The 70396-nt window shown below is 37.4% G+C and overlaps 3 protein-coding genes and 1 pseudogene across 5 annotated transcripts in view; 1 reads left to right on the forward strand and 3 right to left on the reverse strand.

The window, feature by feature from the left end:
* The first annotated feature begins 2707 nt into the window (after positions 1-2707).
* On the forward strand, positions 2708-6595 carry LOC107592616 (solute carrier family 35 member F2-like). Its single transcript, XM_016282150.1, has 8 exons — positions 2708-2812; positions 3483-3658; positions 3766-3893; positions 4235-4394; positions 4480-4636; positions 4732-4784; positions 4871-5025; positions 6314-6595. Exons 1-8 carry the CDS (start codon positions 2739-2741, stop codon positions 6572-6574), a joined length of 1164 nt encoding a protein of 387 aa, XP_016137636.1. The 5' UTR covers positions 2708-2738; the 3' UTR covers positions 6575-6595.
* Positions 6596-10592: 3997 nt separating this feature from the next.
* LOC107592636 (max-binding protein MNT-like) lies at positions 10593-32168 on the reverse strand. Its single transcript, XM_016282176.1, has 7 exons — positions 31836-32168; positions 24943-25501; positions 24750-24791; positions 24253-24364; positions 23867-23917; positions 22128-22149; positions 10593-11922 (listed from the first exon to the last, which is right to left on the reverse strand). Exons 1-7 carry the CDS (start codon positions 31906-31908, stop codon positions 11186-11188), a joined length of 1596 nt encoding a protein of 531 aa, XP_016137662.1. The 5' UTR covers positions 31909-32168; the 3' UTR covers positions 10593-11185.
* Positions 32169-34728: 2560 nt separating this feature from the next.
* Positions 34729-64268, reverse strand: LOC107592617 (methyltransferase-like protein 16; annotated as a pseudogene).
* A 498-nt stretch (positions 64269-64766) lies between these two features.
* LOC107592620 (lissencephaly-1 homolog A) overlaps positions 64767-70396 on the reverse strand; it is a 47564-nt gene continuing 41934 nt past the window's right edge. For all 3 annotated transcript variants that reach the window (XM_016282156.1, XM_016282158.1, XM_016282157.1), the window contains exons 7-11: positions 69769-69871; positions 67726-67954; positions 66040-66141; positions 65739-65895; positions 64767-64846 (exon numbers count right to left, since the gene is read on the reverse strand). In XM_016282156.1, coding sequence (XP_016137642.1) covers positions 64773-64846; positions 65739-65895; positions 66040-66141; positions 67726-67954; positions 69769-69871 — 665 coding nt within the window. In that variant the 3' untranslated portion in view covers positions 64767-64772. The remainder of the gene's footprint in view (positions 64847-65738; positions 65896-66039; positions 66142-67725; positions 67955-69768; positions 69872-70396) is intronic.

Genomic DNA, 70396 nt, shown 5'->3' on the forward strand with positions numbered 1-70396 from the left:
CTGTTCATTTAACTTTCTATTCAAAGAATCCTGAAAAAACAAGGTTTCCACAAAAATATGAAGCAGCACAACTGCTTTCAACATGATAACATATCAGATCACATATTAGAATGATTTCTGAAGTATCATGCGACACTGAAGAGTAATGGCTGTTGAAAATTCTATTTTATATTATATTCTATTTTTAATATATTACAATAGAAAACCATTTTAAATTGTAATATTTCACAATATTACTGTAATTCTGTATTTTGATCAAATGATGCAGCCTCGGTGTGGATAAGAGACTTTTCAAAAACATTTTAAAAAAATCTTGCACACCCCAACTTTTGATGTGATGTGTTTGTTGTTGCGGTCATCGTGTTTTTTTTACATTATCCATTTATTAAAGTCTACTTCAATACTCCACTCTGTTGTTGTAATGTGTGCAATAGAGGGTTAAAACCCAGGCATTAAATCAATAAAACAAGTGTTACGTTGATTTATTCTATGCAATGTCCAAAAAAAAAAAAAAACAATGCCCAAGATGACTAAAACAACTCCAAAGGGACAGACAGGAATCGGACTATAACGACTGATAGAAAAACACACACGCAGTAAACTTTCCATCCTGTGTTTAGATTAAATCCTAGGTCTTCTTGTCTTCTAAGAAGTTTCTTAAAATGTAGCGAGTTTATGATTAAAACAAGAAACCCAAGTAAAAGTATCTTGATTTAGGAATGTTTAGATATCTGTATTGAACAAAAAAAAAGACAAACATACCGAGGAAGATAGTCTCATAGTTTGTAGTGCATGCATCATTTAATGCAATGACTTTATGAATTTAAGAAGTTCTTTTCTGATTTAAGACCTGCGAAAACCCTGCTAAATGAAAATGGAAAATATAAAAATAAAACTAATTCAAAATATTAAATTAAATACAATAGCATCTCAATGATACTAAAACGACACTGATCCACACAGCAAGCATACAATAACAATACCAGAGAGGAGTTTGGGTCTTTAAACAGGGTGAACATCTGTGTCGTGAGTCGTGACTGTCTCAGATACTATTTATCAGGCCCTCAGCTTCATCCAAACTTCAAAGAGCCCCGACTGAGTCTCAAATAAGGCACCCAATAACCAGTTATAACTTTAGCATTTTCTATACCACAGGGGAGTACGTGAAAATACTCGCTCAAGACAAGCACATCCGTCCGCCTCCTCCACACAGCTAGAAATGTCATCAAGCAGACCCCTGGGATCGTTATTACACAATTCTGTGCATGCTCTCCAACGTTGATGATTTAGTCACAGTCTTTTCCCTCACTGTACTGTAAACATTACTCAGGAAGCTTCCATCAGACAGATCTGTTTATTAACTAATGCATTTCAGAGTACTTCTACTTAGGACCAATAGTCACTTAAACTATATAACTATATATTAAGCCAGAACTCTTTTAGAGATAAAACTGTTGACCATTTCAAAGGTTTTCAATATTTCTAGACAATCAGCAAGCCACTGGATCATGGGTATAAACATAATAAGCTAAATTTTCTTAGTAGCATTTTTTTATACTGTCTTTCATTAAGTAAACAGACTAACATGAGTCCATTTTACGATTCTTACTTTTTTTTCATCTTCTACACGTACTCCCTTGTTGAAAACTCTGGATATGTCAAGGTGTCTCCTGTTTTGACACCTGCCTTCAAATTACAAGCTAGCAATGACTAATTTGCGTTTGCTGGTCTGTAGTTTTAAAACTGAAGTCAGTTTTGACAACAGCTATCTACGTAAACTAATACGTAGCATGATAAATAAACAAGACATAAGTAAAACTGTGAGCATTAATGGAGATGTTTCAAACGGGCTATTAGCATCTCAGGAGAAGGCAACAGCTGACAGCTTGTGTGCTCACTGCTCTCTCTGAAACTGCAATAAGAACAAACACAACGACAGTTCATCTGAGTTACCTGCTCAATGGCCAGCTGCACTTCTGGAGTAAGGTGTAATATGGCCTCCAAATCTTCCACAAACTCTAATTCATCGTCCTCCATCATTGTGAACAGTAAACAGTCGTTTTATTTCCCTGTGCTGACGTGAATACTTCTTTACTGGTGTCATGCGCAGGAAAAATATGATTCATTAGCGCCATCTGTGGCGCTGGAGGCTCAACACGAACCACTGGTGATTTTGGCTAATCATTTTCACTTTTGATAACATTTATAAAAGTAGTGTTTAACTATTTTCATGATATTGGTCTGTGGCGAATCACCTGAATCTCACGTAACGCTGTAATATTAGATCATATTTTAGAAAAGTGTGATACATTTCAGATTTCTGAAATGGAAACTGGGGGCATTTCCTTGTTCATTCATTCATCAGTCTGAGATGGCAGGAGAAGCAGATTTATCATAAAATAGTGAGGATCAAAACTCCACAAAAAGAGAGCAAAATTAGTGCACAGAAGGATCTGATTCTCAAACGAATGTCTCTAATGAGCCCGTGCTTTTTTATTAATGAAAAGCAAACAGCATATACTGTACATTTGAGTACAATTGAACAGGTTTAAAATGACTACTGACTACTGATTTCTCTCTGGCACCCTAGCTTAAAGTTCAAGATTAGCTCACTGTGAATTCAAGATCCCTGCTGATGTGTACTTTGTTTCTTAAACTGTAAATGATTGATCTTATTACTCACTGAGATTCTGTCTCTAAGCTCTCAGACATGAAAGAGTCCACAGAGGAGACACAAGATGCCTCAGGAGCAGGACACTCTCTGCTATAAAATAAGAGAAGGACTGACTAAATGGAGGGATATTTTCACTTGGTGAGTGGATGCAAATGTCCATACAGTGGTTTCTGTCAGTTTCAGACCACATTGAGAATCTGTTGTCTTTTTTCTTTGCTCTTTGGATCTGAAGCTGTATAACATGATAGTCAGGGTTCAGTGTTTTAGTATTATTTATGTACTATTGTAGTAATTATTAATATTTTGAATTAGCATTCTTTTTTTTTACACTTCTTTGTTGTTATATGTTTTTTTTTATCTACTTCGTTGTAATTTTAATTTATTTCAGTAATTTTAGAAATCCAACTTAGACCTATTTCAGTTAATTGCCATTTAAGTGTTTTTTTTTTTAAGTTTGGGTTTTTATCTAATATTTATATTTTATTTTATTTCAGCTTTATTTCAATTACTGAACAGGAAATGGACTATTCTTAATAGTTTTAGTTAACAACAGCAACACTGTCAGGTTTTATTTTTCAGTGAACCTTTTGCTTATTGTTATGCCGTTAACATAATTTGTAATGAGAAATGTTAACATTAAATATATCAAATTAAATGATTATTATTTAAAAAAAATTTATAATGTATATTTTAAACACCATATATTTTATTAGCAGAGAGAGGACTTTAGCACTTTATGAATAGTGCATACCAGTATAAAAACCCTCATCAATTGGTGTACAGTTATTCCAGCCAATGTTCATTGCAGGCAACTGTTTAAAACTCTGCTGATGGGACAAGGCCTCTCAGCACTGATCTGTGGGACTGCTGTAACATCTCAGTATCTGGCGTCCGTTTACTATCTGAATACACCTATGCTGCAGAGCTTCATTAATTACACCCTTCTGGGCATCACTTACACTATTGCACTGATCTTCAGACGAGGTATTCATGTGTTCATTCTTGTCCAATCATTAATGTTTTTCAATGATCTGCTACTGGTATCCATTTTTTTGGCATGTAATATTAAGGATACCTTTCTTTTAATATAGGTGATGGCAATATTTTGCAGATATTAAAGACAAAATGGTGGAAGTATCTATTGTTAGGACTGACAGATGTGGAGGCAAATTACGCAGTGGTGAAAGCATATCAGTACACCACATTAACCAGCATACAGGTGACAGCTTTTTCTGGATGTAATGATATACACTGTGCTTACACTACCACTCAAAAGTGAGGGGCTGCATTTATTTGATCACAAATACAGTAAAAACACCTTTATTGTGAACTATATTTAAATTTTAAAATAACTTTTTCTATATATAATTTATTCCTGTGCTGGCAAAGCTGACTTTTGATACTTCAATTTACTGACCCCAAACTTTTGAACTGTAGCGAAGGTTCTGAATTTGCATTTCAAAACGTGTCTCTTGTAATACATTGACAAAAGAAGAATCTGATTTAAATTCACAATGCAATCTGTTGTTTGACTAACTGACCCTATTGTCTGCATTTCAGCTGCTGGACTGCTTTATTATCCCAGTTTTGATGATCTTGTCCTGGTTCTTCCTGAAGACCCGCTATAGGATCATTCACTACGTAGCTGTATGTCTTTGTCTGGCTGGGGTGGGAGCCATGGTGGGAGCGGACATCCTCGCTGGCCAGGACCAGGGATCTTGTGAGGAGCAAGCTGCTTCTCCAGAATATAATTGAACAGAAAACACAGGTGAAAACGTAAACATTATTCATTCCTGTGTCAACAGCAAGTGACATTCTCCTCGGTGACGGTCTGGTTCTAGTCAGCGCCACTCTGTATGCCATCTCTAACATGTGCCAGGAATACACAGTGAAGAATCTGAGCAGGGTGGAGTTTTTGGGCATGGTCGGCCTCTTCGGGTCAATCATCAGTGCAATACAACTGTAAGATTCGTGCATGAATCACAAAAACAGTAGACCAGTTGCTGAACTCCATGCAGTTCCACATCATCTGCACCATTTTATTTTGTCACCTACAGAGGGATTCTTGAACATAATGAAGTGTCTAAAATTCAGTGGACATGGGAAATTGGTAAAGTACAGCAATGCGAAATAAAAACCCTTTCAGTTATGTCAATGACGTCATCTAAAGGCATGATTTTTGGCTTCTCTTCTTAGCACTTATCCTGGCTGGATATGCGCTCTGCATGTACGGCTTCTATAGCTTCATGCCTGTGGTGATAAAGATGAGCAGTGCCACAGCGGTAAATCTTTCCTTACTCACTGGAGACCTCTTCAGCCTGTTTTGTGGGCTCTTTTTGTTCCAATACACTGTAAGTAATATACTTCATTAAGACAGATGTATTTTATATTATACAATTATTTATAAATATTATTATATATATAAAACTAATTTTTTTATGTAGTTTGGGGATTTGCAAGAAACATTTCTAAAAACAGTTGTCCTGCTTAATTTTTTTTGTGGAAACCAAATTTCGTTTAGGATTTTTTTAATGAATAGAATGTTCAAAAGAACAGATTTATTTGAAATAGAAATCTTTCTCTCTTTTTTAACATTATAAATTCTTTACTGTAACGTTTAATCAATGGATGATTGCTGCATAAAAGTATTAATTTCTTTCCAAAAACAGAAGATCTTACTGGCCTCAAACATTTGTGACCCTGGACCATTTGTGGTCTTAAGTGTCAATTTTTCGAAATCTGTACGTCATCCTGAATAAATAACCTTTTCATTGATGTATGGTTTGTTAGGATAGGACAATATTTGGCCGAGATACAACTATTTTAAAATCTGGAATCTGAGGGTGCAAAAAAATCTAAATATTGAGAAAATCGCCTTTAAAGTTGTCCAAATGAAGTTCTTAGCAATGCATATTACTAATCAAAACTGAAGTTTTTATATATTTACGGTAGGAAATTTACAAAATATCTTCATGGAACATGATCTTTACTTAATATCCTAATGATTTTTGGCATAAAAAAAATCGATAATTTTGACCCTTACAATGTTTTTTTGGCTGTTGCTACAAATATTCCCGTGCAATTTAAGACTGGTTTTGTGGTCCAGGGTCACATTTGAACGGTAATGTCTATAAATGAAAAAATAAATTATAAAAAAAAAAAAAATGCATAAGGGGTAGTAGTATCTATATTTGTGTCCTTAAGACTGGTTTTGTGGTCCAGGGTCACATTTGAACGGTAATGTCTATAAATGAAAAAATAAATTATTAAAAAAAAAAAAAATGCATAAGTGGTAGTAGTATCTATATATGTGTCCTTGTATTCTTATCTCAGATATTCTGGGTCATTGTGACATGGAGCTTTATATTTCTTTAATGTGTGAAGGTTTTTGAGTCCCCTGTGTCCTCTGATTACTCTTTGACCTTCCTCACCAAAAAAACACAAAACAAACAAACATATCTTAGTCATTCATTTATATACTAAACGCACTACACACTTTATGTAACTCTAACTGTTTTTATATTTAAATGAACTTCTTTCAATATTATATATTTTTTTCTACAAATGGTCCATCATTGTTGAATAAAAATAGATTTTTTTGACTGAGGTATTTCAGTCCACTTATTTGTTCTTTTTCAGTTCTCAGGACTGTATATTGTGTCATTGGTGGTGATCCTCGTTGGTTTCATCATGTTTAACACTGTCCCCACCCTGAACCGAGCTCTTGCCCCGGCATCTGATGAGGAAGGCTGTGACAATCACGCCGCTGAGTTTGATAACGACAGCACTCAAGGCTGTGTGGATGAGATAACCTGTGCACAAGCAGAGCAAGATCAAATCAAGAGCCAAGTGAATCAAAGGCAGTCATCATGTGTCGTCATAAACAGTGTTAAAATGTAGTTTTGTTAACTCCATGTTAAAACAGACCAGAACTTTTTTAATGGTTTTTTTTGTCATTATATTTTAATAGTGGTTTATGTTTATAAATCAAATGAATAAACTGCATTTGTGTCACAAGGAAGTAACTGTTAAGAGTATGACATAAATGTTCTTATCTCATGACATTTTGTGTGTTTAAACAGATCATTTATATCACTGTTGGCAAAGAAACTGATATTTATGGCCCAGTGGATCTGTGGATGCCACTGTTGTCACTTTAAACTGATTTGAAGAATCTGTTTGAAGAAAGTCTGAAGAAGCACAAAGCAGCCACAACATACAGCAATTAAATGTTACAAATAAAAAATGCATATATTTTTTTCAATGATTTATGACTGTAAGCTTCAGTGCACACAACTGACAAATAAACAACAGGCTTTTCTTTGTAGCATACATTTTTCATTTATAATAATGACCATATTTGATGTATGTTTAAGTGTTTGTGTATGAAAAAAAACTGATTACACTATTAGCATGGAAACATTTTAAAGCAGAGGCACTTAATTTAAAAGCCATGTATTTGTTAGATGCTCTTTACTATCCAGATTCTTGTGATCTTGCCCTGGACTTTCCCATTGCAATATTGCATGGTTTATCTGAGGTGGACAGCATCATTCTCCACACCAACACAAGGACTGAAGTCCTGTCCGAACTTTAAAACCACATATGAAGTGTTTGATTAGATTAATCTTTTCTGTTTTTGTCAAGTGTTATGTATGACATATTGACTGATTCAGACTATAAGGAATCATTTTATGACCTGATATGTCTTTTGATTTCAACCAAGCCCTCTCTGCTGGATGAACAACAGGGGTTGGCTGTCCCAAGCAATGAATGATGTGGTTTTACTTTGTCATCTCGTGGCATTTGTACTTTGCCAGAACGCCTTGCATTGCCAGATGCAAACCGCTCATCTTGCTCACCACAAAACCATGCCGTTTGTTTTCACTTTTAGCTTTTTTTTCTCTCACTTTTGTAATTGGTGTAAATGCATTGCTTTAAAAAGTAAAGTACACCATATTCATCAAAACTATTTTATGTAAGGGACACAAAAAATATTTTTTGATGTATAGAATATACGTATAATTTAAACACAACTTAATGCTTATATTTATGTATATATCATAGTTATAATCACCTCCGTTTTCTATAGTTGGAAGTAAAAAAAAACTGAGATAAATTTTAAAATAGCACAAAAATAACACATTTGGGAGAAAGTTACCTTTATGTTGTTTCTACTCTGAGCAAGAAACAGGTTCCGCACCATATAGGCTATTTTCATTGTTTTATTGTGTGTATAACTCGACAGTCCAATGTACTAATGCAAAATGAACAGAACAAGTAATAGAAAAAAAACGTCATTATTTATTCCCCCTCACGTCATTTTTTTAGTTCAGTTCAACACATCAGCTTGTAATTTTTAAGCAATCCCAAACACACCTTGTTTAGTTGGTTCAGGCGAGTTTGATCAGGGTGGGAACTAAAACCTAATTTTTGTACAACAAACATCACTCACAAGAATGGTTGGGTTGATTTCTCAACTATTGACCAAAAATAATCAGTTCTTTTTCTTTTTCATGTTAACTATATGGCTTTACTCAAACTGCCAACTGTAAGTGGCTTGCTAAAAGTTCTGTTAAAGGTTTAAGAAATATTGTACAGGCCACTTATGAATTTAGAGATAGTTCACACAAAAATGAAAATTCTGTCATCATTTACTAATTCTCTCCAAACCATTTGGTTCTTCTTGAACACAAAAGATTACTTATTTAGTTTAGTAATTTGACTCTCAAGTGTCCAAAAATGACTACTAAACAATAGGTAAATGTATCAAGATGTATTTTTTTATTGAACATTTTGTATTTATTTTTGCTCCTCTTATAACATAATGGACAGTTAGGTCTATACACCACCCCAAATTTACAGGCTATATACAACTTTCTCCATAGGGAAAACACATAATATATACGCATATATATAATATCAGTGTGGAAAGAGGTCTGAAAAGTTGCCCCAACATATATATAACTGTACATGGTCCCAGAAATTGAAAATAACAATAAAAAATTAGCACTGAAACAAAAATCATCCATCTACATGCAAAAACAGCCACATCAACTAGTCTAAGAATGTGTACATCCTACAGAGTGCGAATACACAAAAGTAAAACCTGACAACCAAAATAAAAAGTGTAATAACAATGTGTTCTCTCTCACATGCTTACAGAAGCTAAACAAATGCAGGGACTCTTGCGCAACATAACGCTAGTGTGATTGGTAAACATGGCTTGCTCTTACTGGAACAACCGACAGGGATCACAGTGTTAGTTTTAAATCAAATCTCTTTGTACGTACAGGCTGTGCTCTACCTGCAGAACTGTGTAGCGGTCAGTGCAGCTCAATACAGACATCTTCCCGTCCATGAATCCTTCAGCATCTCTCAGACTCTTACAACTGTCCTGAAGCCTAAAAGATGTTCATTTAAGGAACACAAAGTGGCATCCATTCATCTTCCCCTGCAACATTATTAGTCACAAAAACACCAGCACAAAGCCTCTGAGAAACACACAAATGCATGGAAATGTAACACTCTGCTACTTGAAGAAATAGCCATGCAGTTATTTCCTGCACATATAATAACCAACATTTATCACCAGTGGCAAGATGAAGGCATTGAATGTGTTGCAATACATTCGCAATGACATCCAGAACAACGTTTGCGCTGTTGCAAACTAATGGCTGTTTGAGATGGTTCCCCTCAGTGGAGCTGAATTCATACACCACTGAGCTTGGATGTAAGTACTGTAGGTGGCTTTGTTAGTGAATAACATAGAGTGCAGTTGCAGCAAGAGAACAATAGGGGGCAGCATTGAACAGGACTCCAGATTGACGTTAAAAGGCACTCCTGTCAGATTCCCAGACTCATGTGACAGTCACACAACAATAGTGTCTATGCCAGCTAGAGCACTACAGATAAATCATTTAAACGCTGTAAAAAGACATCTCACATACGCTTCTGGTGTCTAAAATGTATATCAACTACATGATTGACTATTGTACACTGCAAAAATGATTTTCTTACTCAGGATTTTTGTCTTGATTTCCAGTAAAAACCTAACATTTTTAAATCAACATATATTTATACACTTGCAAAACAAAATGACTTGAGATATTAAGTCTTGTTTTCTGAATAAAAATATCAAAAGTCAGTGAGTTTATGCTTCAGTGGGGCAAGAAAGATAAACTTTATTAAAAGGGAAAATATTATTTTTCTTATGCCAACAGATTTTTGTTTGTTTGTTTGTTTAAAGCATAAGCTTACTTAATTTTGAAACATTTAGGCCCCGTTTCACAGACGGGGCTTAGACTAAGCTAGGATTAGATCATAGTTCAATTAGGACATTTAAGCAATTTTTATAAACGTGCTTAGAAAAAAAACATTACTGGTGTGCATCTTGAGACAAAACAAAGGCACTGATATATTTTAAGATTAGTCAGTGCAGGTTTCTTTCAGTTGAAACAGCTCAGACTTACATTTTAGTCTGGGACTAGGCTTAAGCCTTGTCTGTGAAACTGGGGGTTAATATCTTAATTCATCTTCCTTCTCAAGTAAATGTATCTTGCTTTAGGAATTTACAAATATTTGAAATGAAACAAACAAACAAACAAACAAATATTAAGAAAATCATTTCTCCAGTGTAATTATGATGCTACATCTCGCATCAACTATAGTGGTAACGTCAAACTGACCTGGTAAATTGATTTTAAATCGACAGTTCAACAACAACAAAAAAAAGAGACAATTCTGTCATTATTTACTCAAGTCGTTCCAAACTTTTATGACTTTCTTTATTCTGCAGAACACAAAAAGAAGCTATTTTGAAGTGTTTTTGTCCAGACAATGAAAGCCAACAGGGTCTGAGTTGTTTTGAACCCCACTGACTTCTATTGTACTGACAAAAACAGTTCTTCATGTTCATGTTTTGCAGAAGAAAGAAAGTCACACAGGTTGGAACGACATAAACTATCTCTTTAAGAACTATAGGGACTTCAAGAACCGGTTTAGGATTTACATCAGTCACAACACAGTACATTAAACCTGGTCTAGCGGGAGCTGAGAAGAGTCTTCACATGAGGTGTGCTGTTAGTTGAGGAGCTAGTGTGAGGTATTATGGGGGCTGCCTTTTCACTAAGTCATTTAAACCAGTAGTCACGCATATTAGGCTGGCTAAGGGTCAATCTAGGCTGGGATCGGACCACAGTTTCATCATAATACACTCCACTAGAGCCTAAAACACACTGAGCAGCACACAAGCACTCTCGACTTTGCCTTTGCCCACACATAAAGATAAAACATCTCTTTTATTATATATCATTATATAGTATTTGACATTCAATAAATTTCTTTGTGTTGCTTTATATACTTTCGTTTCATTTGGAATGTACGGTGTCCTTTAGCTTTATAGTTTGTTTGAATGCAGTGCTGCATGTGGCTGCAGTCTCAAACGGGGCGGACAAGGCGGGCCAGTCTATAAGTGTCTATACTCTATCTAGGGGTCTGTATGTCAGCGCTTCAGGCCAGCTTTAGCGTGCTGACTGGGAAGGAGGGCATGGTCACCATGGTGACAGGGTTGAGGACGGTCTGGCCCACCAGTTGAGGGTGATGGTTAACCATCTGAGCGCCCACTGGCATCTGCTTGCCCACCACGGCGGCTTGCGTGCTGGTCACCGAAGTGCCATTCATCTGGCTGTGAGAGAGCGTTTGCGCGATGTGACTCATGACAGCCGGCTGTGTGACTGTGACAGGCTGAGAGTAGATTGCCGGAAGATGGGCGACAGTGATGTGGCTAATAGATTGAGGTCCGGGGGCCAGCTGCACCGAGCTCGAGGAGGAAGGGGCGATGTGGGCCACATGCTTGGAGCCCGGCTGGATCACCCGGTTGACGGTTTGGATGACTGAGGCGTGCGATGCTGATCCCGCATGTGCGATGACGGAAGGCTGCAGGCTGGCCACGGTCACTACATGGGTCTGGGGCGGAGGTAGTGCCAGCGGGGTCACCACCTGCGCGGCAGGAGCGGATGCCGGGCCGTTAGGAGCCTGTGCTGGGGTTGAGGTCAAAGCGGGCCCGAGCTCGAGGAGGAAGGGGCGATGTGGGCCACATGCTTGGAGCCCGGCTGGATCACCCGGTTGACGGTTTGGATGACTGAGGCGTGCGATGCCGATCCCGCATGTGCGATGACGGAAGGCTGCAGGCTGGCCACGGTCACTACATGGGTCTGGGGCGGAGGTAGTGCCTGCGGGGTCCTCACCTGTGCGGCAGGAGCGGATGCCGGGCCGTTAGGAGCCTGTGCTGGGGTTGAGGTCAAAGCGGGTGCTGTGATCGGGGCAGCGGCGGCGACAGGGGATAGTTGAGCTGAGGGAATGGGGGGTAAAGTCTTAGACGGTCAGCACCTCCCACTTCTGGGAAGGCATTCACTTGCTGTGCACGAGTACACACGCTGAGTAACTTCAGTGGGAGGAGCCCATGACACAGGAGCCTGGCCAATCACATGTAGACATCTGGGTAGTGTAAGTGTGCCAAACAAGACTACATCTCTACATACCTACAAAAACACACAGATACTGATCCAACTTCACAAACATGAGGGAAACTGTAGATCAGTGAAACTCCAGACACACACACAGATAGAGTGAGAATGGAGGGACAGAGGGCAAGACACTGCACACACTGGGCTGGGCATTAGTGACCCAGTTTCCCTGCACTGTCAGCTGACGCATGAGAAACAAACAGGCAACGAGAACACAGCAGTAGCTAAGGCCTTTAAGAGGATGGATAGAGAGAGATTAAGGGGTCTGTGCACAAAGAAGGGGAACTCCACTAAACTAAAAACCATGATGTGCAGCGATATATATTTGGCAGTGGAGTAGAATTAAGTTTAAGAAAGGAATAATTGACGACGAGCCGTTGAACTATTAAGAGAATAATTCACACCCGAGGTGGTGATGCAACCATAAGGTGAAAATGGTAATACAATAATATGGTAATACAATTAATACAAGTAGTAACAGAACAACAATTTTACACAAAGTTATAACAATAATAATAATAATCATTATTATAACAAAAATACATTTAAAAATACATTTTATTGATGTCAACATACAGTGGGGCAAAAAAGTAAATTTCTTTATTTTAAAAAAATCTTACTCATCCTAAACTTTTGAATGGTTGTGTATGCAATTAAAAATATCTCTTGTGGGCTGACTTATGTTTTTTTGTACAGATTTTTGTCTAGTGAACCCCTCCTGACTATTTTTTTAAAAAGGGGAATGAGTGTTTGTACTAAACTTAAACTTAGAAAATCACACATGGCGATCAGTAATATGTCTGACAGAAAGAACTTTAAAAGTTAAAAATATATTTTTTATTTTTTACTAAATTGTTTTACAATTAAATTAACCCAATTCACACATTTTAATAATAATAATATCGATAATAATAACATTTGAACATCAGAAATGATTATGAAGCTAGTCTAATGATATGCTCTTTAGGAAACTTAATGGCCAAATAAAGAGCACATTCAAATTACTTTTGATATGTATCAGCAAAATAAGTGCATATAAAATATAATATATTTAAAGAAACCCACTACTGACACATTAACCCTCAAACAATGAGCAATGACAATGGTCATAGATGGACATATTACACAGCTCATCCTTTTCCCACACCACGTGCGCTGGACAAGCATGGCCCTGAAGAAATAATAATAGCGTGGAAAAAAGATCCAGGCCAGTCATTTGATATGTGTACAGGTGTGTGTAGATCGCAAAACAGAAGATAAAGTAGGACTTGCAGCTCGGCTCAGGGTCGATTAGGTCTCTGTTCTGCTGCGCTCTTGTGAATAATGACAGGTCACTGGGCCAATTGATACACGCCACATCCTTTCCAAAGCTCAGAGTGCCCTTTTGCCTCTCAGAGGTGTCAGTGTCTTTGTCTGAGCAAATTAGATGGTGGAGTACTCGACTGTTGTCAAGGCAACAGCTGAAAACTGTCACAGTTGCCATGGTAACAGATACAGTGAGCAGGCAGCAGAGTGTGACAGTGTGAGCATGTGTTGTCTGCACTGGGCAGCAGTATAAAGCCTGTTTGATTGAGCACCTCTCAGCAGCTCCATATATAGGTCTGGTGTGCCGGACACAAGCTTTGTAACAACACTAACAGAATGAAACAGAGCAGCAGAACTTACGATAGTAGAATACAATCTTCAGGAAAATGTGTGACCTCAGTCGATCCTTTACTTAGCTTCGCCTTTATTTTAGGCCTAACATTACTGACCAATACTACCTTCTGCTGTTTTCTTAGTCAAACATTTGCTCTTTTTTAAAGAGGTTATGAACTGAGAAATCAAAATCCCCTTGATCTTTTGACATATAAGAGGTCATTGTACTATAAAAACATCCTATAAGTTTCAGAACTTAGTCTAAAAACAGCTTATATTGAAGCCAATCTGCCAAAACGACAGGTTGTGGAATGTGCCACTTTATGACGTAACAGTGTGGCTAAACACCGCCTCCGCAGAAGATCATCAACACCTGCTCCTACAGCAATGCCCGTTTAGCCCCGCCCACCGATTCACACATGTAGTAGATGAATAACGAGAGAGGCAAACACAGGTCTATGCAGAAACCATATGATAAAGATGGCTCCAAATCACAACAAGACACTGTACAGTGCCAAGCTGTGGAAAAACAGTCTTTGCATTGCCTCTGTAGGAAAACAGTCTTTGCATGATCTCAACATTAGGAAAGAGTGGATCAACTTTTTAACGAAGATCCAGACCGCGTCAGTAAGAACTTGGTCCTTTTGTTCACTTCATTTTACAATGGATTTATTTACAAACAAGGCACAAGTCAACGCAGGATTTTCAGAAAGACTGAAACTAAAAGACGATGCTGTGCTGACTATATTGGATCCTGCAGTTATGTCGCACCACATAAGTTTGAGTAACTGTTTTTATTATGCGGTCACTATTGCATTGTCTGTTATTACAGATCATTTAAGTGTTTTTAAACCTAAATCACAGCAGCATCCATCTGTGAAGTAGACTGTCAAACATACACAAGTTAACACAACTGTAAGCCGATCATAACAGTGTACATTTAGTTCTGAGTCTATTCAAACACAGCGTTCCGATGAGGGCGGACAAAACAGGACAGAAAATAGCCTGTTACTTCTAAATTATGTTTTTGGATGTCAAAATTTTGATAACATTATAAGTAGACCTTAGAGAACAGTACAAAATAATAAAAAAGGCAGTTCATGACCCCTTTAATATACACTATCTTTCAAAGTTTGTAATATTTTTTAATGTTTTTACTCACAGGCTGCATATATTTGCACACATTTCTACCACCGCACAAATCTAAACCTGAATCTCAGTGCAAGCGTTTCCTAACATTACATCTGCACCCGTAAAAGACAGTTACACAAGAGCCGTCCCTGGTCTTTTTTACTAGCGCGCCCTCCTTCCTCTGGGGGTCTGGCGCATTCCTTGCTGGCTGTCTCCACTAAGCCCTCATTGACCCCACCTCCCACCGCTGATGAGGCATGTTGACAGCTCTCTGGTCTGTATGCTGCATCAGGCGCAGCTCCAGCCCACAGCTGTGCATGCCTGCCTCTATTAGTCACACACACACACACACACACACACACACACACAGGCTGGCCTGCTCCACAAACACTGCAACCCACTGAACTCCTGATCTGTGGACTGGGGCCCCTTCACTCCCTCTCTCCTGCTTCCGCCCAGAACAGCTAAACCATCTCCTGACCAGTGTTATTTTGTAGTTTTTGTTAATATTTCAGATTAGATTTTAACTGTATTAATTTTGTTGTGTGCTTTTGTAGTTTTAGCTTTTAGTTTATTTAGCTTTCAGTTATTTAATGGTCCAACTTAAACTGAAACAAAATGAGAAATGGAAACTAGCTGAAATAAAATAAGTTAACTTTTTTATTATTTCAGTTCATGTTTATTTCAAGTAATGAAAATGGCTTTTATGGTTTCAGTTTTAGTTAACAATAATAACCCTGCTCCTGACTGAATATGAGATGTTATCATCTCCTGCACAGTAATAACAACATCTGGATGGTGTTTCAGGAGGAGATGAATGTGAATCATTGTCATATTCATATTCTGGAGGATATGGAGGTAAAATCAGGTCACATCTGTGGGAACAGCAGCTCTCAAACTAAGAGTCGACTCGAAGGATGAGCTGACAGCGGCTTTAATTAGCATTTGTTGGCACATGACCCCACCCTCCACCATCGGTTTGCTATCATCACTTACTCACTTAAGCCCCGCACCCATGACTGTGCACATGTAAACGTGTGCATGTGTGTCATCATGTTTATGTATATACAAGTGTGCATGCTTATGATAGATTTGCATGAGGCAAAAATGAACTCGACAATGTCACATGCAGTGTTAAATGGGGAAGGGGTGTTCTGTGTTTACAGACTCAGTTCTGAACAAAGAAGGGAGAGAAAGAGAGCCACGTTGCAGCCACACTCTTCCTCATAAACAAGCCTGCAGTAAAGGATGTCCTGTGACTCCAGTTTGAGGCATTTGGTAACTTGGTCTGTTCAAGACCTGTTGGTCCTAAACATAAAAATAATTTATCACTGCTGAACTGTTTTCAACCTTCATAATAATAATAAATGAGTACCAAATCAATTCAAAAATATTTCACAGTATTACTGTATTTTTGACCAAATAATTGTAGCCTTGTTGAGAATAAGAGACTTCTTTCAAAAACATTGTACAATTTTACAAACCCCAAACTTTTCAATGGAAGTGTATAAAAAAAGTATTAGCCAGGAGGAGGACCAGGGTTCAAATTTAAGCCAAATATATTCATTATAATTATAATTGCACTGAACCAGACAGCCAGTTGTGTTGTAAGAGAGCAGCTTTGTCATTTTGCTAATAACTCCCTTTGTGTTTCAGAGGGGAAAAAGCTCTAACAGTTCTGAGTAACATGAGGATGGATAGACGATAACAGAATTTTCCATTTAAAGCAAATTATCAACAGATGGTGCAACTCAATTGGACAGATCAAAATTAGACATGTAGAAATGAGGATGAGGCTGACATTTAGCAAATAATACTTGTTGAATCAGCTACATTGAAATTGCAGTGGTTATACAAGACAAATGGGACTTTTAGCATGCATAGGAGGAATCATGTGATCCAATCGCACAAGAAAAAGCTACTAGTTTCTGTAGAGCATGATATAGATGACCAACTGACCCACACAGGCCTTTGTGCCGACACGCACTGCTACACAAAGACAGGAAATGAATTAGGTGGATCTCACAGGATTCATTCTGGTTTTACTCATCAATCACAATCCTACTGAGACACCAGAACTGATTGAAACATAAATCCAGTGAATGTAATTCAGTGAGTGCACTGATATTTACTCTATGCAACTACATCAAAAGATTTCACATTGTGCCAAGGACAAAAAACTGACCTTGTAGATTTCACAATCCACTCAGCCTGCTAAGCAAAACAGGTCCTGCAAGGGTTCTTAAATAAACGGCAGCACCTAATGCGGGGGTTTCAGGGATGGGGCTAAACTAAGATCAAGCTCCACGAGTGTGCCGTACTGCTGCAGGAACAACAGCTGGAGGGGGTGACGTCACGCGGCCCTGTCTAGCCATGTGCTCGCTACTCATGTGGCCATGGCAGGGAACATGACGAACGCGAGAGTGGGGGAAGGAAGAAAATAAGCACAGAGGGAGGAGGAGCTCTGAGCTACTAGACAGAACTGGGAAACTCCCAAGACTCATAGGATAACATTTAAAGCAACAGTCATCATAATTCATTCACAACACGTAAAGTCTGGTTTTATGGGACATAAAATGAGGCTAGTATAGCATGAAGAATGAATCCAAATCTGCAGTTTAATAGAACATTTATGCTTTTCAAATCAACATTTGCAAGCAATATGAAGCGTGGGTCAAAACCACATGCGGTGTGACTTCTTCCTCATAGATTTTCCACGACAAGCGAATTTCTCGGAATATTCAGAGAAATTAAACAGCTTTTATTTTCTCCCAAGACTCACAGTATGTTAGTGTGTTTTTTTAGAATTAGTATTAGTGTGTAATAGAATTTGTGTAATAGTGTATATTTTAGTATTGTTACTATACTATTTTATTATTGCCTGAATTATTTGAATTAGCTTTTATTTTTAGATTTTCCATTATTTGTTTACATTTTAGTTTTAGCCATTTTGTTAGCTTTATTTTTATTTCAGCTTTAGTTTTAGTAATTTTAGTACTTTAACTTCAAATTTATTTCAGTTAGTTGCCAAGGCAACTCATTTTCTTTCAATTTTTTGAATTTAAGTTTTTCATCTAATATTCATATTTTATTTTATTTCAATTAACATTTTAATAGCTTTAGTGGTAACACTTTATAATAAGGTTCCTTTTGTAAACATTAGTTGAAATGAATTGATTCATTAATAAAGCGTTTATTTATCTTAATTTATCTTAATCTTAATTATTTAGTTAATTTCATCTGTTATTTTTTTATGGAACGGAGGAAACATGATTTAACAATTAACCGTTGTATAGTTATTAACTAACATTAAGAACAATTAATAAATACTGTAGCAAATGTATTGCTTATTGCTAGTTAATGTAAAGTCTTTTCTGTTTTAGACAAAAATAACAACACTGGTATATTCCCTGGCCTAATACAGATAAGCATTGTCTTCACTCAGTCACTAGTCACTTTGGATGTCAAAAAGCAGATTTGGCATGACGTCACAGGAATATGTGAATCAGGTGCCATGAAGATGAATAAAATGAAGAGTAATCTCATCAAACAATCCTCTTATTCAGTTCCGGGAGGAGCCGATTGGTCAGTGAGGGGAAAGTGGGAGGGGCTGCAGACAGGAGCGCATGCAGAGGCAGACGCGTGGAGGTGAGGTGTGCGTATGCGCCTGCCTCCACCCATGGCCCGTACACACACAAACACAACACTAATCATTAAGAGAGACCTGCAGGCACACACTAATCTTTTAGCAGGAAAAGAACAAAACAGATATTGACTGGGAAACAGCTGACTAGCTTTTCTATGAACATTCAATAAAATGTACACAAGCTTCCCACAAACCTTTCCTTCAAGAAAAACATTCAAAGACAGTAATTACTGAGTGTCATTAATAATAATACATCAAGAGTGACTAACTATAACTAGCCATGCTACTAACTTTTCTAGTTGAGGCACCATTGCAAAATAATGTAGCTTTTCACTGACAAGGTACTTTATCCCACAACTAGTGGTGTAACAAAATGCTACATTTCTGTTTTTGTCACACGGTATCAGCGAGCTCTGAAAATACTTGAAACATACTCCTACATGTCCTCTCAAATGTAGGAAGTCTGATTCATTTTAATAAACATAGATGTCAGTAAATGGACTATAAATGTAAACAAACTGGTTCCAAAAATAATTAGTGATTCATTAAACTGAACCATATGAACCATATCGAGAACAAATCCTCAGTAACTGTTGAAGACCAGCACTGTACGGACAAAAGATCACCAAATCATCTGCATCAAATGGTTTATAATGGTATTACCAACCATACTACCTGTTCTACAACCATTTAACAGCTTTGATAAATCATCCATATAAACATTAAATAAAAAGGGAGACAAAATGCTTCCCTGTCTGACACCATTACATACACTGAATGGAGCAGACACACAATTACCCCATTTTACATACATTCATTGATGAGCATACCAAAAAGCCAAAATTCTCACAAAAAATTTGGGAACTCTTCTATTGTAAAACTTAAAAAAAAACACTTTTCATGATTTACACGATCAAAGGCTTTAGAAGCATCAATAAAACACTTTATTGTGTTTTTTTTGTTGTTGGAATTATTTAATTCCAAAAATTGTGGAATTATGCCTGTTATAAAAATCTAAAATCTCCTTTAGAGCAAAAAAACACACATCAGTGACATGTTTCGGTATTAAAACCAAACTGGTTATCAGAAGTCAGGACAATATGTTCCATCTTCTTCAATAAAATCCTTTCAATAACCTTGGAGGCTATAGGCCGGTAATTATCCATGCTATTTATTTTACCAGCTCTGTCTTTAATAATAGGCACTAACATAACAGATAAGACAGAATCTGGCAAAATACCATGAACTAAAAACCCAGTAAAACAAATAGCGAGCAAAGGATATCATTTTCTACTTGCAAATTTTTTTATTGTGTTTTTTTTGTTGTTGGAATTATTTAATTCCAAAAATTGTGGAATTATGCCTGTTATAAAAATCTAAAATCTCCTTTAGAGCAAAAAAACACACATCAGTGACATGTTTCGGTATTAAAACCAAACTGGTTATCAGAAGTCAGGACAAAATGTTCCATCTTCTTCAATAAAATCCTTTCAATAACCTTGGAGGCTATAGGCCGGTAATTATCCATGCTATTTATTTTACCAGCTCTGTCTTTAATAATAGGCACTAACATAACAGATAAGACAGAATCTGGCAAAATACCATGAACTAAAAACCCAGTAAAACAAATAGCGAGCAAAGGATATCATTTTCTACTTGCAAATTTTAAATGTTCAGCAGATATCTTATCCATACCACATGCCTTATTATCTTTTAGCATCATAACTGCATCATAAACTTCTTGCGGGGAGACATTCACAACTTCATTAAACCAATCTAATTTCCCTACCTGCATGTTGATACTCATAGACAAAAGTGTAAGTAAATTGCCCAAATTTATAGACAGAAAAAGGCACATGATCAGTAGTGGCAAAGTCATAATTAATTCTCATGGACTCTAAGGAATCATGTGCATCAGTTGTGCAGATGCAATGTTCTAACCATGAGGTTGTATGCCATGCATCACTGATATACGTGTAACTTTTAGCAGGTAAATGTTCTTTACTGGAGAGGACCAGACCATTATCAGAGCAAAACTGAATTAAATGATTGGCAAATAAGGAGCTACCATCAGAAACATCCACATTCATATCACCCACAATAAAAAAGCATGTGGTAGCATTATCTTGAATAAAGGACATAACACAAGCCAACCTGTTAAGGTATTCATCTTCATTCTGGGGACTCTCATAAGGTGTATAAATGTTCAGAATGATTAACTTTTTCCCACCACCACTGAACTCAATTCCTATAGCCAAATCAACATCCAGTCTAACCACATTAACTAGATGGTCAAACTTTTTGTGCCATAATACTGCAACACCTCCGGGTATCCTACCTTGAACTATTTTAGTGCTCCGGTCAGTAGTAGATTCACCCGCCCCACAGAAGTCTTTATGTATAGAATTCAGACTTTTCAAGTCCTGCTTAGGTAGGAAAGTCTCTTGGACACACAAAACATCACAGGACTCCAATAGTTTATTCACCACAAACCGGCGTGATTTATCTGCATCACTATGGCCAACACACAGTCCTCGAGCATTATATGACATGATATTGATCTTCATTTAGTTCAGTTTATCCCGAGCACCCACAAAGCTACTGCTCTTTTGTAAGCCTGCAGATGTAATGTCAGGCACTGGCCGATGTTCTTGCAAGTCAGCCCCCCCTCCTGATCCGAGGGCCGCGCCGTCACTGTTTACTCTAGGTTTATGAGCCTCAATATAACGGCGAACATAAATCCCCGCCGGCCAAAGTTGTGGGTCATACATGTCTGCTATTTCATTACACTCAGCAGTAACATGAAACGAACTGAATCTGTTGAGGGTTGAATCAATCTTCGACATGTAACAGGTTTGCCCATTCTCTCAGTCAAATAGGAGCAGAGTGTGTCAGCGTCAAGACTAGGGGAAAATCTAGTTGCAAACACACTCACCAGCTTAGTTTTGACCACTGGAATGTTGCTCTCAGTACCGGTACCAATAATAGAGACTAGGGGAAAATCTAGTTGCAAACACACTCACCAGCTTAGTTTTGACCACTGGAATGTTGCTCTTTATTAAGTTTATTAAATGAGCTGTTTATTAATTTACAGTAAATTAATTAGTTAATAATAATAATAATAATAATAATAATACTTAAATTAATTAGCAGTTTAATTAATTAGTGGTTTAATGATGTTATCCTAACTGACACCTTTAGTTTTCCTGTGCTAGACAAATATCACTCAGGTTGACTATTTAGTTGACTATATAGTTAAATAAATGCATTTTATTTATACATATATAAATACATTATGTATTATGTATATTGACTATAGAGTGACTTTGTGCTATAACAATAGATTTATGATCCAGATAGTTGCTACTTTCAGCTACTTTGTCCTTCTTATAGTGTAGCTAAATACCAGTAGTGTGTACATCTACAGTTTCCCAAGACTAATTACATTTAATCAAAAATATGATTTTCTAAATACAACAGAGCCACATATTCATATTCAAAAAGCTTCAACCTCCCAGTATACGGATCACATTCTGGAAAAATCATAGCAAATGGCTAGTTGTTTTCAACAGACCATGTGCTTTAAATAAATACACCTTAAACCTGGTTGAGCAACAGACAGCAGAGAGCGGGAAAGAGCTATAATGGGTGGGATGGGTCGGTCCGTCAAATCTTCCAATAGCCAGAGGCAAGCGGCTTAAGGAGGGGGTGGTGACGGTGCCGGGATCCAGTGACACAAGTTTTGTTTCCACACTACCCTAGTTTCCTGCACGTCTTGTGCCTCGGCTAAATCAAATCCTTTGATTTGATTGGGTTTCTACTTCTTCTCCTAAAGGGTCTAGGCGTGCTTATGTGTGCACATGTGCGATTTATGATCCAGATAGTTGCTACTTTCAGCTACTTTGTCCTTCTTATAGTGTAGCTAAATACCAGTAGTGTGTACATCTACATTTTCCCAAGACTAATTACATTTAATCAAAAATATGATTTTCTAAATACAACAGAGCCACATATTCATATTCAAAAAGCTTCAACCTCCCAGTATACGGATCACATTCTGGAAAAATCATAGCAAATGGCTAGTTGTTTTCAACAGGCCATGTGCTTTAAATAAATACACCTTAAACCTGGTTGAGCAACAGACAGCAGAGAGCGGGAAAGAGCTATAATGGGTGGGATGGGTCGGTCCGTCAAATCTTCCAATGGCCAGAGGCAAGCGGCTTAAGGAGGGGGTGGTGACGGTGCCGGGATCCAGTGACACAAGTTTTGTTTCCACACTACCCTAGTTTCCTGCACGTCTTGTGCCTCGGCTAAATCAAATCCTTTGATTTGATTGGGTTTCTACTTCTTCTCCTAAAGGGTCTAGGCGTGCTTATGTGTGCACATGTGTGAATGAGGCGCTGGCATAGGCGGAAATCCCGGGGGGTAGGACAGGACCCTCCCCCCCATCTGAAGTTGTCCCCAAAAAAATATGATTAAAAACAACGCTGTGTATTGTAAATAACAATGTTTTATACTTTAAATAACTTTGTAAGTAGTAAAACAACAAAACGCAAACGGGGCAAAAATTTTGAGTCTCCCCCTCCCTTGCCTCACAGTGCTTTGGTCCAAATGCTTGCTTTCCTCTTTTACATCAATCAGTGTTGCCAAGTCTGCGGTTTTCCCGTGGAACTGGGCTACTTTAACACTGTTGCCGTGGATTGTTTTTCATTTCCGCGAGTTGAAGCGCCCCTAATGTGATATTTAGTTCCTGGAATGCGAATTTTACTGGGGAACCCCCCTCTAAATGTGATTGGGCAAGTTTTGGCCTAGTTTTGAGTGGCAATTGGACGGGGGTTTTTTTTGCGAAAACCAATGCCACTCAGTGGGTGTTGCACGCATCAGTCCAAAAGTAGTTAAATAAAAAGCGTAAAAAAAGCATAGAGAAAAAAAAGTGTCTCACACGGCTCTGGGGGGTGAACAAAAGCCCCCTGTAGCGAATCGAAGCGTTTTGTAAGAAAAATATCCATATTCAAAATGTAATAATCACTTTAATCTAGCTTGCGGAGTATTGTGAAAACCAGCGTTTGTTAACAGGAGCAAAGGAAGCAGTTTCCTTACTTTAGCAAAGGAAAACAGTCTCCTCTCGGCTTATATCGAAATCCTCCGACATTCTTCTTTACAAATCCTCGTTTTATACTTGTAATTAGTTACCGTTGCTTTGTTTTGATCTCTCCCCTGCGCTTCCGCGTGCGTCACTTCTGAGCTGACCTCATACGACATCCACCTGGAGCTGCTTCCGTGTACAACTGTTGGCGCAAGCTACATTAAAGTGATTATTACGTGCAGGAGAGCAACTATCCATTTTCCCTCTGCAAATAAACTCGATTAGTGATGTTTAATCTCACGGCTTTAGATCAATCAAAGCAACACTGGAAATATCTCATTTTCAGTTTATCAATCTTCAGATTAAAGAACTGTAACTAACAAACTTAAGACTTCCTCAGCGTGTGGTATTCCCTCCTGCTCTTGCATTGTTTAAATGTGCAAATATACACCTCAAATCAAAGTCTGATGGCATGGGCCGAGATACAGATGTACAGCAGACAGTGAACATGTAAATGAAGATCTATCAGCGCAGGTAGTGTTGATCTTACCTGAATGTATCTCAAAGCACTTCTCAGAACGCTCAGATTGGAGGTCTTCTTTTCGTCAACATGAGGGATGTTTTTCTTCAGGGTCTCAAAACACTCCTTTAAGTGAGCACGTCTGAGAAAAGGAGATAATTTATAAAAAAAATTATAATAAGGGTTTATGTGGTGTCAGCACTTATTTATAATTAGATTTATATAAACATTTATATTTCATAATAGACTTATATGAGACAATCATTAAGTACTATATATTAATTTTTAATTGTTAAATATGTCAATATATATCTAGTTCACATATGTAACAAATAAACAGGTATTTGTTTAATAATATACATTTAATTTATATAATATGTATACATATATAATTTATATGTTCAACAACTAGAAAACAGGTATTTGAATTTGTAATAATATTTCAAAGTATTACTGTTATTACGTGCATTTAGAACGATAGTGTACATACATCACACTGTATGTGGAAAAACATTATGTAACCTTACCTATTTTTTTCAAGCTTATTGTGCACTTCCCTCGTTCCTGCCCTGTAAACACAGGTCATATGGTCTTTAATAGCTAGCTCTCAAACATAATACAAACTCAGAGCTGTAAAACCAACTATAAAAGTTTTCACATGATTCAGTCTTAAACAATGGTTAACATGGTGATAAATAACAGCTTCACATCCTGACTCACCCTCCAGGTCTCTTCTTGCCGTCCAAATTACGGTGGTCATCGGGCGGGCTGCTTCTGACCGCAGGGCTGGGTTGGGCTGAAGGAGGTCCAGGCTGAGGGAGAAGTGCATGCTGGGAAGCTGTGACGATGGAGCCCAGGTAGGTCTGGAGCTGCTGGGCTGGTTTGTTGCCATTGGATTGAGACAGTGATGTGGGCTCTGCCTTCACCTGAGATGAGATGAGGGGGCACTGGTGAAGTGCCTGCTGGTTTGGCAGTGAATGGGTGTCTTTTCTGGGTGGCGTAAGGCGGGGTGCTGCCGACGGGCTGAGAGCTGTGGTGGGGGGTGGGGGCAGGGTGGGAGAAGTGGAGGACACCACCGGAATGGGGATGACTGTGATGGGCATGGTGGGGGGAGGGGGAGGAGGCTGGGCTGGGGCAGGTATGTGGCGGTGCTCAGGTCCAGACTCCTCCACCCAGGTCACATGGTTAATTCGAATGGGCTGAGTATGAGAGTTAACTTCTGCTCTCCGCTTCTCCGACTCCTGCTCACGACGCCGCCTTTCCTGAAGTTCATTCTCTTCTGTTGAAAGAAATACAGCGAAATTTACATTACTTGTCCATATTCAGAACCTACTGGTTATTCAATGGCCCATATTGATATTTACATAATAAATATTTAAATTTAGGCACAGTTAGAAAAATGGATACTCATTCTGAGATTTGCTAAAGATTACATTTAACAGTGTTATTAAATTAAAGATTCACTTTAAAGGGGTCATTCTATTTTAAAGATCATTATTTTGTGTATTTGGTGTAACAGAATATGTTGACATGCTTTAATGTTCAAAAAACACATTATTTTTCAAATACTGTACATTATTGTAGGTCCTCTATGCCCCGCCTCTCTCAAACGCTTCGTTTTCTACAAAGTCCCTCCTTCCGACAAGCGCAGTCTGCTCTGATTGGCCAGCTGACCCAGTGCATTGTGATTGGCCGAACACCACAAGCACTCATCGGAAATGTAACGCCCCTTACCATAATCGTGAGCTTCATCTTTCAAAATAAATGTAAAGACAGAGCCCGAAAGGGGAACAGAGTCGCGTGACAGACACAGTGATGAAGCTGGTATGTGTTTGCAGTACACAAGCCACGGTTAAGACAGCTGACTCCACTGTGATGTGACTCTGTGTCTGTGTCTGTGTCTGTGTCTCTCGCTCTCTCTCTCTCTCACACACACGATGTGCAATACTCCGCATTTGAACAGTCAATAGCAAATACTTAAACTAATAACAAAACAGTAGCTGATTCAGAAGCACCTCCTCTCCTAGGTTCACGAAACTGTCGTCCATAAAATGCATTGCTGTTCTGTTGTAAGTAATCTTAAAGATTCCTAAATGCATCTACTTTCGGAAGGCCAAATAAAGTGCTTTTGCTTTCGCCTAGAAACACACAGCATCTCCCTGACATGGCTGCTTCAACACTAACTGCGGTTACTGAAACCACGCCTTCTTTCTTTGCGTGCACATTTGGGCCATATTATGCAAATATTTCCACATAGTGAGGTAGATATGTGGGGTCGTGTTAGAACGAGCCGTTTTAGGGGGGCATGGCAGAGTCTTAACTTTGATAAAGAATATCTCTTTGGTTTTGAGACTTTAGTCTTTGCAACTTCAGGGATCTTATCTATGCACAATCAGCTTGTAACACTCCAAAGAGAAAGGAAAAAATCGCATCATATGACCCCTTTAAATAAGTGTTAGATGACAGCAATGATAATATAAATGTAAAGAATATGTGAAATGAGAATGAAAAAATAAATGTTCAATTAGTGTTATTTTAGTATTTTTAATATACAGTGGGGCAAAAAAGTATTTAGTCAGCCACCAATTGTGCAAGTTCTCCCACTTAAAATGCGAGAGGCCTGTAATTTTCATCATAGGTATACCTCAACTATGAGAGACAAAATGAGAAAAAAAAATCCAGAAAATCACATTGTAGGATTTTTAAAGAATTAGGAGAAAGAATGCTGAGTTGCATCCAAAGAACACCATACCTACTGTGAAGCATGGGGGTGGAAACTTCATGCTTTGGGGCTGTTTTTCTGCAAAGGGACCAGGACGACTGATCCGTGTAAACGAACGAATGAATGGGGCCATGTATCGTGAGATTTTGAGTGAAAACCTCCTTCCATCAGCAGGGGCATTGAAGATGAAATGTGGCTGGGTCTTTCAGCATGACAATGATCCCAAACACACCGCCCGGGCAACGAAGGAGTGGCTTCGTAAGAAGCATTTCAAGGTCCTGGAGTGGCCTAGCCAGTCTCCAGATCTCAACCCCCTAGAAAATCTTTGGAGGGAGTTGAAAATCCGTGTTGCCCAGCGACAGCCCCAAAACATTACTGCTCTAGAGGAGATCTGCATGGAGGAATGGGCCAAAATACCAGCAACAGTGTGTGAAAACCTTGTGAAGACTTACAGAAAACGTTTGACCTCTGTCATTGCCAACAAATGGTATATAACAAAGTATTGAGATGAAATTTTGTTATTGACCAAATACTTATTTTCCACCATAATTTGCAAATAAATTCTTTAAAAATCCTACAATGTGATTTTCTGGATTTTATTTTCTCATTTTGTCTCTCATAGTTGAGGTATACCTATGATGAAAATTACAGGCCTCTCTCATCTTTTTAAGTGGGAGAACTTGCACACTTGGTGGCTGACTAAATACTTTTTTTCCCCACTGTACCTTTATAGTATTTATTCATATTTTGAATTAGGTTAAGTTACTATTTTCATATTTTCAATTTTATTTCGTTTTAATTTTAATTTAAGTGAGTAATTTTGTTATTTGCTTTCAGACTTTTTATTAGTTTTTTATATTTCTATTTAAAAAAATGTATTTCAATTTTACTAATTGTATTAATTAACTATATTATTTGTTATAACTTAAATTTATTTCAGTTAATTGCCTAGCCAACATTAAGGTTTAAGTTTTACATCCGATATTTTTTATTATATTTTATTTTAGCCTTATTTCAATTACCAAAAATAATTTTAGTTACTTATAATAAAACTGTTTTCAGTATTAAGTGATACCAATAAATAAAAATATATATATATCAGCCAATAACCAACATGGTAATAAAATATGACAATCAAATTTTTTTAATTAAAAAAAAAGTACTTATCAGTCTATACATTTTTAGTTAACATCCAAAGCAAGCATAAAATATATTTTTTTTAAATCAAAATGGATGTCCTCTCTTGTGTGCAGTCTCTCTCAGTGTGATCCAGTAAACAGTGTTCAAGGAAATGTAAAGACTGAACTATATGTTGGACACTGCAGGTAACTTTTGACCTTCAACATATGATGTGATGACATCTCATCTAAACTGGGGCAAATGATGGAGACGGGGCAGCCACAAATCAAAATGGGTCTATAAACCAGCCTGAGATTATATCTAGCTCAGAGTGAACTCTAATAAAGGAGCTTTTGTGTGCGTACAGACAAATGAGTGTTTCTGGTTAACAGTGGAGGATAGAGATTACACTGTTAGAGCACATGGTGTACAGGCTTCAGGCTAAAGTTTCTCTGGCTTAAATGGAAACATGATGCTCGTCCCCCTCCTAGCACACTCCCTTCTTCAAGCAGAGCTGCTCCAAAACACCACAGGACGGCCTCTTGAACCTTTGCCAAAACTACAGCATCAATAATACATGCTGTTGCACCCGACTTGACAATGTTTAGGAAATAGTAGAGACATTGGAGAGACACACAAACTACTTTTTCAATCAGAGAGGAGAACTAGAACTACGTAATGCACTAAAGGACTTCCACTGCTATTCAATAGTAAAGCAATTAAGGAAGCTACATCTATTTTAGGTGAAAGGATTGGTCGCAGACTGAATTCAGGCTGAAAAACATTCAATCACATTTTTTTAGGTAAATGTTTATCCCCAGTTTAATGTGCAAACCAAGGCAACTAAAAGTAACCCACTCGTAGGTTGATTTTCCTGAAAAATGTCAATTGTGTGTGGCATATTCAACACTACTGTGTTTGTTTGAGCAGCACGACACGGCAACACTGGCTACCAGAGCAACCTGTTTGTCTGAATGTTAAAAAATGAAAAATAAATAAATAATAACCGATTTAATAGAAAATGTATATATACGCTACAATTCAAAAGTTTGGGGTCAGTAAGATTTTATTCATGTTTTTGAAATAAGTGTCTTATGCTCACAAAGGCTGTAAAAACAGTAATATTGTGAAACATTAATAACATTTCAAATAACTAAGAAAATTAAATTTTCTATTTTAATATATTTTAACAAAAAATTATTTCTGTGATGGCAAAGCTGAATTTTCAGCATCATTACTCCAGTCTTCAGTGTCACATGATCCTTCAGAAATCATTCTAATATGCTGATTTGCAGCTCAAAAAGCACTTATTATAATCAATGTTGAATATTTTTGTGGAAGCCATAATAAATTTTTTTCAGGATTCTTTGATGAATAGAAACTATTTTTTGTTTCAATTCATAGTGACAGAAATTACACTTCACCTTTAGACATCTTTAAGCCATTTTATCTACACTAGAACAGTATAAATCACATAAACACTGAATTCACCCGATAAACTCTTAGGCTTTGCTCAGCTAAAGTGCATTTAGATATTAGCTGACTGTTGTGGAGTATTTACCTGATCAGCGGTTTTATGGTTAATCCAAGTCAAGTCATTCCAAAAGCTTTCAGTATGTCCCTTACATTACTGCTTTCATTATTCCAACTATTTTAGCACACATCTAATAATATGTATAACAACCTGAATTGGTCAAAAGCCTTAAAAACGTATTACCAACATAACACTGAAGAAAACTCTGCTTCATATCATCCAATTAATGGCAATCAAAAAATGTATCATTGCACAACCTAATGCTACCAGTTAAAAAAAATCCTCTTAACGCACAGGAATTCAAGGTGTCCTAGATAAACTGAAAAAGACACAGGTGTGTGTGTGTGTGTGTGTGTGCCTGGAACGCCATGAATCTCATTAGGGTGAAAAGCCGGACAGCATCAAATCATGTGCACTCAGAGGATAATGAGACTTTTAAGACAGGCATTCTTATCGTGTGTGTCAGCGAAGGGGGTGGTGAAAGTGCTCCAAACTAATCTCAGCCTATCACAGAGCAGCAATCCACCCCCACCAGTCACCACTATGTTATTTGAACAGCGCACGCTTCCTCCTGCTGAAAAGAGGAGGAACCAAACAACCAATTAGCAGAATACACAAGAAAGCACAATACACATGAAACAGCAAGCCTTTCAAATGAAAATGTGACTGTTCAGTTCCTTTAAATACACTCGCTTTCCTGACACTGGAGCGGTGTTAACAGCTGATTAATGGCATTACTGATATCTGTAAGAGGACAAAACACCTCCCACATGCATAAACACATATCAAGGTTTCACTTTTCTTTGAACACTTCTGATTGTGTCAAACAAGAGAAGAGAAGCCCTCAGATTCTTCTTCACATCATTTCCCTGGACAACACCTGACTGCCTAAAGTTGGTGTACTTATTTAACGGCTATAGAGGGCAGAAAGTGTAACTGCACACAGGAAATGATGGTCCACCAGTGTGCAATGCAATTTACAGCCCAGCATTTCAAACTACTGGCTGAATGCTTTTACAGAGTCACATGCTGAGTAGAATTACAGTCAGCAGTGGTGAAATATACAGAAGTGAAACTGACCGAGAGGACTTCCGTCACAATCTTAAGACTGGAGTAAAATACATGTTAGTAAAAAAAAATTGAATCATGAGAATGCATTTGATATATAAATGAGAATTAGAAAATCAGCTAAAAAAAATCAAGTATACAATTGCAAATTACTATATATATATATATATAATATATATATATATATATATATATATATACTTTTTTGATTTTCAAATAGTTAATTCTATTTATCCTCATAAATAGTTGATTAATTGATATATCAATAACTGATTTATTGGTCCACAGATTGCATGGTCAACAAGCTTGTCATGTAAATTATCCCTGAGAATGTCATTCTTCCAGTATTTTTGTTAGAGCAACACGATGAACCAAAACTGCAGGAGTGTGTTATATAACTGCAGTACATTTTGGAACAGCAAGCAGGGGGTTACTGTCCTACTTTCCCTCTGGCTGTAAGCCTACACACAGCCTCGTAAGCCCCGCCCTACACACAGAGCAGCGCCTGGCGCGCACATGGAGAGAAGGGGGCGGGCTCTGCCACGCGAACTCACATGAGGGCGTGGCTATGACAGACACGTCACCGAGGCGCTTCAGAAAGCGCCAGTGAGTGGACGCATGCAGAGCGGCAGAGAGAGAAAACAACATTTGTGCAATTGCGCTGAAAACACTCGGCGAAAATCCAATAAAACATTATATCCATTCACTTCTACAGAAAGGGTGCAAATAAGAGCCGCGTAATGTGATACTTGGGTCATTATGTAAAGCGCAACTGAACTGGCACTCGCGCACGTACTTGTAAGCCACCGCCCTTAAAAGCAAGCAGGTATGTTTTTCTACATCGCCACTGCAAGGAAGTATTCAATCACGAACTATCCCAACAGTCAAAGCTGATAAACATACATTATCTGCATTTTAATACATGGCTGTCACTATCCGGAAAACTACAAAGTAAACGTAAGCATACTATACTGCAGTTTCGCAGAGTCTTATTATCGGCGTATTATAACATGACAATATTTCATGTCACCTGCTATCACGTAGCCTGTGACATCCCGTGCAACAATGTCTCATATTAACCGGATACTACATTAGAGGACAACACTGATTCGTTAAAGTGACCCTCTGCCTGTCATAAAGGCTCGTGTCCCCATATTTTTCCTTTCTTACCACGTGCTTTCTGTTGTTGCAGGGCTTGCAATTCCAAAAACTTCGCCGCCTCTAAAAGCGTCTCGATACTCATCTCTGGTTCTTGCTATGGTCCAAAAACGATTGGGGAAATGAATTAAAAATGCTAAATAGATAGATTCAAATGCTTCTGCCTGGGATCCAATCTTCTCGTCTATAAAAAAAATAAAAGGAAAGGAAAGACGTGACTGGATCCCCCTTGAAGTCACTCTTCCACGCACGTAGAGGAGTCACAACAAGATGGCGCGGGTTATTCAGTCAACATTTCTGGCCATTGTACAGACAGTTGGACTCCGCCCCCTGCACCGATGCCCCGCCCCCCGCACGCTGGTCTGTCAAAACACGGAGATGGCAGCGCTTTAATAATCGCGTATATTCGACGAATTACGACAGAACACAAACTGACATAAGGTCAGTAATGCGTATGCCACCACGTTTCTTCTGTGTTGGTTAAAATTCCTAAGTAGAACGCTTCAAATATAAACGTCGGATCCAGGTTTTACGCAATACACCTACACATACCACGCCTCTCGTTGATTAATAAATCATGAGATCAGAGCAGCCAATAGGAAAGCAGCCACGCAAGGCATGGTATCTGCTCACATGGGTGTCATTCTGCGCGTTTTGCACGCCAACTAAAAACGAAAATGCAACCTGCAGGTCGACCTATGGTTCAGTCACTATTCAAACAGATGGTGAGTATCGATAAACAGTCCGCAGTAACATTACAGAGCACTGTCACCATGATTTGGCTGGGATCAAAACGCAATGTCTGTGACAAAGATCCAAAACATTTCTGAAATATAGACAGCACACACTGCTTTACAGCATTATAAAACGCTATTTAATTTTTTTTTTAAGTAAAAGTTATACTTAACTGACTATTTTTGGCCTCCTAAACTACTACATATTTACATCAATTCATAAAAATGAACCATTTTCTGTGACCATTCTGTGACAAAGATCCAAAACATTTCTGAAATATAGACAGCACACACTGCTTTACAGCATTATAAAACGCTATTTAATTTTTTTTTAAAAGTAAAAGTTATACTTAACTGACTATTTTTGGCCTCCTAAACTACTACATATTTACATCAATTCATAAAAATGAACCATTTTCTGTGACCAGAGATATGCAACTTTTCTATAGAAATATAGTCACCACATTAACATTTATTTCAGTAAACCCTCATTTTGAGCAATAAACACCACCAGTTCACTCTGCTGCCCTTTTTCATCCGAGATACAGAATCTTTTTCTTTGCTGCCATGATACATGTGCTGACTGAATATAGGGTGAGTCATGTGACTGTATCCATGGTGACCGGTGAGGCAGTGTACTGCAGGACAGTAGGGAGACTTGAACTTGAAGAGAAGGAGAGAGCAGCAGAGATGGAGAAAAGGGTCTGGTGACAAAAAGAGGACAGAAAATTTTGAACGTTGAAATGCATTGATTAAATAGGGTGTTTAAATACACTATACATTACTAATAATCCTAATAAGACGATAAGACATTTCTAAGCCCTTCGCCACTGCATCTGAACTTTCTCTGCAATTTCCCACATGACTTTTTAAACAGCTATTGCACATGATCTCATTCAAAAGGAAAAACCTTACAAGAACAGCCGTACATTTCTGTTTACGTCTCTCTGGTAGAAGAAACAGCCTTCCACATGAGATCCAAAATCCTGTTGCTTTGTGGTAACTGCTATGCACATGTCAAGTCATTCTTCATTTCCTTTTAATCATTTGAGAAGGTCAAAGCAGAGGGTAAGCAAACACACTCATAAACTTGCTCTACCCTCAGACTTTCATGAGACTCTCACATGCACGGAAATGGAGAATAAGCTCCTGGTTCAACTTCAGAATCTGCCCCTGGAGCAATTCGAGTAGAATTTTAGCCTGGAGAGCTTCACGTGACTCCCAGCACACATTATCTGCTCGTGGTCCTCTCAGTGACTGCTGCTGCCGCCACTGCTTCCGGTTATGAAAGCCTGCTCCTCTCAGGACGTTTATACTAACTCCAACTTCCTGTGAAACAACCAAAAAGGCATTCCAGAGACGGGACGTGCAAAGGAACACAACCTATTATTGAGTTATTTGGCTTTCCAAATATTTTATGTCTAAGGAATATATGGGGACAATCTTTGTCCAGCATTTGTAAAAGCAGGAAACTATTGCCTCTTAGGTAAACTGGGTTTGGGTTGGTTAAATTCAGAATCAAAGTTACTAACAAAAATAGTTTAACATGTATTTAAATGATATTGTTTATTCTAAAAAAATTAATCAGAGAAAGCCCAACATTTTTTATCATGTTTTTATATTTGATTGAAATTTTTATAAAACTTCTGAGAAATGCGAAATGTTTTTTAAAAATCTAATCCAAAGCAATATTGTTCAGCAGAAAATTGTGTCAAGTAAAAAAAATCTAAACAGTGGATCCATTCATATATCTTTAAAATCAGCATAAAATGAAATGTATACCTATTTTCTAAATGCATATTACAGATTTCAGTGTGAACAATTCATCCACACGTTTAATTTTTAGCAAAATTTTTGACCTCATAATGTCAAAACCACATCTTCCGGTGAATCAAATCAATAACAGATGTACAGAACCAAGTCCGCACCTGACATTTTTTTCTTTTTCAATAATTCATCAACAGACCTGTCGCTTCCATTTCATCGTGACCTTAAGAAAATTGTCATAATATTATTATAATATATTATTGCCAAGCTTTAAAATGTACAATTAAAAAATATAAATAAATTAAAAAAACATAAATATCTCTAAAATAAATAATAACATCCTAAATAAAATTAATTAATTAGTGTGCATTTAACCGAAGTAACAAAAACACTAACAGCAAAAATGTTTAAAATATTTTATTGCAAATGTAATAAAAGGTCTGATCACAACATCGATCAGTGGTTAATAAAACATCTGTCAATGTGGAGTTTTGGTTAATTTGCAGCTTTACCAGTTGTATGGCTCACAGCACTTTGGACAGTGGTAAGTGCTGAATCTGTGTTGGAAGGTGGGGAGGAAAGCTTAAAGTCTGTGTGGTGTTAGGTAGGTTTGGCTACCTGTCGAAAGAGAGAGTTCTTCAAACAAGTGCAGGGCTGGTTCATCAGATCTTTATTCTGCCCTTCCACCCAATGCATCTCCACCACCACATCGTTCTCTTCTTCTTTCACGGTCACCAGGCACAGGAAGAGAAAGCACTGTACTGTCTCTGGGTTTTGAGGATCGCCAACGGCCGCCTCCTTTGGTTCGGTGGGGGAATCCATTGGGAAGTTGGCACCTTTCTCTGGGTCTTGCTGCTCATCCCTCTCCTTCGCTCTGCTGCCCTCTGCTGTGGGTTCCTCTGGTGCTGGTGTTGGAGCGTCTGTGTCAGGGACAGATGGAGCGGAGGCATCTGTGCTACAGGTGGAGGTCGGTTGTGCTCTAGGGAGCTCTCGGAGATGTCGTCCCTGTTCTCGCCTCTTCTGCCGCACATGGATCCAGGTGTTCTCCACTGCTGTCAGGAAGAGGTTGAACTCCGCCTCTCCACAAGGAACCCACTTATGAAGTACCTGAAGATGAGAAGTTTAATGTTGAACATTTGTATCAGCCACATTAATGTCCCTACATTAAGCCTACAGCAAGTCACTTTGGAACAGACTGTCTGCTAAATAACATTAAAATAATAACAATAACAACAACAATACTACTAATAATAACAATTGTTATTGATATTATTATTTAATAATAATAATAATAATAATAAGCAGAACCTAAAATAATAATAGTAACAATTACTGTTATTATAATTAATGGTAGTTATATAATAATTATTATTATTAATGTTAATAATAACAATTATAATAATAATAATCTATTCTAATAATAATAATTTATTATTATTATTTATTTATCTATTTATTATTATTATATCTTTTTTGTTGTTGTTGTACTTAACTTACCACTTATCCCTGATTAAATAAATGGAAATCAACACACTGATGTCTGAATATCCATTTTCCTCTTTCTGTTTCCCTTCAGGTCTGTGAGGATCTTCTCCAGCCAGGCAGACACACTCTCTGTGGGGCTGGTGTTGGTGCAGCCGATGCTGGGCCACACTGGGCTTCAGTACAGTGAAGGTGAGGGCCTTATGGGCTTTCTCCAGCTTACGCCTCTTACAGGGAGGACACTGAGAGAAATTTAGAAGGAAATCAGATTTTGTTAGTTAACTTTAGTGTTTACTTAAAGAATAGCTGTAACCTCACATACCAATGTCATTGAGGGACGTTTGTTACAGAACAAGGAGGTCAACTTAATTCACGAATCTCAGGAGTTCTTAATATGTTTTAGTAAAGGTGGCCAATAGATGGCAGCAAAATACAAAGTTCACCTTGGCCTTCAGTGAGTTCAATGAACTATCTGGAGTTCTAGTGGCGCTCATGTTTATCAAATAAAATCTGAAATTAAATGAAAACTTGAAAAAATGTTGCCATGGCAAATAAGATTAAAATAAGTTTAAGCTGAATTACTAAAACTAAAATACATAAAGCTAAAACTAAATAAATGAAAATGACAAAAGCACATAACAAAATTACAAAAATGTTTTAAAAAAACAACTAATTAAAAAAAATATTTAAAACTAATTTTATAACTAAAATGCAAGCTAAAAACATAAAAAGCTCATTCAAAATCTTAACAATTAATGGTATATAAATAGTACTAAAATAACACTGTTTTATATAGTTATTTGCCGAACTTGTAATTACTCATAATTAAAGTTGAAAATATTACATAACAAAAATTAAGCAAATTGGCTTCCACATTAAAGATAGCTGGGTTCCAGTCTCTATAAATATTTCTGCTTGAGTGTTACCAATACCATAGCATTTTTGTTTCCGCATATTTTGCTAAAGAATATATTCATGAATGAATGCAGTGAATAAGTGTCAACAACAAAACTGCCCATAGAAACTAATAATGAGTCTGAGGACCTGAGCAGCTCAGTGTAGTTTGAGTCATCTTGTATGTAGAATCATTTATGATGTAATGTAATCAATGAATCATGTCCTACTGAGACACAGCAGTCATATTTGACTTATCAGCTCTCCTCATAATGGATTCATGAGCATTGCTTCAGTCACATGTCTCTCTGCTCCTCTAACAGAGCATCTGTTGTTAGAGCAGATAAATAGACAACATGACTCATCACAAGCCAACAGACCGACCCCCTCAGTACCGAAAAACACACCACACCCATCATCTACCCATAATCTGGCATCCATCACAGGATCTTACTCTATTCAACACCCCATTGCTTCTGTCCTGTCGGAATAAGCAACACATTTAGCACACACTAGACCATACATCTTAACTATCTTTCTCGTATAAGATAAACTACATTAAGCTTACTGGATTTAGGGACAGTCAGCTAGTTATAGTGTCTGAATAACTCCCTGTGCTGAAGTTGCTGGTTCTGCCATTTGTTAAATTTGTCATGTCTCAGCAGACAGCGCTTAAATGATGGTTTCACACAGGGCCACTCTCAAATCCAGGAGGATGTTGCCCAAGCCCTAGTATTAAAACACTTTGGTGGAAAAGACTGTCAAAGTTAATTAAGATATTAAATATGTATTAATATGTTTAATGCATTAATTTGACATTATTAAAGCTTAATTCTTGGACAGTCGCAAACATTTTATAGGGATGTTTTTTCGTATTTATATGTATATTCATATTTCCCAAACTGAGGTATGATTCACATGAATTGCATAAATAAAAAAAGTAAAAAAACCTGTGTTTTTTTCATATACATTAAAGATAAGATTTATTTAATGTGTACATAGCTTCTGACAGCACTGCACAAGCTAAATCTACCTAAATCTTCCTAAATTTGTAAAAAGAACCATTTATAAATCTGTTGTCAACAAAAGAGAAGCTTTATTATTAAAGCTATTATGAAAGTTAAATTATTATTATTATTATCATATCCTTTTTTTATAGGACAATTGATTTAATTCTTAATGGTTTAATTTTTAGAATTGAAATACTAAATCCAATTTATTTATAAATAATAGCAATAATAATAATAATAATAAATAATGATTATTATTGTTGTTACAATTTTTTTACAGTACAAACATATTGCAGTAGTAATATTTTTCTTTGATTGTTTCAGTTTCTTTTCATAATTTTATTTGAATTTAAATCAAATAAAAAATCTGAATAATAATAAAAAATATTATTATTATCATCAACATCATATTGAATGGTAGAAAAAAAAAAACAGGTTTGATTTTTTTTGTCCTTAGCTGATTTCTTGCCAGATTTTAAGATTTAACATTAAGGCGGTTCCCCATGCAGTCCAGCATCCTTCTACAACACAAGGGGGCGCCGTTTTCTGACTTTAAGTTGTCAAACTCTACTAAGCATGACAAAATCACATCCCAGTAAGCAAAATCTATGAACAAAAGCAGACCAAAAATTCACATGAATATTAAAGAACACTGAGAGTAATTCTCTGTAATGACTAAATACTAAATATGATCAGATACTATGATCAAATACTAATATGACTCTAAATATGATCAGACTAGCAGCATCTACAGTGTTTTGTCTCAGATGTACTAAGCGTGATATTTTACACATTGTCAAAAAGTGCAACAACATGGCTCAGAGCATCTCTACCCATCTGTGATTAGCACATAATAGATGAAAACAGACGGACACGCGCATCGATCCACACGCTCCCTCTTAATTAATTTCTATCAGTCTTAATCAGAGCGATGCACTGCTTTTATCCCCTCTTCACCGTGAATTATAAGCCTCTCCACTCAGTCCATTATTTATCCACCACACATTTGCTCTAAGCAGGTTGAGTAGATCCTGCGTAAAATGGCTTCCGCTCTCAACACCGAGCCCTCTTGATGTGTCTGGAGTGGCTTCAGACACATCAAGGGAAAAAAAAAAAATCATGAGCCTTGGGATTTTAACCGCACCGAGACTGAGCTGAAAGGTCATTATTCAATTATTGAACATGAGCAGATGAGTGCCACAATTATCCACGGATGCTGACAACCGGCCTCATTCTGTTCCACTTTATACTTCCTCCAGTGCTTCTTCCTGCATGGTGACCTTTGACCCCTCAGCTTCCACCCCCCCCTCACTGTAAATCCACTGCTTCAACAGCCTCATATCCTAGGCACGCTTTCAGCACAGCAGGGTCCTTTTCAAACCCTACCTTTTGTGTCAGAGTCTTCGCTGTACCCTTTACCTCTCGTGCAATACATTTCACGTCTGGATTGAAGATCTAACTGTCAAAGAGACTGATCTGGCTTCTGTGCGCTCTGCTAATGGGGCTCAGCTGGCTTCAGAGAAGAAGAATGGACACAGGAAGTGGAAAAACCGAGACGGCACGAATGGGAGAGAGCGAATAAAGCACAGAAGGCTGCGGGTGCCATCCAGATCTAGACTTGTCCGTATTGCTCCAGAGATCTGCTGTATGCTGGCTGATGGTGGAGCGGCTCGCAGACAGAAATGTAGGCCAATCTTTCTGCTCAAGTGCTTGTGAGGAAAAAGGCATCTGAGACTTGGGGAATTCTCCTGAAAGACCATAACAAATCATCCTGCCGCCCCCTTCTCCATTCCCTCCACCTTTTTTCCCCCTTTTATAGCCCTTTTTTCCCTTCTGAAGTGCGTGACTATATAGCACAGTCACCCTGTCTGGGCAACTGTTGCTAAGAAGGAGTTGCACTGTGCTTTAGGAAGCAGGTCAAGTGTATCTGATGGAATGGGCTAAAGATGTATTATTAAAAAGAGGGCTGAGCCCAGTGAATATTCAGCAGGTGTTGCTTTCCCACACACAAACGCATCAAACAGACTGGGTGCATGAGCTATGTGAGGACTAGCAGATTCTAAACTGAGGCAAACACTCTCTGCTGACTATAAGTTAATGCAGGAAGTGCTTAGAGCTTACAGGCACAGGTACGTCGTCATAGAAACTCCAAGCCAGGGCCCAGCGCATGGTCCGACCTTGACAGAACTCGGTGTGTGTTACTTTGGGTACCTGTGAAAGAACAAAAGATGATGAGGATCTCATTAATGGTGATTCAAACACAAAATAGGCAGTGAAACTGTCAAGAGAAGTCTGGGTTATATTAAAGATATTAGAAATAAAAAAAACATTTTGCACAAAGAAAGGATTATTTTTAGGACTGCATTGTGACGTGTTCATGACAATGAAGCACATTTCCCTCCCAAATTCACATTACTGTAAAGCGAAATAACTTCACTGTCATTTCTTTAATACTTTCTGTCCAGACACAATGACTTTTTAAAAATGTAATTCTTTATTAGCAATTCATTTTTATTTGCATCATTTATTTACAACAGGCATAATTCAGTACAACAAATACTACCATGATATATGTCTACACTTGTTCTTTACAATTAGGGTTGCACAATATCGGTTTCATATCAGTTATCTGTCGATGTTACAGATGCTTTTAATTTATCAGTATTATGGATATTGGATATTTAAATGTTCATAATCATTTCACATATTTTTACATTTAGATTACCTTTGCCATAATGTAATGCTCACTCATAATAATAATAAAAAAACTTTAAAAACCCATTCATTTCAATGTAATTTAAATTTGCAAATACCAAAATTAATATAAATTTTCATACTGTATAATGTAGTGATGGCTAAATTTACTGGTAACATTTCAAATTGAAAAATTAAAATTAAAATTAATTCTTTATGTAAAATAGTATATAATTTTAATATTGGCCATTTATCAGTTTTTAATATCAGTCCTTCCAAAAAATATTTATATAAATTTGAATATAAATATAAATATTTAAAAAATGATTTACTTATTTATTTAGCATTCTAGTAATAAGATACATTTTACATTATAGTAGTTTACAGATGTTTGGCAGAGAAGGATTAAATGTGCTTGCAAAATGTCACAATGCAAAAAAATGGTAAGACTGAAAAGGGCTTATATAAAATAACTTACATAAAACAATATAAACACGTATATGTGCGTAGTGTATGATCGACACCAGACCCACTTTCCCCGAAGGCTTAAACAGAGAATTACAGACCTGCCATTACACAGTGGGGAGTTGTGTTTGAACACATATATGTGGGTGTTAGGGGTGAACTATAGGGTGAAATCAAATCCCACTGCTCTTCAGTAAAAAAAACACCACTCGGGTTTGACCTTTGCAGGCAGAGGGCATTCAAACAACAGATAAAAGCAGAGAAAAAGGAGAGGGGAAAGTGAGAGGGCGAACGAGAATGAGAGAAAGAACCTGATTAGCACATTAATTACAGCCACAGTGGCGAGAGGAGGAAGCGGCCCTGTCTGCTGGACGTTAGCCAGGAGAATGATGACTCTAATGAGGGGTGACGGGACTCGGACACCTTCAGATGAATCAAACCACACATCAGGCCTGAGGCGAGCAGACTGACACCAGGCTAAGAACCTGTGAGCAGGGCGAATGCCTTTCATTCACAGATATCACAGCGTTCTGACTGTACAGAAACAGGCGGAGGTAACCGAGAGGAGCTGGAGGGGTGACGCGGGATCTAATGATGCCTAATGAACTAATGAAATCTACTCCATTAGCACTCCCTGTCGTGGTACGTTTTTAGGCAAGAAAAGGAGAGGGGAAAGTGAGAGGGCGAACGAGAATGAGAGAAAGAACCTGATTAGCACATTAATTACAGCCACAGTGGCGAGAGGAGGAAGCGGCCCCGTCTGCTGGACGTTAGCCAGGAGAATGATGACTCTAATGAGGGGTGACGGGACTCGGACACCTTCAGATGAATCAAACCACACATCAGGCCTGAGGCAAGCAGACTGACACCAGACTAAGAACCTGTGAGCAGGGCGAATGCCTTTCATTCACAGATATCACAGCGTTCTGACTGTACACAAACAGGCGGAGGTAACCGAGAGGAGCTGGAGGGGTGACGCGGGAGCTAATGATGCCTAATGAACTAATGAAATCTACTCCATTAGCACTCCCTGTCGTGGTACGTTTTTAGGCCACGCTAGAGAAACTCATTAAGATCAATTAACCTGAAGTCTTGGGGAAACGCCCACTCATTTATCTAGAAAGATCTGAGAGGCAAAACACACACACACACGCAGTAGTCCAAGCAAAACTCACCCCTTGTTTCTGCAGCTCGTCTTTCAAAGGTGCCAGGCTACACTTCTTTCCCAGCATGCCCACTCATTTATCTAGAAAGATCTGAGAGGCAAACCACACACACACACACGCAGTAGTCCAAGCAAAACTCACCCCTTGTTTCTGCAGCTCGTCTTTCAAAGGTGCCAGGCTACACTTCTTTCCCAGCATGCAACTGTACCACCTGTAAACAGAAAAAAGAGCTTGTGAAACCACCAGCCTGGACACCTGATCCATGAGAGCACATCAAATAAACTGCAGGACGCAGAGCCGTGTGTTGAATATGGGCTCGCTCTGTGGGAACGGTCAGTTGGGCTACTCTTTATATTTTTAAGATATGAGACTTGATGTTTAATTAAATACCCCACCTTGACAGGGGGCTTTGAAGCTACGCATGAGACAAAAATCAATGAGTATCCACCATTATATAAAAAGATGAGGCTTCATCAGCCAGTGCCCACAGAGAGTGGGAGGATAAGACGGTTTATGCATAATTGATTGGTGCTCAACTCTTAATTTTCTCATTCTTTTGGTTTCTAAATTGACAGAATCCTGCTTTTAATCACTGAGGAATATCATAAAGGTCAGCATGAAGCATGTTCACAACCCATTTTATCTCCAAAATGTGACATTTATGAGTCCAACAAGGAAATTTAGTAAATAATTTTAGGGCAAGACTTGATTTTATCCACCGACTGGATTGTGGTATATAGCCTGACACAAACACTCATTTGTTTCTAATGGAGGACAGACAGATTTGTGAGCAGAATGTAGTGGTTGAAGGTCAAGTTCACTTTCAAGAGCATTTTGATGTATCACAACGGTAACATTTCTTCTTCAAATACATCATTAATTGCTATTAAACTTTTTTATATCACCATCAACTGGCATTATATACACTATATACAAATTACATGACATTACTGAACATATAATTCTTTTATATTTATTATGCATGTAACAATTGAAAGACTATTTTAAATTATTGAATATATTGTATATATACATATATATATATATAATTTTATAATATATATAATTTTTAGTCATTTAAATCTGGATGAACTATAACAGTATTAACCTTTGTATTATATTACTGCTGATTTTAATGAAAAAAATATTTTAGCAACATTAAAAAATATATAATGACTGTATTACCTACAACAGTAGCATACAATAATTCCTAAATAGCTATTTAAATATTAATTTGCTTTTACAATTGTATTATTTATAATCCTAAAACAGCATTAATTTTAAAATAATTATTATGCATGCACATTACATTTGAGACTAATTTGAATTGTCACACTGCAGAAGGATTTAAATTGTGATTTAACATTTTTGGGCAACATATTAAATGATGACTAAATCATATGATGTCATTGAAAAGTCAAAAACAGAGGCAGAGCAAGTTACAACTACATTTTTTCTTCGGAAAATAACCAAATAAATCGTGCACAATTAGACTTAAAAAAAATACACAGACCAACTCTGACTCCATGCTGACTTTAACAACTAACAGACAGTCATGTATGGACTCTCTGCTGTAGAGTGACTTTTGTTGGGTGGTGGTTTGGGGTTATCAGTCTACCACAAGAATGAGGGAGTGTAGATGAACACACATTACGCTGCATATGGAGCCTAAGGGGCTTGCCAATCGTTTCATTTTGTGGAATGAAATATTAAAGAGCCCTAATATCCACACATGTTCTCCGAAGTGGAGTGGAGGGAGGCTATGTGGCACCCCGGCACACTCGTCTAATAACGGGGTACTCCAGCATCTATCAGGCCTTGGAAAGGGGGTGTTTATTCATTCACTTTAGTTATATAGTATAGTTATCAGGCCCTGAGGAGGAAGTAGTAACAATTACGATTTCAATAGCACAGATTGTTTGGCATGAGGCAAAATCAAAGTTGTATTTAGTAAGTAAGTGAGACTGGAGGAAGACTGGCAGTAATTACAGATCTGAGGGGCTGGAGAGGAAGAAGCATCTCAGAGGGCCAATCAGAATGCCTGGCTGACTCTACGGACACCTGCCGACGCACACACACACTGATTTTACGACAGTCTGCTTGCGTAGTCTGGACCCATGAGAGAGGGAGCTGGTAACACAGCGAGATGGAAGAGTGCCCAGCTTCCCCTGTGGACACCAGTCAATTCTCAACACGAGCAGAAGACACACAAAAACACTCAAAGGTTTAAAATATGATATTACATCCAAATTCAACTTTCCAACTTGTCGATCAACTTTTCTATGCACACACACGCATGGCCATGTTCCTCTTGGGGTTCAGCTCATGACGTGGTTAATCAGGCCTAATGTTGGCTGCTCTGCCGCTTCACTCCAGCGCTCCTGACAGTCCTGGCACAGGGGGCTCGCCGTCTGCCCCAGTCACACACACAGCTGCTCCCATCGAGCGGCCCGGATAATGCCTCGGGTAATTATTTACTTAGCCCGTCAATTAATTACACAAACTCTGTATGACAGATCCATCTGCCCTGCCCCTTTCATCAGCATGGCCTCTTCCCCTCTTCAGCTCTGTCAGTAGAAAACATCTCCTCTGCAGATTATTACACTCCTCACAGCTCCTTAGGTGTTGACATTGGTGCCAGACAGATATATCAGTCACTATTTGCCAATTTTGAGAGTTTCGGCATCAACCGATAACTGATCAGTCATGAGTTTCATAGTGCACATTTCCCATTTTCAAAATTTCAAAATTATTTTGTGTAAAATAAATAAATATACTTCATTTTAAACATCATTTTGAATATTCTTTTATATTATGCATGCAGCTTTAATGAGTTCATATTAATTTACAACATGGGATATTTGAACTTTTAAATAATACATAATATAATATTCATTGTTAAAAAATTATTTATTGCATTATATTATCATTTATGTTTATTTAGATTTGAAATTATATAATAAATATTATATGTAATTACATTACATTATATACAATTACATTTTACATGTATCTGTCAATGATATATATATATAAATGTAATTTTTTTTTACAAATATTCCATTATTATATTATATTATTCATTAATTGTTAAACATATGTGTATGTTTAGATACAATATATACCACTCTGCTTTCGAAGTATCACTACAGGTTATTGAAAAACTAGTTGGTAAGTGGTTGTTAACTAGTTGCCTTAATGCAATTGTGTGTGTGTGTGTGAGACCTAAGCCTCTTCTTTAGTTGCAGACTGTCATGGATGATCCTTTTCACAAACTCCAGCTCTCCACCCTCAGCCATGATCTCAGTCACCCCCCCAGTGTTGATGGAGCTGGATGGAGGTCTGCGGGAGTTCCTCGAATTCACCCCCTGACAGAGGAGACAGAAAAGAGGGGAAGCAGCAGAAGAAAGAACGGATAACAGCTTTTGTAATGTGCACAAAGAGTGAGATACTGCTAGAAAACAGCCTGGGGGTTTTACAGCTCTTGTTTGGAGCGTCTGTTCAAACACTAGAGCTGAATGTACCTTTGCTTCTAACTGGTTGGCAAAGAAAGGAGGATTGCACATGCAGAAATCGTAGACAATGGACTCTTCCTTTAGCGCATCCATCAGCAGTCTTCTGGGGCACCTTTACCACTGCAACACACACATTTATGCGGTTCAGTGGGTTAAATTACATATAAAACTGTCAAGCTCTCTCTCTGCACACACACACCTACCTTTAATGAGCTCTGCCAGGTGGTTTTGCTCAACGTTCTTCTTTGCATAATTAAAGCAGATGTCATCCACTTCTGTGGTGAGGAAGAACCAGCCATTCATAGTGGCTCCCAGCAAGGGGTAAATACAGGAAGCACCAGTACCTGCACAAAGCCAAAACCCGTCCTTTCACAAGCTTAAATACAAATGAAATATGATCTGCCTCCAAGTCTTTACCTAAACACATGCTTCATGTAGTGACAATACTTCAGATCAACAGTGCGGTTCAAAGAATCATGAATACTTTATGATGTTATTGTGTCAATTTCAGATATTTTGTATCTAAACTGAGCACAGAATGAATGATCAGAGTCTAGTTAACAGGGAGGAAAACTGACCTTGCAATATGACTAAATTTAACTAAATTTAAACGTAAAATGAAAGCTCCTAACTATATTTCAAAGATTGGCTATTGAAATGAGAAGAATGTGTGTATTTCACAGGGCCATAGAAATATGACTAGACTAAACTATACTAAATGAACTGAATACCTGTTCTAATTACATTTCTAATAAATACAAACAAAATTCATGACACATTTGTATGCCATTCCAAAGATTTATGCTATATTTTTATTTTCACCACACAATATACGGAATAGTAAAAAAAATTATTTTAATTCTAAATGCAATTGTTAATCAAGCATAATTTTACCACCAAATGTTAGAACTCTTAAGTATTAGTATGATAATATGAAGTGCAAGCAACTGCCTGAAAGGACAGCTCTGGCCAGCCATTATCCAGTCAGGCAGCCTTAAAAATGGACTGAGATTTAGCAGAACCAAACAAAGATGATCCCCATAAGGTCTGAATAAAAGAGATTTAGAGCTATTCATCATGTGTGTGACACTAACACCGCTAATCTCATCCTAGAGCTGGCAAAGGTCGCAAATCTGCAATCTAACCCGATCAGAAGAGCCACAACTATATCACACACACGATCTGACACAACAGCTACAGACAACCATCTGAAAGTGTATGCATGATCACCAGTGGAGATTAAATAAACACACAACTTTTCCAAGACTTTTCTAGTTTTAATCTGCAAACTGTCTAACAAATAAAAGACTGCATGCTAATCAAAGCACCGCCACCAAAAATCTAAAAGATACAAAAATTAACAAATAATTACAAACAATACATAATCCAATAATTATAGCTTTTTTCTTAAAACATTTGTATCAAAGTTAAATGTAGACTCACTTGCTGTCAAGATAATCTTTTATGCTAAATATAAGTACAGTGGGGCAAAAAAGTATTTAGTCAGCCACCAATTGTGCAAGTTCTCCCACTTAAAAAGATGAGAGAGGCCTGTAATTTTCATCATAGGTATACCTCAACTATGAGAGACAAAATGAGGGAAAAAAAATCCAGAAAATCACATTGTAGGATTTTTAAAGAATTTATTTGCAAATTATGGTGGAAAATAAGTATTTGGTCAATAACAAAATTTCATCTCAATACTTTGTTATATACCCTTTGTTGGCAATGACAGAGGTCAAACGTTTTCTGTAAGTCTTCACAAGGTTTTTCACACACTGTTGCTGGTATTTTGGCCCATTCCTCCATGCAGATCTCCTCTAGAGCAGTAATGTTTTGGGGCTGTCGCTGGGCAACACGGATTTTCAACTCCCTCCAAAGATTTTCTATGGGGTTGAGATCTGGAGGCTGGCTAGGCCACTCCAGGACCTTGAAATGCTTCTTACGAAGCCACTCCTTCGTTGCCCGGGTGGTGTGTTTGGGATCATTGTCATGCTGAAAGACCCAGCCACGTTTCATCTTCAGTGCCCTTGCTGATGGAAGGAGGTTTTCACTCAATCTCACGATACATGGCCCCATTCATTCTTTCGTTTACACGGATCAGTCGTCCTGGTCCCTTTGCAGAAAAACAGCCCCAAAGCATGATGTTTCCACCCCCATGCTTCACAGTAGGTATGGTGTTCTTTGGATGCAACTCAGCATTCTTTCTCCTCCAACCACGACAAGTTGAGTTTTTACCAAAGAGTTCTATTTTGGTTTCATCTGACCATATGACATTCTCCCAGTCCTCTTCTGGATCATCCAAATGCTTTCTAGCAAACTTCAGACGGGCCTGGACATGTACTGGCTTAAGCAGGGGGCCACGTCTGGCACTGCAGGATTTGAGTCCCTGGCGGTGCAGTGTGTTACTGATGGTAGCCTTTGTTACTTTGGTCCCAGCTCTCTGCAGGTCATTCACTAGGTCCCCCCGTGTGGTTCTGGGATTTTTTGCTCACAGTTCTTGTGATCATTTTGACTCTTTGGGGTGAGATCTTGCATGGAGCCCCAGATCGAGGGAGATTATCAGTGGTCTTGTATGTCTTCCATTTTCTAATAATTGCTCCCACGGTTGATTTCTTCACACCAAGCTGCTTACCTATTGCAGATTCAGTCTTCCCAGCCTGGTGCAGGTCTACAATTTTGTTTCTGGTGTCCTTTGACAGCTCTTTGGTCTTAGCCATGGTGGAGTTTGGAGTGTGACTGTTTGAGGTTGTGGACAGGTGTCTTTTATACTGATAACGAGTTCAAACAGATGCCATTAATACAGGTAACGAGTGGAGGACAGAGGAGCCTCTTAAAGAAGAAGTTACAGGTCTGTGAGAGCCAGAAATCTTGCTTGTTTGTAGGTGACCAAATACTTATTTTACCGAGGAATTTACCAATTAATTCTTTAAAAATCCTACAATGTGATTTTCTGGATTTTTTTTCTCATTTTGTCTCTCATAGTTGAGGTATACCTATGATGAAAATTACAGGTCTCTCTCATCTTTTTAAGTGGGAGAACTTGCACAATTGGTGGCTGACTAAATACATTTTTGCCCCACTGTATACAACCGTAAGTTGTGCGCTGAGGACAACGCGTCTCAAAAACATTAAACACATATCTGACAATAAGTTAAGCCGCGTAAGTTTATGATTTAGTTTAAAGCGCTTAATATTACACATTTAACTCATGTTTAAAACAACTTGACATTTTTTTAATATACACACAAACACACAAATATATATATATATATAAAATGAAAATTATAAAAACATATATTTTTTTAATGTTGCATTTTTTTATAAAATGCACAGAGACAAAGCAAAGTGATACAAACAATGTAAAATTGCAGAGCTGAGACTGGTGAAATATCTTGTCCAATCAGAATCAAGGACCAGAACTAATGGTTTATAAAAATAAATACACACATATCTAAAAAAACTAGATAATATGTTTCTAATATATACAAACATACAATTATTAAAATATAATACAAATTAAACAAAATATTTGAATGAATTCAAACTATGTTATATTTGCATCTCTCGACAATTTTGACCCATCCCTACTGATAAAATTCATAAACATGGACAGTTGTTTAGGTATTTAGAGAGAGACAGGACAGAGATGCTGGCTGAGGATGGCCATGATGTGATTGTGGTGGAGTGGGCTATTTTAATCCTGAGGATCTGGTGGCATGTAACTGCCAGCACTGTCTTACTCTCCACCAGCCTCTGTCTGTCTCTCTGTCTGTGTGTGTGTGTGTGTGTGTGTGTGTAAACCAACAAGCTGCCTTGCCAAACACTGTACCACCAGCCTGAGGGACCGCAAATAGCTTTAACAGGATAACACCAGTTAGTGTGAGCCAGTATACCGATGTCGATGCCCCTCTGCGGGTTCCCCTGTCCCCCAGTCAGGTCCTCCACCCAGTGGATGTAGATAAGGCGGAGCGGCACGGTGGCGATGAGCCATTCCAGGGGGATCTCGATGGTTAGGCCAAAATCCTCTTTCAGCAGGATGCATGTGAGAGCCCGAACAGCCTCGGGGTCCTTAAAGTTGAGCCTGTGGGAGGGATGAGGTTTAGTGGGGGGGTAATAGACAGAAAAACACAGAAAGGAATCAGCTAATAGCCATCTTTAAAAACACACCACATACACTCTCCTCAATTCATTAGTGCTCATCATAAAAACATCCATGCCGAGAAACACAATGAAGCAGCAGCTGCGGCTCGTTTGCATTTGCAAAAATGTATTAATGGAAGAAATGCTTTCATAATCAGCTTCCCTTTTCTCTCAAAATCCTTACTGTACATCTTAAAGCATTCAGCCACAGTAACGTCACATTTCTGTGGTTCTAAAAGTGAGGAAGGTGAGACAGGTGTAATTTGGGTTCCTTCCTTTGTATGTTCACACCCCTATAGATGTAATTAAACGCTCCATGCTGCAGACCATGTCTGGCACCTCCGAAGGGAAGCAAGATGTGCATGTGAGCCGCACAGATAGGACGCTGTGGAATGGAGCCATGGTGTGTGAAATGCTATTTCGCAGAGCCTTTAAAAACACCTGCACCCCACCTTAAGCATAAGAGCACCTCACAAAAGGGCTGTGCGACATTAAGGACAGAACATGCTCTTTAAGTAATGGCTGTACTGGGTTTAAAGGAAGCATTATCAATTTAGAAAGGATGTGCTTCAGCCCAAAACAGCCAGACGATTGTGATATTACATTTGAGGTGTTAATATGTTAAGGAGGGAAAATGCAAGACAATGTGCAAGAAAAACCCCCCAGAAAATCTGCCATTTGAATAGCGTTTTGGTGGCTCTGGGTAATGTATGATAGTAGGCCAGAGGGAGTCAGCAGTCTAGTTATGAAATGGTTAGACCCTGGCCAAGAAGCAGAGAGGAGTGGTTTTTAATATTGTGGAATATGATGCTTCAGACAATAAGGTTTTGTGTTTTCTGCTATAGGTGGAGATTCTATGATATGGCAGTCAGGTCTGAAGTTAAACTAACCTAAAATTACTGACAGGTTAATAGCATTGGCTGACAACTTTGGCTATAAAATCAACAAGCATTATAAATCCTATTAAAGTGTACAATTATAATGCAAACACATATACAATGGTGCACATACCAGATTATGAAAATACACAGAATATTTAAAGATTAAAAAAATAAGCAAACAAACGTTATGACTTAAAAGGAAGAAATATTTATTTTAAGATTAAAAATATTTTACAAAATGACAAATATACGCTACTGTTCAAAAGTCTTTATTTGATTAAAAATACAGTAAAAGATATTATTATAATTTAAAATAACTCATTAAAAACATTGTGTTGTGCTGCTAAATATTTTTTGTGGAAACCATGATACAACCTTTTTTCAGGATTCTTTGATAAATAGAAAGTTCAAAGGAAAAGTGCTTAGTAGTGCTCAAATTGTTTTCTAAAATATAATCTAATAAAATAAAACTAATAGAATAAATGGTAATAAAAAGCATTTTAACTAGTGGTGCAATATACATATACAGTGGGTATAGAAAAGAATCACCCCCTTTAAAATTAATCACATTTAGTTGCTTTGCAGCCTGAAATGAAGACAGATGCGATTTTTGTTTTATCCAGCTGTATTTACTCAGTGCAACTTATAACGTCCAAGTGAAAGATATAACATAAAAACCAGAATCACTGAGTTGGAAAAAGGATCACCCCCTCCTAAACTTGTAAACTCAATCAGGTGTTGCTAATCACCTTCTCAATGGCACACAAAGCCATTTGACTTTCAACTGTGATCAGCGGAGGCCATTTTGATTAGCTCAGCATGAAAAGAGCTTTCCTGGAGCATTTCAGTCCTTGGTAGTGCAACTGAAGCAAACAATCAACTACGGGTGGCAAGGCACTGTCAAAAGATATCCGGGATAAAGTCGTGGACAGGAACAAGTCAGGAGATGGATACAAAAACATTTCAAAGGCTTTATCAATGCCTAGAAGCACTGTGAAGTCTATAAGTGGAAGGTATTTGGTACAACACAGACCCTCCCTGCATCAGAACGTCACTCCAAACTGGATGAAAGAGCCAGGAGGAAACTGGTCAGAGAGGCGACCAAGAGGCCTACAGCAACTCTGAAGCAGTTACAGGAATTTATGACAAAGAGTGGTCATTGTGTGCATGTGACAACAATATCACATATTCTCCACAAATGTGGCTTGTATGAGAGGTTTGCAAGAAAAAAGCCACTCCTCAACAAAGGCCACATGCAGTCACGACTGAGCTTTGCCAAAACGCACCTTGAAGATTCTGAGGCAGATGAGACTAAAATTGAATTATTTGGCCTCAACACCAAACGATATGTTCGGTGGAAATGTAATACAGCTCACCATCCAAATAACAGCATTCCTACAGTAAAGCATGGAGGTGTTTCTCTGCAGCAGGGACTGAAGCACGTGTCAGGATAGAAGGAAAAATGGATGAGCCCAAATATAATCTAGGATAATTTAGGCTACATATCGGTCCACATGTATTAACCACACGTCTTTGGAAATAAGACAAAGAACATCAGTGGACAACAACTCTAACATTGTCTCTTTTTCTTTATTCTAACACAAATAAGAGCACAACACGAGAGGAAATATTTCTGCAACAGCCGTTCATGTGAAAAATCCAACACACCTCTATCTTTATAATTTATTAACACATTAGCCCGAATTAATCCAGTGTTCTAATCCAGCCTATTAACCTTGAAAATGTGATCATGGGAATTAAATATGAATATGGATGTCATAGAAGGTTTCCATGGTTACCGCTTAACAGGATTACCTACAATAATAAAGCACAAATGCCAACATTAAATAAAATAACAGCTCTGTAAAGAATCAGGTATGGATTTTTACAAAGGAGGCCAAATATGACACAATGGAGACCCAGCAGCTCATCTGGTCCTCACAGAGTGTGTAAATGATCCTGCGTGACTGTGGCTGACCTTGTATGCTTCAGGTCATAATCAGTGTGCAGAGGATGAGGCCGCGAGAGCCGTTATCCTGCCCTCTATTTTTAGCCTGTTTGAATCGCTCATCTCACAGGACGAAGACCAAGTGCTGCAACCCAGCCGTCTCCACAGTAACCGCTAAAGCTCACCCACCCCGCAGAGGAGTGTGTGTTAATGGAGCACGAGCACTGTGGATGTGTGTTAGTGTGTGAGAGGACGGTGATGCTGACGTGAGGTGGGTGTGTACTGTATATGGGCAGATTAGAGCCAGGATGAGAAAATCAGAAACTGCAACCCTCTCACTCAAGGACATGAACAGGAATGAACAACTCTAAATTGAGAAAAAAAGTGCTCTATGCTGCAAAAGGACGTTTCAGCAGGTTAAAATTAGAAGAATCGGTAAGAGATGATAATGAGCTTGAATATCACAAAAAAACTGCAGTCACAATACGGGAGGTTCATATCAGTAGTGTTGAAAACCAAAAATTGCACAATAAAGATTTTTACTACTATGTTGGGTTGCCGTTTGATGTGCAAATGATGTGAAATCTGAGTCCTAAAGCAAAAGCACTGCTCTAACCAATCAGACTAACACAACGGCACAGCATGGGTCTACCCATCAGCACCATCAACATCACTGCAAGGTCACCTCTAGAGCTCCGTTTAGCCATGCTTTAATGAAACACTGAAAACTGAAAACCTGAATGCACTTCTTTCTTCTGCAGAACACAAAAGAAGATATTGTAAAGAATGTTGATAACCAAACAGTTATCAACAGTTCCCATTGTATTTATTTGTCTATACAATGGAAGTCAATGGGAACCGGAATGGTTTAGATGCCAATATTCTTCAAAATATCTTGTGTTCCAGAGAAGTTATACAGGTGTGTAAATTATGACATAATTTAATTTTTTGGGTGAACTATCCCTTTAACAATTGTGGTAACCATTCACTTTCACTGTATGGGAAAGAGCAGCTTGGACATTCTGCTAAATTTCTCCTTTTATGTTTCACAGAAGAAGTTTATAATGACATAAAGGTGAATAAATGATGACAGAAATTACATTTTTGGCTGTTCTATTCCTTTAAGACAAGCTGATGGCTAATGCTGTCATGTGTCAAAAACTGACACCCCAACTAGGGGAGTGCGAGTTTAAAATTAGGATTAGTCCTGTAACAGGCAGCAGAGAGGATGAGTGATGTGAGATACCCCCACTATGTCCCCGCATCTCATTTGTAAGTGCGCTGAGGCTGAACCCCATAATTATGGCTGACATTTCAGCAGAGGACCCTCACCCAGGACAGCCCTCCGCTGCATCAATAATGCAGTTCACTGTCTACCAGACTGCAGAGATTAATGCTACTTTTACTGCAGCTAGAAACTACACAAAGATCATTTACAGTCTTCTTTCACTAAAGAATCAAATTAAAGGTATAGTTTGCACCAAAATGAATATTCTGTCATGTTTTACTCAACCTCATGTCATTTTAAACCTCTATGCTCTTAGTCTTTTAAATCAAACATACACAAAAAACAATGTCTTAGAATCTCTGTATAAAATACTATGAATGCAGCATAAAAATGGTCCATACGACTTGTGCACTATATTCTAAGTTTTATGAAGCCATACTATAGTTTTGTATGAGGATAAAAGTGAAGTTTTAAGTTGTTAGTCAATTACTTCATCACTGCTGCAGCTATCAAACTAAATATCAGACAAGAAGGACATCAATAAAAGCAAATGACAAAGACACCCTATTTAAGATCTACATTAGAAGTGAAGACTACCAGTGAACTAAAATTTTGGTCTGTTCATTGGACAAAGTTTCCGAGTAGCTTCAGAAAAGAGCACCAGTCATATGGACCCATTTATATTTAAATCTATATGAAGAATTTTCAAAAATTAAGAATAAAAATTCACTACCATTGAAAAGTTTGGGGTCAGTATTATTGATTTAAAAAAACTGTTGCAAAAGATTTATATTTCAAATAAATGCTGTTCTTTCAAACTTTCTATTAATCAAGGAATACTAAAAAAAACAAATGTTTCCACAAAAATATTAAGCAGCACAACTGTTTTTAAGACTAATAATAATGAAATGTTTCTTGAGCATCAAATCAGCATATTAAAAAGATTTCTGAAGGATCATGTGACACTGAAGACTGGAGTAATGATGCTGAAAATTCAGCTTTGCATCACAGGAATAAATGACTACGGAGCCCCGCACATGACATGCAAGAAAAAATAAATAAATTGTGCGTACGATTTTCATTTGTTCCATTGATGTACTAAAACGTGCACACGATTACTATTTCGTTCCCTTGATTTGCTAATTTGTTCCCTCGATTTGCTAAATTGTGCGCACAATTTACTAATTCGTTCTCTCGATTTATAAATAGTGTGCACGATTTAGCAAATCGAGGGAACGAAATAGTAAATCGTGCACACGATTTAGCCTACTATTCTTTTCCTGCATGCCATGTGCGGGGCTCCGTAAATTACATTATAAATATATATAAAAAATAAAATAAAATAAAATAAAAATACAACAACATTAAAACAATTCTGAACAGTAGTATAGGTTTGTAACAACATGAGTGGGTAAATAATAAAGACAGAATTTTCATTTTAGGGTTTCACAATGTCACATTATATTCTGAATTTTTAATGCTCCCTAGTTTTTTCCAGGTCATCCACGAGCCACCGACGGACGCCGTCTCTCTGGTTCATGCCTTCTAATCCCATCTCTCTCTGGATGACATCTGCGCGCCAAATCTTTCCTCTCCTTTCATATCTTTCTCCTCCAGTGGCAGCAGAGGAAAAATGATGGGGGAGAGGATTCCTTGTCATACCCACATCCCTCTCCTTAAGTGTCTCTTTCCAGATTAACCCTATCCTCAAAACTGTGGCATGAGAGACTTAGGAAAGAAATGGAAGGAAGCTTATCCAACAGCACGCCAATGTCTGGAGTCTGGAATGACGAAAAGTAGAAGCTAATTATAATTCATATACTGTATATAAAAGACTTTCAGCAAATCCCACATCTTAACTTGCAGGACTAACTGGTGAAGTTTTGGTAAAATACCAGATCAGTTAGGTTTCAGGCAAATCTCTAAGCGTAATGCAGGAAAAAGATAAAGAGACGGAATATGATACTAATACACCACTCTATTTCTGCAATTCTGTGCACATTATGCAAACTGACTTTCGTTTAGTTCACCAAAAATACTATATCCAACAATGTAATGTGTTTGATTTTACCTTCAAGGTGATGAATCAGTCAGAGATAATATCTCATTATTTAAATAGACATTATATTTCGACACCACGTTATATTACATTATATTTCAACAAAAAGTATATTTCTGCACCAAATTTAAAGCAAGACATCTTTTTTTATATAATACCTGAATGACACCTACTGAATTAAAGATACAATTAAACAAAATGATCCATGCACTCGAATTATCAATACAGATAAACCTATAAATGTAAATTAAAATTCTCTTTCTTAATCTAAAAATAAAATAACAAAATTCATTTTAAATGCTACAAGTAAATTTAGCCATCACAACTTTATAATGTACAGTATGAAAAATGGATATTAATTCCCCATATTTTGTCTGCAAAATATTACATTTACATTATACAAAATATTATATTTTAATGTCTGCAAAATATTACATTTACAGTTATAGTGTTCTTAAATTATTTTTTAAAGATTAACTTTACGTGAATGTAATCTAAATGTTGGATTTTTAAAAGAATATTATCTGGATGCACCTACTAAATTAAATATGCAAAATGATGCAATTTTAAATGTTTGAATAATACATTTGATTTCACATACTATTTTTAAAATTAGTATGCAATATACAGTGTTTTACTGTACAGAATTCAGTAAGCTAGTACTGCATTCAGAGCACAATTAGACAGAAAGAGTGAGCAAGAGAGAGTGTATGTGTGAATTAGAGAGAGAGAGATGAGGAGCATATGGTCTGGGACAGTTTTGAATGGTAAGTGTGCTGTAACGTACACCTGCTGCAGATGGCAGAAAGACTTACAGTTTTATATATAAAAAAAACCCAAACATGCAAATATGTGTCAAACTAACACCTGCTGCAGAATTCATTTACATTAAAACAATGTAGTTTCCTCCAGTTGATACTTCAGACCACTCAAACGCACATGTATGTGCATACACACGAGCCATAAACAACTCCAGACATCTGTCCTGGACTCAGCTCACCTGACTAAAATATAGTGCAGATGAAATCTCCAAATGATTCCTGAAAGACAGAATCCAGTGCAGAAATCCTAAATGTAACAATACGTTAGCAATCAATGCCAAGAGATATTAAAAAAAGGAAATGAATGAAAAACAGTACATTTTATTTAAATGTAACTGAACAAAGCCTCTTCACAGATAAGACCAATGTGGTCATTTCAGATGTGCTTATTTTGGTTGCATCTGACCCAGATTTGTGTTAACTAAATCCACCTGGATGAACGTGACTGATGCTGGCTTGATCAAAGCGATCAATCATGCGTAAGTCATGAGGAACAAATGAGGATCTGAGCTGGTCAGGCGTTTATGCAGCACATTTCATGACCACAGACCACTGGTCCAAAAAACACCACTGAATCTGCAGCACCACTGCAAAAAGAATATTTCATTTAAGTTCTGAGCTTCTATTCAGAACTGTATTAATGTAAAATTAGTTGAATTAGTAACGCAAAGACAACACGTCTTTCTATTGTGCAAACTGTACCCATTAACAAACATACAGCACGACCAGCCTAGTCCGATTCATGAACAGATGGTTCTTAAGAGCCGATTCTCTTCATGAATCACTTAAAAAGACTCTTAACTTCAGTTTGAAACACACTGACGAATCCTTCACTGAACTGAACTGAATCAATCAGAATTTAATTAACATCTCACTCATTTAAAGGGGACATTGAATGCAAAATTCACTTTTACATGATGTTTGTATATAAATGTCTTAGCAGTGTGTGGACACAACCACCCTACATTGATACAAATCCATTCACTCCTTTTTTTTTAATCCCCAAAAACCTGAAAGGTCTCAATTATCAAGCCGTTTTGATTTTCTGAGCAGTATGACATCATACTGCTCAGGCCCTGCCCACGACCGCTGACGGACTGTCCCGTATTAGTATATTTCCGCCCTCAGCCAGTTGTACGCTGTCCACCATTTTCTCCGTGCTCAAGAAAAGAATATTTCATTTAAGTTCTGAGCTTCTATTCAGAACTGTATTAATGTAAAATTAGTTGAATTAGTAACGCAAAGACAACACGTCTTTCTATTGTGCAAACTGCACAACTGCACCCATTAACAAACATACAGCACGACCAGCCTAGTCCGATTCATGAACAGATGGTTCTTAAGAGCCGATTCTCTTCATGAATCACTTAAAAAGACTCTTAACTTCAGTTTGAAACACACTGACGAATCCTTCACTGAACTGAACTGAATCAATCAGAATTTAATTAACATCTCACTCATTTAAAGGGGACATCGAATGCAAAATTCACTTTTACATGATGTTTGTATATAAATGTCTTAGCAGTGTGTGGACACAACCACCCTACATTGATACAAAAAACAGAGCTGTTTTTGACAAAGTAAAAAGGGTGTTGTTTTACACGACCATTGCGGAATTTTAACCAAAGTATGTTACAGACATTACATGAAGACCCTAGAGAATCATACCAACTTGTGGAAAATGGGCATCCGATGTCCCCTTTAACTGCAAGTCTTTAGTTTTGTGCATTTAAAGTCCTTGAAACGTAATATCAAAATTAGCAATGTATTGACATGAAATAAAAAAATAATTTTTTATTTATTCATTTTTTTTTAATAATTAAAAAAAACACTAAAAACTCAAATAATTTGAATTAAATTTTGAAATCACAACATTATAATGTATAAAAATACAGAAATTAGCAATGAATTGACAAAAATAAAATTATTATAAAAAATAAACACTAAAAAATTTAGGAATCAAAACATTGTTCAGTATACAAAATATATGTTCATTTTGAGATTTGCTAAAGACTACATTTAACAGTGTTATATTAACTAAAATGATCAAATGTAAAAATAGTCAAAATAATTAGGCACATTTAAATATCCAATATCAGATAATATATGATATTCAATATAGAATGATAAACAATAAATAATCACCTGTAATCAAAAATCATTCATATGGCAACATAGAGTTAAAAAGTAAAAGATACAGAGAGATTTGTATGCTCTATATGTGCACTAGCAAAAGGACAAAGCACAGATTTGTAGACCAGAAGAAGAAACAACGCTAACAGAGGAGGGTGTTTGTGGTGGACAGGGTGGCCAGCCCTGCTAATTAGACCACAGAGGCGAACAGCTCCAGGGGTGTTGTTAGAATTTTCATAACCATCATTAGAAATCAAAGGATGAGGAAACACGGGGCTCTTTTCAAGCCACATCTTCAAAAAAGAGGCTCCACGGCCAGACCTGACAGCACACCTGAGAGAAAAGCCAGCAGAAAGATGGACACACTAACTGAGCCTCTCCAGCTGCACAGACGTCAATACAGTCTGGGGCTGTGAACACATGACTCTATAGCCCAGATCACTTTTGTTCCTCTGCTTCTCTGAAGCACACATTTCTCTCTATCTCTCTCTCTCTGTGTCACACTATAATGACTTCTCCTGCTAAGGAAATTTGATGTGACCAGACAGGATCAGAGCTGTGGGCGAGGGAAGACAGGCCAACTGCAGCTCTCCTTGAGATATTATTATATGCAACAATACAAAAAAATCTATTTAAAACAACACACAAATAAAACACCATAGCGTCTCATGCCTCTATGGTGTTAAGTTTTGGTCATCATTCAGATGAGGTCCGTTACACTTATGAAAGTTACAAAAGTTATTTAGTCAAGAATAGTGTGCGATCTTTTGTCTTTTGTTATTTGATTAGCATTAAAGTGCAGACAGCAGCGCTAGGATTATGCAACAGACATTATACAGCTCAGTGCCTTCCCGCAGTTAATTAATAAACCATCGTTTGTTATATCTGCCTTTTTCCTTATATAGCCGATATGCCGATGGTTGTAAATTGAGGAAAAATCGGCCGATACATCGGTGCATCCCTAATAAATATGTTAATTTAAACATTAAATATGTCTTTAAATTAAATTGTCTGATAACATACACTACCATTTAAATGTTCAGTGGTCAGCAAGTTTTTTTTTTGTAAGAAATGAATTATTTTATTCAGCAAGGACACGTGTAAAGACAATAACAGTACTGCAAAATGACAGTAAAGACATTTATAATGTTACAAAAGATTTTTTATTTAGAATAAATATTGTTCTTTTGAACTTTCTATTCATCAAAGAATCCCGAATTTCTTTTTATCATGGTTTCCAAAAAAATGTTAATCGAAAATTTGAACCGTTTTAAACATTGATAATAACACAAAATGTTTCTTGACCAGCAAATCAGCATATATGAATGATTTCTGAAGGATCATGTGACACTGAAGACTGGAGAAATGATGCTGAAAATTCAGCTTTGCATCACAGGAATAAATTACACTGGCTACAGTTGACGGTAGCCATTGACTTCCACAGTATAGAAAAAGGCTACCATCAAATGCTTCGATACAAACATTCTTCAAAATATCTTCTGTGTTCAATAGAAGAAATAAACTCATACAGGTTTAGACCAACTTGGGTGAGTAAATGAATTTTCATTTTTGGGTGAACTAGTTTTATATCATCCACCTTGATCTCCAGATGCAGACATCTCCCCTATTGAAAAAAAAACCCTATTGGTCAGCCACTATTCAATGTCCTTTCTCAGTTCCATTATGATCAAAAGTCAACGATCAGACAGAATACTCTGAAACACAGTCACCGTCACTCCCACACACACTGCCTGACATATTTCATATTTCTGTGTCCCAATTACAAGCTCCTGCCCTTCAGCCCTCAAACATTTGAGGCTTTCTTCCGCTCCAGGATGCTTTTGTGCCCCTTCCACCTGCCACTCTACAGCTCTGAAGTGCACATCTGCAGTGCTTTCCCATAGATATGGGCAGGAAACAGCCCAGTATCAAAAAGGAGCAACCGAGATTCCTGCTTACTCTCATGCATGCATAATCACGGCAGTCTTTCTTTCAGCTGCCAAAATGAGTCCAAAACAATCAGTAAAATAACGATGGAAAACTTTTGTGTGTGATACAAACCCTCCGGCTTGGCTAAGACTGTGGAGAGTTTCCAGAGACCTGGGCTGGGGCAAAAAGAAAGAATACCCAAGAGATCTGAAATACTGCGCTCTGGCACCTCAAGCGTTAAAACTCCCAGAGGCTGAAATCTTAGCTCCAGTCAAGACTTCACTGAGCTGAACATTGGCTGTTTCTTTAAGCTGAAACCCTGTAGGCACAGTGGCTGATTTGCATGTACTACCTCTGAAACCACTGGGACGTTTCGCTCAGTAGAGAGAACCACACACCTCTTGGCAAGGTCAACAGTAACGGTGCACAACCAAGTGGGACTGACTGGAAATATGGAGAAAAAAAAGCAAGATGATCAGCCTCAGACATGACTTTAGGGCGTTTGCTCAAGATGATTCCCATTAGACCGAAAACTAATCTTGCAAGTGGGGCTAAAAAAATGAAAGACGATGAGGAGAGAGGGGAAAAACAGGCAATTTTCCCAGAGAGGAGTGCTGCTTGTCAAGTTCATTTTCTGACAACAGTTCCTCCCCTGGAGCCCTGGATGCGCTGCTGTGTATCGACAGTCACAGCAGGAAGCTCATCCAATCATAGCAGCCGCTTCAATGGGACAGACCTAAAATACTGCGCCAATGTGATTATCGATCCACAAATAACTCATCTCCCTTTACAAAGCCAAAGCAGAAGTCTGCTGACGGACTCCTCTGAGACTACATGCAACCTAGCAGACATCACATACCAGTTTGTGGGCATTAAGTATGATCTAAAATGTATATTAATGAATTTATTAGGGACAGAGTGCCTGTTTGTGGGAGATAAAGTGTGATTGGAACTTTAAAGAAAGATGATGTTTGTAATGTTATTCATATTAATATATTTTCTTCTGTGAAAGTTTAAAGTCACAGCAGGAAAATAATATGTAGGGTGGGATTTAAGCATTACTGGAAAATATTTTTTTTAAATATCATAAATGTGGTAAATCTTTACTTTTGTCAAATGTAGTGTCTGAAAAAAATAAAGAAAAAGAAAATTGCAAAAAAAATAAAATAAAATTATCTGGAGAAATTAATAGTTTTACTCAGCAAGAATGCATTAAACTCAAAAGTGACAGTAAAGACATTTAAATGTTAGAAAATACTTATATTTAAAATAATAATTGTTTTTCTTTTTTTACTTTCTATTCCTCAAAGAATCCAGAAAAAAATGTATCAAGCTTTCCACAAAAATGTTATGCAGCACATCTGCTTTCAACATTTATAATAAGAAGAAATGTTTCTTGAGCAGCACATCAGCATATATGAATGATTTCTGAAGGATCATGTGACACTGAAGACTGGAGTAATGATGCTGAAAATTCAGCTTTGACATCACAGGAATAAATTTAAAATATATACAAATAGAAAGCAGACATTTTAAATTGTGATAATATTTCACAATATTACTGTTTTTGATCAAATAATTGCAGTCTTGGTGCCTTCTTTCAAAAACATTTAAAATCTATATAAAATCTAAATAAATAAATTGTTTGGTCTGAGATCTGTAAATTAATATCATGTTGCACTAAAAGGCAAATACGTGCAAATCACAGATTTTTAAAAAATAGTGTCATTTGAGACTGATCAGTTTCTTTCTTTCCTTCACAATGTTAGAACAGAACAACACTTTATGTTTTATGTCATAATTCCTCTAGCAAGTCATATGACACTTTAAAAAATGCTAAAACGCAACATGACTTACATAACTCTGCAGGTCAGTGTGGTCTGCACGTGCTTCTGGAATTCTGGATATTTAGAGGCCAGATACACAAAGTCTGGAGGTTTATCCTTATAACGGTTTCGAGGATGCATGGATTTATTCAGCGCCATTCTTTCTGCAACAAGACAAGATTGCACATGACACCACAAACAGCAGCAAAACAAAGTCATAACCCATTTCAAAGGCCCCAAATTAAAATCCTGTGATCATTTATTCACCCTCGCGTTGTTCCGAACATATATGGACATTTTCAAACAGTAATATTAGACAGATTGTCCGCTCATTGAGCAGTCACCATTCACTTTCATTGTGTGCAAAATCCAACAACAAGATGTTATGAAAGTCAAAATTGCATAACAAAATTAGACAATGAGTCATAAGGGTTTGGAAAAACATAAGGGTGAGTATATGAAGACAGAAGTTAGATTTTTGGATGAACTGTTGCTTTAAGTCTTGTTTTCCATGTGAATGAATTAAAGCGCGATACAGACTGTGTCTATTTAAAGAGGAAACATACTGTCTGTGTATTATGTAATAAATGATCTAAAAACACAAGTAAGTGTTCAGGGCTAATTCTCTTGAGATATGCTAAGAGAGTAAGTAGACAAACAGCTAACTGATTCACCAGACAGCACACTGTAAACTAGGGATGGGCGTATCGATATATCGATACTGACACGAGTATCGAAAGTATCGATACTCAAACTAAAAATATCGATACTAAGGAGTGTTTTATTTACCAGTGATTTTATTTATTTAAAATAATAATAATAATAATAATGTGTACAAATGCATTGAATTGGACAAATAACATTTGTTCGCAAGTAATTGTGTAGGACAGAACTATTTTCCTGCTCATCTGAACACACGCAAATGTTGCAGGACAGAACCAATCAATCAGAGAGCGTTCACTCACTTCTGACAGTACATTCAAACAGGGCTGCTTTTCCCAAAAGTATCATAAGATAGCATTAAAGCTTTTGGGAACGGCAGCCCTGAACAATGCTTATCAGAGGACAGAAGAACAGAGTCATTTCACAATAAACAAATTGAAATCGTAGCCTACAGTTTGTGCAATTACACTTATTTAAATTGAACGTTGAAAGATAATATAGATCATGTTCTATTCTGTAATGTTAATAGAAATCATACACTGTCAGAACAAAAAGGTTGCATTCTATGCATGCAACAGCCGGTCACTGGCAGTCCCTTATGATAATGAACCATGGTTTTACTAAAGTGACTGTAGTTTAACTGTAGTATTTGTAGATTTGAATCATGTGTAAACAAAAAACACATTTGAACCATGTGTAAACAAAAATATAACCTAATAAATTACAATTAAGGCGTATTGAATGTTAAAATGTTTTTTAAACATATAGCTAAGTGGTTGTCATTACCCAATTTACTCTTAGTAATTTAATAATTTTCATCATTTAAAAGTTTATTTCATAAGTATCGTATCGGTATCGACGATACTGCCTTGAAAAATATCGGTATCGTATCGAAAACAAAATAAGTGGTATCGCCCATCCCTACTGTAAACATGCATCTGTAACAAACAGCACACGCGACACTCTACCGTTTCGATAGACCGGAAGAATAGATAAATACCAATAGAACGAAAACTTCGGTAGTTTCTTAGTGTTCAGCACTCTCGGCTGTCATTGGCAAATCACGTTGTCCCAACATTCGTGTTTGTTCCAGCATTCCGCTTTAGTCACAATTCTGCACCGGCGCACACATATGGCGTAATGGAATCGGTTTATTTAACTATATATTTGACATTAGACAGGACAAATCTTGCGCTTATGTCGAGATTCCCCATTAGCATATATATATATATTTTTTTTGTTGCAATTTTACTATTGGAATAGATTTTCTTTTCCCATGGCTGTTTTTCTACTGTTGATTATTGTTCTTTTATATTTGCGTATTTATAAATGAAAAAAAAAAATCACTAACACAGACAACACATTATAGAAAAACTATTTCCTATTACAGTCTAATTATAATAAGGTTATTAAAACTTTATATTCCACATGCAGATATTATATCCACAAACTAAAATGGCTAATGAGACCTAAATTTCACCTCTTGAATTTATTTTAAAACTGTTTACAATTTTATTGCATTATATTTTTAGATTTTCTCCCATTTTTTTATTGTTTTATTTACATGTTAATAAATTTGATGCGGGTACGATCAGCGACACTCCCACACTTTTACTGTTTGATCTACACTCCCGGTGACGACATATGGAGCTGACTTGTGGAAATCTGCGGAGAGATTAGAGACACTGTACTTTAGGAACACAGACTTGAGCTTAAAAATTATATTAAGATTAGTACTCAACCAATATGTATTTTTTTGATGGCCTGTATTGAGGCCCTGTCATTCTTAGCGCTGTCAAAATAAAGGTCCCACTTCCAACACTTGTCGACCAAACAGAAAAACTCATCACTCCACTGACAATGATTTAAAAAATGCCAAATATTGGTTGATATAATGAAGATGTGATCCTCAAACTGTGATCAGTCCAACATGGCAGCATTAGCTCAGTCAATGGCATGATTTAAGGGTCGGGCTGCCTGATCATTTGACCAATGGAAGAGGAGGGAGATATCTTGTTTGAAAATCCTAACTGTACCAGTTCCATTTGGTGATGCTTGTGCCACAGAAATGACACATTTCCACTTTTAAAACATGCATAAAACACTTGATATAGCAGGATTCACAAGCTCAACCACTGTCGAGAGACCTGAAGCCTCAAACAAACACTCAGTTCTCTACTCACACCAAAACCATTGTTTCAAATCAATAGCCTGGAGGACGAGTGCTGTGTACTGAAGTGCTTTTAAAAGAATAACATCAAGTATCTCTAGAGAGCTTCAGTGCCTTGATCCACTGAAAAGATCTGGACTCAGGCAGTTGAAAGACTGGAGGGTTCAGCGTTTTCTCTGAACATGCTGCCAACGGCTGACAGGACTACCTTTTGTAAAGTAACAAACTCAATCTTAACCTGAGAAATCACTCTTTGGGGAAGCAAGGATGCACTGTACACTTCTAAAAGGCATCTTTACCCTTCCTCGGTCATTAAAACAACTAATATGCATTTCAAACAACATCAGAAACCAGTGAGAGAAGATGAGTTTTTATATGACCGCTTACCCAGAGAGGTAACAAAATGTTCATGGGCACTCAAGGTCTTCATGCAGCGCTTGTTTTTGTAATCCCAGATCCTCAAAGTCTTGTCATCAGCGCAGCTCACGATGAACTTTCCTCCAGGGTGCACAAGAACCCCACGCACCCAGTTATCATGGCCAACCTGAAGACAACACCAAACAAAATGTTTCAGATTTGGACAAAAGCATAAAACTTCTCAAATAGTCTCATTACTATTTGAGAATTATTATTATTATTATTATTACGCACTTCAGAGAATCACAGCAATTTCACAAGACCGACTCACCAGTGTCATAAGGCACATGCCAGTGCTAACATCCCACATCTTGATAGTCTTGTCTCTGGAACCAGACAACAGGAAAGGACCAGGTTTCCCGCTCTTCTTGCTCTGGTGTAAAAAAGAAAAAAAAAACAGGAAAAACTATTGAGCTTTTGAACCTTCTACATTCTTAGTGTAATTTAGTGTCAGTTTGTTTTATGCTGTTCTCACTGAAAACATTCATTCTAAAAAAAACACTGTTTTTGTGTATAATATATTTTCAATAAATATAGATAAATATTTACGGTTTTTCCTAGAAGGAAAATGCAATAGTGTCTGGGTAAGTCTTTAACCCACAACAAGGTTACGGAAACAACTTTATTAAGACAGATGCACTACAAACAGCATCATTAGAGGTGGCTGAGACTCTAGCAGAGGCGCATATATCAGACATCCAGTAATAACACTTTGAATACCACACCTTAGTACTGAGAGCCATTACATATCTTGTGCAGTCAATGAAAAGGGGGGATATAACAAGAGCAGAGGTGTTTGGGGTGATAATGCATTTAGATAGTTCTGCAAAGAATGGATGGTCATTAAATTCAAGGCCTTATCTATTATTCTACCTCCATAAAAGGCCAACTCTGCTTGAGGGGGGAGTGCGAACAGACACATTAAAAACAAAATTGCTCTTGCCGAGAGGCTGGCATGCTCTGACAAATGTGTTCAGGCACATTTATACTTTTAGACAGAGCTGCTGTAATGACATACAAGGCTTTGTAATTAACATCTGTGACAGTGTTACTGGTGTCAAGAGATTGTTTTAATTCCACCTGAACAGGTTTGACAAGATCAAAGATGACTGACTAAATATGTTCACTTTTTAACATTGAGGAGAAAGTTCTCTTTACATAAAAATAGTAATTACTGTGAGGGTTAAAGGCTGTATTCAACATGCTGTGAGGGCTAATGGTTCATCAGATAAACATGAAATTGGACACAGTTGATCATAAGACCAGCAATAAAAATCCAAATGGTACGTTCTTCACCTTAGGCTATCAAGTGCTAATACCACCTATGTCATTTCACAGTCTATTTCAAACCATTGTACATGACAAATTTAGATGATCAGTTGAAAATCAAAGGACCCATCAAAACGTGTTGAAAGGGCATAGCAAAGTAGAGACCAATAAAAATCTCAAACGATAATGCATTGATTATTTACACAAACAAAGATCCTTTGATTCAAACCTTTTTTTTTTTTAAATGCAAGGTTAAAAGTGGAAAAAATGCCGGTTGACCTGTAATAGCATCTGAGACCTGGTTTCTTGAAGCCTCTGTGTAGACTTCTTTTAGAAAATTGTTTTACCTAGTATTTTACTGTATTCATTTTGTGCATATTACATGTTACTATTACTTATTACCAGTGGTCAACGAATTACACATCACAAATACACAGAGTAAAAGTTCAAACCTAAATATGATTTTCATTTACCATAATCAATACCAAAATTCTGCATTAAGGTAGTTTTGTGGACAAAAAGAAAGATCCATTGTCTATTGGCAAGAGTGTTACTGGTTCATTGTAAAGAATCGGCTTATTTAGGAATCGTTGTTAAAGCAGTTTCAGATAGCATAAACAATTATTGAACATATTAAATGGCATAATTATTTGCCATTACAAATGCTATTTTCACTCTGTGCTCTCACCTCTGAGCCAGTCGCCTCTAGGATGGTGGGATGGGCACTTTCAGGGGCCCAAGAAATGCACTCCACAACATGCTCATGCTCACGCAGCTCCGCCTTGCATTCTTTTGTGGCCACCACCCAAACGCGCACCGTCTGGTCATTAGAACTACTTGCGATCAGGGTCCCGTCTTGGTTGGGCCGCACCATGCGCACCCACTCTCTGTGGCCGGTGAATGTCTTGACACAGTACCTGTTTTGCAATGCCAACAAACACAGATTTAACCACATTTATCATTGTCAAGATCATTTCTATTATAAAATATAGTGCTGTCAAATGATAAATTTTTTTTTTTTTTTTTAAATTAACTAATTAATCAAATTTATTTCTGAAATTAATCTTGATTAATCCCACCTAACAAAGTTTTTAAATATACTTTTATATTGCAATAATTTCACATTCAATCTTTAAATGAATGTAGAAACAACAAAGACAGTATATATTTAATATTTGTTTAATGGCATCTTTTTTTTATGACTGAAGGCGAGTATCACTGATACCAACACTACTGATGTCTCTAGGAAGCAGTTTTTCCCTAATATTTAACCATTGACTAGCCATTCAACATTACAGTATAATTGAGAGTTATCAATTTGAACATCTATTACACTTTAAAAAATAAATTTTAATTTAAGTGAACTTTAAACAGTCTTAACATAAACCCATTATAATAAATATCATGATTACCTGTGCCCTTCAGCAAGAAGGAAATATATAGAAATCGAATAAGTTATCAAACACTAATTCTAAATTAAATATAGATGAATCCTTAAAGCTACAAAAGTTATTGATTTCCTCTTTTTTTCTTTTACTTTTATTCTTTGATTAACAGACATCACAGCAGCTGGGTTATTAGATTTTTTTTCTGCTGTTACTTTAAAAGCTGCCGCTGCTGAACATGATGCGGTTCTGACCCACTTCAGGTCTTAAAGGGCCTGTTCACACCTGGTCACTTCATGCTTTTTCTCTGATCAAATAGCTATCTGATCGTGAAAAGACCAGGTGTAAATGCTCTCCGAAACGCTTTCGAGATGGGTTTAAATTCAATCGCTCAAACCATTTCAGGAGGTGGTCTGGGACACATTCCAGACGAAACTGGACAAGTGTAAATGCATCTGGTTGTTGAAACCACATACAGTATGTAAATTTTACTTCTCCCAAAATGTTAAAATAATAAATGTGTGAGAGCGTGTTATATGCTATATGACATGTTATAGTCAGATATGACAGCACTAATGCAACACGCATCGCCACAAAGGAGTAGCTGAGTATCTCTCTTTAGCAAGCTGACGTGCAAACTGCTGCAAATTAAACTGAAAATAAGTTGCAGATGCTCAACACACGATCATCTTCATTAAAAGTAGACATGTAGACTCTCTCTCGGTGACATTGCATGCTCATAGTTTCTTTTGCGCTTTAATATGAGATGATACAGGCAACAGCGCGCCGCCACCGCATTTGTGCGTGCAACTGAAGAGCACATGCTATGAGCAAAGTATAACGCTGACAGGACAGGAAATTGAGATTTTACTGGCATGTGGCCTGATAACATTTCATCTCTGTTGTTCTACTGAAGCTCCCTCATCACCTGTGCCGTTTCTGCACTTGTTTGTCAAGAAAAAGAGACAGAAGCAGCAGTTGTGAGTAGGGTGGCCAACCCTAGCTCCACCCCTGTGTTATCTGCGTTAAATATTTTTAACTTGTTAAACTTAAAAAACATTAATGCGAACGCCCTATTTGATTTACAACATCAAAAATGCTGGAGAGCAGAATTTCACTTTGTTACTTGTTCAACATTTACACAGGTGCTTTTCAGCTGAAGAAACTCAACAATACAGTAACTGTATTGTTGGACAGTTTTGTTGTCGCAAACTATGGTTAGGGGTACATATTAAGATCACCAACCTTTGTTTTGGCAGCCCAGGACTTTATCCAATAAGTACATTTTAAGCAAATATCAAATTAAAAGAATGAAACCTGCATACAGCATTTGCTAAATGACTTACCCAGTGGCCACCTCCCAAATTTTAATGGTTTTATCCCTTGAGGCAGAAACTATGTGATCTCCATTGGGCATAATAGCTACAGATGAAACATTATGGTCATGCCCTGAAAAAAAATAAAGAAAAGAATTAAGTATGAAATATTCCAGATTGTCCTGAAATTGACATCCAAAGAAGAACCAACAATGTCTGACATGAATAACACTGAATTCATTTTGGGATTCAGCACATAATATACACATTTCTACCATACAAATCAAACCGTCATGCACATTAGGATCTGACAATGAGTGGTTAAGCTTTAAAACATATTGAACAATTTAATGGAGAATAAGAAGCTGCTAATTTGCCTTGGGCTGCTTTGTTCTCACAGTGTGCGGCGAAAGAGATGAGCTAATTACACAGAACGCCATTTTTAAGCTCCTGAATAGATGATGAAACTAAGTAGCCTAGAGAAAGCAGTCTTAAATATGGGGGGAGAACCACAAAATGTTATCTCGTCTCAAAGAGGATAATTAAACTGCTGTCCAAATCTCCTAATCTTCCGCTAAAGCAGGCGACCCATGAAGCGAGACGGGGAGAGAGAGAGAGAGAGAGAGAGAGAGAGAGAGAGAGAGAGAGAGAGAGAGAG

This window comes from Sinocyclocheilus grahami, unplaced genomic scaffold (assembly GCF_001515645.1).
Source record: "Sinocyclocheilus grahami isolate Dianchi unplaced genomic scaffold, SAMN03320097.WGS_v1.1 scaffold155.1, whole genome shotgun sequence".
NCBI lineage: Eukaryota > Metazoa > Chordata > Actinopteri > Cypriniformes > Cyprinidae > Sinocyclocheilus > Sinocyclocheilus grahami.

What these genes read in the sequence shown, in the direction of transcription:
- LOC107592616 (XM_016282150.1), top strand. Translation starts at nt 2,739, where the DNA reads ATGCCTCAGGAGCAGGACACTCTCTGCTATAAAATAAGAGAAGGACTG. An exon ending in TGCACTGATCTTCAGACGAG is followed by an intron (nt 3,659 to 3,765) that starts GTATTCATGTGT and finishes CTTTTAATATAG; the next exon opens with GTGATGGCAATATTTTGCAG. An exon ending in CCACATTAACCAGCATACAG is followed by an intron (nt 3,894 to 4,234) that starts GTGACAGCTTTT and finishes TCTGCATTTCAG; the next exon opens with CTGCTGGACTGCTTTATTAT.
- LOC107592636 (XM_016282176.1), bottom strand. Translation starts at nt 31,908, where the DNA reads ATGAGTATCGAGACGCTTTTAGAGGCGGCGAAGTTTTTGGAATTGCAA. An exon ending in GCAACAACAGAAAGCACGTG is followed by an intron (nt 25,502 to 31,835) that starts GTAAGAAAGGAA and finishes TTCTTTCAACAG; the next exon opens with AAGAGAATGAACTTCAGGAA. An exon ending in GGCAAGAAGAGACCTGGAGG is followed by an intron (nt 24,792 to 24,942) that starts GTGAGTCAGGAT and finishes CTGTGTTTACAG; the next exon opens with GGCAGGAACGAGGGAAGTGC.